At 33.9% G+C, this 72089-nt stretch overlaps 1 long non-coding RNA gene and 3 pseudogenes across 1 annotated transcript; 2 read left to right on the top strand and 2 right to left on the bottom strand.

Annotated features, from left to right (window-relative positions):
• Window positions 1–30140: 30140 nt before the first annotated feature.
• LOC120178647 lies at window positions 30141–30751 on the bottom strand. Its single transcript, XR_005521530.1, has 3 exons — window positions 30666–30751; window positions 30345–30401; window positions 30141–30214 (listed from the first exon to the last, which is right to left on the bottom strand). It is a non-coding gene; the product is annotated as an uncharacterized LOC120178647 (long non-coding RNA).
• Window positions 30752–30887: 136 nt separating this feature from the next.
• Window positions 30888–34018, bottom strand: LOC120178606 (annotated as a pseudogene).
• Window positions 34019–34032: 14 nt separating this feature from the next.
• Window positions 34033–36497, top strand: LOC120178640 (annotated as a pseudogene).
• A 28370-nt stretch (window positions 36498–64867) lies between these two features.
• On the top strand, window positions 64868–70667 carry LOC120178605 (annotated as a pseudogene).
• The last annotated feature ends 1422 nt before the right edge of the window (window positions 70668–72089 follow it).

Below are 72089 nucleotides of genomic sequence, written 5' to 3'. Positions count from 1 at the left end.
CCTGGTTTTGAGCAGAGAGCTCCTAATGGAGAGGAGCTATTTTGTCTCCTCAAGAAGGCGTTGTATGGTCTTCGACAAGCACCAAGGGCTTGGTTTGACACCACGAAAGCTTTTCTTACATCTAAATTGGGTTTTGATGCATAACGTGAAAGACTCTTCACTCTTTATTCGCAATACAACCAGTTCCAAGCTGTTATTAATTATGTATGTTGATGATATTGTGGTCACTGGCAGCAATCCAGCTGAGATTAATATGGTAATCAGTCAAATACATTGAGAATTCCATCTCAAGGACCTTGGGCAGCTTGAATTTTTCTTAGGCATTGAAATTCAACAAGGACCTCATGGGTTGCCCTTAAATTAAAAGTACATTATTGACTTATTGGTTAAAGGAGATATGTTGGGTTGCACTTCTGCTCCAACGCCTATGGTGATCTCAACTAAACTCAAGTCTAATGATCGTGACGTTTTCACAAATGTTCATCTTTATAGGAGCATTGTAGGTGGTCTTTAGTACATTTGTTTGACTCGACTTCTTGTTGCATTTGCTGTTAATAAGGCCAGTTAGTTTATGAACAGCCTCTGTGAGTAGGGATGGCAACGGGTCGGGTTCGGGCCGGGTATTGGTCCCCCGTCCCCGTCCCCGTTTAAAAAATTCGTCCCCGCTTAAAAAATCACGGGAATTTAAATGGGGATCTCCATCGGGTAATCGGGGAAAACCGCGATGAAACGAGTATCCCCGTTTAGCATAAACAGTTATTTAAACGGGTATCGGGCCGGATATATATATTTAAATTAAATATATAAATATTATATATATTTTTTTAATTTAATTTAAATTTATTAATATTATATATATATATATATATATATATATATATATATATATAAAATAATTATTTTTAATATTTATCGGGTTGGGTATCGGGTCGGGTAATCGGGACGGAGATTACTAAACCCGTCTCCATTTAACATAAACAGTTTTTCCCCGTCCCCGTTTAGCATAAACGGTTTTTCCCATCCTATTTAATTCGATTTTCGATTTTTCCCGTCGAATTCGGGTTTTTTTGCCATCCCTATCTGTGAGACTCACTGAAAGGCTGTAAAGAGGATCCTACGTTATCTTTCAGGCACTCTCTATTTTGGACTGATTTTTCGAGCTTCAGGTGATTTCTCTCTTGTTTGTTACGCTAATGCAGATTGGACTGCTTCTGTTGATGACCGAAGGTCCACAAATGGATATTGTGTTTATTTGGGTGGGAATCTGATTACATGGTGCTCTAAGAAACAGTCTGTGGTTTCTAAATCCCCCTCGGAAGCTGAGTACAGGAGTCTTGCCAACCCTGTTGCTGAATTGATCTGGGTAGAGGAGCTTTTAGGTGAAATTGGTGTTGATTTGCATGGAAAACCTGTTTGTGTGGTGTGATAACGCTTCAACTGTATCTATAGCTACTAATCCTACTCATCATGCTTGAATTAAGCATGTTGAGATTGATCTGCATTTTGATCGAGTTCCTGCAGGGAAGCTTTTTGTTAATTTTCTGCCGTCAACTGAGCAAGTTACTGATTTGCTCACTAAACCTATACCTCCTGCTGTTTTTTCCTCTTATGCGTGACAGACTTGGAGTGGTAAATCTTGATAGATGTTTTACAGGAGCAAAGAAGGAAAACCAGGAGAATGATGGAATATACACTTAACTATGGCTATGTAGTTAAGCCAGGCTGGCTGGTTTTTAGGTGGTTAGTAATATAGTTCTGATTAGTCGAGTTAATTAGCTGTTTAGTCAATTGCAGTCGAGCCTTATAAATGTGTAATGTACTGGGCCTTTGAAAGTGTAAAAACAGAATATTATTTTCAATAGTCAATGAGTCAAAATCCCTAGATTAAAGTTTTGTTCTTTCTATTTTCAAGTATCAGTATCTTTCTTTCAAGTCATGCTTATTTTCTTGAAATCCTATTATGGCGTGTATACTGACCTGAAAAGGAAATATGAGAGAACACTCCCACATCACAACATATGAGACATTGCTCTACGATATGCTCCTCAATTTTCCTTGATTAACAAGAAGAGCGAATTCACACATTTACTTCTAAATCAAGTCAACATGGGAGGAGAAAGGCAAAACAATGAAAGAGAGTACTAGGGAAAAAATAAATCTAAATCCCATATTGCTATAAAAATATAAAACCGACTACATGTAGATGTATTAAAAAAAACAGATCCAAAGCGGAAGTTCAGTTTTATTTCTTAGGTGACGTAGACAACACAATATCTGATGACTTTGCATTCACTCTCAGATAGAGGGATGGATATGTATTACTTTTAAAACCTTAACAATCAAAAACGTCAATAGTCTGTGCATGTTTGATGGATTTGCAGGTCAGTCTCCGAAAAAGTGGCAGTCTGCCTGCTTTTACTGAGAAGGAGAGATTAAAAAATATAATAACCAAAGCCTCCGGCACAAAAGGAAATGGATGGGTTCAATTTTTAGATGATCTTTTAATGATTAGATTGTTATAAAGTCCATCTTAACAAGGTTTTAAACTTTATACATCATCTATTTCCACTAAGCACCAACTGGCTAACCCAACCACCGTCATGGTCATAAGGGAGACAGAAAGCACACTAATCTTGAAAGAAAATTAATAAAATTCTCATAAACACCTTTGGGTTTTCTTCATTCTTTACCCCAGATTTACAATGCAAAATAATCATATAAGTCCTTAGAAAATGAGTAAACCATTAAAACTTTAAAGCTGAAAATGTGATAAAGCATCTGCAAGTTCAAATGTTTGCCATTGGAAGTTAACCTGCAAAAGCTTCTTTGGAAAGATCAATGCGATCTTTAATTGCAAAAAAAAAAAGTAAAAAAAAAAACCATTGCTTTCAAGAAGATATCATCTAGTTCTAGATCAATGTCCTTTGTTATTGACATGCCAAATGGACAGTAAACATGGGGAAGCATCTTTCCTTTTTCTTTTTCCTGATGCCCATTGTTAGAAATCAAACTCAACTTTGCAACCATATGTTGGCAAGGAGAATTGTATAGAAGCTACTTGAATTAGCATGTGCATATAAAGGTGGCAAAAATATAAACCACAAAATAATGGAGACATCACCTGAAGAATTTCACCACGGCAAGGAATTGACCAATGAAAGGTGGTATTTACAAAGCAAATTAACATGGCAACAAATCGCTTATCAATTAAGAACCATCAATTAACGTGGCAAAACATGATGGAGGCAGCAAGCAAGGTTTTATCACAACAAATTCAAGGCGGTAGAATGGAGCTTAATGAGGCGGTTAATTACATCTATATATATGTTAGTAGTCTAGAGTATGTAATACGAGTTATATACGAGTAAAAAAAATTGTGTTAAGAGTGAAGCTTAGAAAAGTTTTGATAGTGGGGTTGTGTTTGTAAACTAGCCGCAGTTAGTGTTGTAGTATTGGGGTAAAGTCGTTATAATGTATTTTGCCTCGTATCAATAATAGTTCAAGTTATAAAGTATATCGATGTGCCCACTTACGCTTCTAACAAGTAGTATCTAGAGCTTGGTTTGAGTTTAACGTGGTGAAGAAAATGGCTAACATGATTCAACCTCAAATACCGAGATTAATAAAAACAAACTATGGCAATTGGAGCATTCAAATGAAGGTGTTACTAGGTTCCCAAGATTGTTGGGATATCGTCGAAGAAGGTTACGCCGAGCTTAAAAATGCAACAGCAGAAGCAACCCTGTTAAATGAAGAGAAAAGAATACTGAAGGAATCCCGAAAAAGAAAGAAAAAGAGTGTTATTCTTTATTTTTCAAGGAGTAGACGAAACTACTTTTTGAAAAAAAATTATGATGCAAAGACCGCAAAGCAAGTGTGGGAGATTTTACAAAAATCTCTCCAATGTGTCAAAAAAGCGAAAAAGATATGTTTACAATCTCTTAGAGTTGAGTTAACAAGTATGGTGAAAGGACTGCCAGAGATCAACTCCAAATCAATTATGCGAGGCTTGCATTAAAGGAAAACAACATAGACAAAGCTTTGAAGTTGGTAGATCCTGGTGTGCTCGAAGACCGTTGAAGATAGTACATATAGATGTAGCCGATCCTTTTTACATACTATCACTTAGTGGTAACAAGTATTACCTAACTTTTATTGATGATTTTAGTAGAAAATGTTGGATTTATATCTTGAAAGAAAAATCAGAAGCGTTACAAAAATTGAAAGAATTTAAAGCAATTGCGGAAAAACAAAGTGGCCAATATATGAAGATAATCATATCAGACAGAGTAGGCGAATATACTTCAAAATTATTTAAAGAAAAGAGCATGACATCATCCATCAGCTGACAATTAGATACACATCCAACAAAATGGAGTAGCAGAAAGAAAGAACCGCACAATTCTTGACATGGCAAGAAGCATGATAAAAGGTAAGCATCTACCTAGAAATTTCTTATCTTAAGCTGTTCAATGTGCAATTTATTTGTTAAATCGATGTCCAACAAAAAGTTTGAAATATATGATGCCAAATGAAGCATGGAGTGGTCAAAAACTAGGAGTTACACCTTAAAATTTATGGGTACATTGCATACGCCCACGTTCATGAGTAGAGAGGAAAGAAGCTTGGGAACAAAGGAGAAAAATTTATTTTCATTGGTTATGATGAAAGAAGCAAAGCTTACAAATTATATAATCCTCTTACCAAGAAGGTAATAATTTCAAGAGATGTTGAGTTCCATGAAGCAGAATATTGGAGATGGAGCTAAGAAGAAAAGAAAGTTGAAGGACTATTTTTAATGAATATATTGATGATGATGATCTTATCAATCAAGATGAACAAAATGATGATCAATATCCTCAACAAAATGCAACATCGTCATCAAGCAGCAGCAGTGGTAGCAACATAATAGAAAATCCTGAAGTACCTCCCACAGAAGTTCGAAGATCTACAAGAGAGAGAATGATACCAGAAAGGTACAATGACTATTAATTAGAAAATATTTCACTTTTCTTCTTACTTGTGAGTAGTGATCCAATAACATATGAAGAAGCGATTGAAGATGACAAATGAAAGAATGAAATGGATGAAGAAATTGCATAAATAGAAATAAATGATACATGGGAGCTAACAAGGTGACCAGAAGGTCATAACCCAAATAGAGTAAAATGGGTTTTCAAGACTAAGACCAACAAACAAGGAAAGGTCGAGAAACACAAAGTGAGACTAGTTATCAAAGGCTACAAGCAAAGACAAGGAGTAGACTATGACGAAGTATTTGCTCCAGTAGCAAGGATCAAGACCATTAGACTTCTCACAGCAGTTGCAGAACAAAACGAATGAAATATTTATCAAATGGTTGTGAAGTCAACATTTCTAAATGAATACCTAGAAGAAGAAGTTTATATTGAGCAACCACTTGGATACATTAAAAAGGGACATGAAGACAAAGTTTATCGATTGAAGAAAGCTTTATATGGACTAAAGCAAGGTTCAAGAGAGTGGAACACAGGAATAAATGAATACTTCTAGAGAAATGGGTTCATAAAGAGTCTATACGAGCATGCCTATACACGAAGAAAAATGAAGATGGTGATATCATGATCATGCGCTTATATGCGGACAACATGATTTTCAAAAGAAATAATCTAGGTATGTTTAATGATTTTAAGAAAGCTATGACTAAAGAATTTGAAATGACATATATTGGAGAAATGTCATACTTCCTTGGAGTTGAAGTGAAGCAAATACAAAAAGGAATATTTATATCACAAAAGAAGTATGCATAAGAAGTTTTAAGAAAATTTAGAATGGAAGATTGCAAGACGGTATCCACTTCAGCAAAACTAGGCGTGAAATTAAATGTGAATTCAACAAGAGATCAAGTGAATCAAACATTGTTTAAAAGCATCGTTGGAAGTCTAAGTGATAACTTCGTAAAAAAATTATATTTAGGGCATTTTCACTTAAGTTATTGATTGTCTAAAAGCCCATATAAGATCAAATAGTTGCATTTAGGAGCATATAGTTTCATGTGGTGGAAATATATATTGTCGCGGTATTTTATTTTGTAAACATTGCTGCATTGAGGGGAAAGTGCTTTGTTTGATGATGTACATGATTTGAGAGCAAGATGAGTGATAAGAATTGCCATGACAAATTAGGAATGTTGAGCAGAATGCAAATGCCAACTCGGACAATATTTCGAAAGCGAAAAAGACAGAAGGAATATATTTTTCAGCCAGGTGTCCTTATCTTCACGTGCCTTCAGCTGTCAAACACCTAGGAGGGAGCATCTGCCACCCTTTTCAGCCGACTTTGTCTGCACGTATGCCCAACTGCCAGCCTCCCAGGATAGACCACTTTCAGCCACTTAAGAGGGGACCACTACCACCTTTGCATCACCCTACGTGAAGGGAACAAACTTGGGGTATCTGAGACTTTTGACATTAATCCCTAAGTTTATTCCCCACTATAAATAGGAGATGAAACTACCATATTATAAGACTTGATTTTTTTTACACCGTTTTGAGCTTAATTTCTAAAGAAAATGTACCTCTTTTTTAGTCAATCATTTTTGCCGACATTTCACCATTAACAAGCTAGAGGGAGTGGCAAACATATCACTAGCTAGACAAAATATCAAAATGGATTTCTTTACTAATTCAGACGATAGCTTGATTTTCCAGGGACGATACCAATCTGCTCCCTACTCGATAGTCTTTTCCTTTTATTTCCCCACGTGTGAACCAATCACATGCTAAATATTTACTTAGTGAGACGTTAAGGAAATAATATTAAAACCAAACAATATACAAAATATCATGTAAAAATTAAAAATATAAAACTTATCAAAAATAATATTAAAACTCATAAAAAATAATTCACATAAAATATATAAAAGAAAATCAAGTATCTGATAAAAGTCTTGTGAGTTTCTAACTTATATCAAGTGTACTATTAATATTCAAATCATATAAACTCGTATTATCTTGTAAATTAAATTATTTAAATTATAGTCCAATGTATTATAATCGAGAATCTAAGGTACGTGAATCTCGTCGAGTGTGCGCGCTGTATGCACTTTAAAAGTGTCTCGTAGATCTAATATTACACTCGAAAGTGTCTCGTAGTATTACACTCGAAAGTGCCTCAATGTGTTGCACTCGTAAGTGCCTCATAAGATTGCACCATGGGTACCATATAAACACATATATCATATAACAACTCCACCTCATGACGTCATTTGTACCTCACACTCTCAATACATACACATTGGGCATTTTATCAAATCATGTATCATTTCACATGTAAATTTATTAAAAAATATGAATAAAATAAAATATCGTAAAACTATGTATCAGAATTCATATTCCAAAATATCTCGAACACTGTATTAAAACTATATAAAAGCCTAATTCAAAATACGTTTAAAAAACTGAGGTCGATTCATCGCATGTATTTTTTATTGTATAAATATATAAATAAGTTAAACACACTCACCTTTTTTCTCACTGATAAATCTTATTGTCAATTTTGCTTTCAGTTCAGTCTTTTACTTTTCTATTTTGCTCTGTTTGATTTTGGTTGCTATCACGATCTATCCAAGAATAAATTATTCGATAAAATAATTTCAAAATATATATTAGTATGTAACTAACATATTATATATGTATTCACCTAAATTCAAAGCATAACAATTACATATTCGGTACTAATTTCTTTGAATTAAATCAATTCTAACTCAATCTTCCAAATAACATTTCTAATCCTTGCAAATAATATTTCATGAATTTAAACGACTTAACTTTCACAATTCATCAATTAGCCCCCAGTTAAGCATTTATTTATTTTCAACCCTACATTTTGAAAATCTCCCAAAACAATCCTTTCTTGATCACTTCCACTCTAATTTAATCATCATATTTACCATTCTTCCTACAATTTCCAACTTCGTACTTCAAACTTATACATTTGCAATTTCATCACTAATCTTTTTCCAAGATTTCGAAATTGGTCCTCAGCTTACACTACTTTCCAAATTAACCCAATTCAACATCTCAACAGAAATTTCTAGCATAATAATTCAATTTTCAAAAGCTTATATCTTAGTCCTCCTAATTCCCAAGGCTTGTAAAAATGGCATTCTAACTTAACCATGTTCCATAATGGTCCAATATTCAATTCAAAGCATGTAAAATCATCCTTCAATCCAATCAAATTCTTAAGATATTTGTATCAGCATTTTCTAATTATCCTTCACCATGGACGAAAATCACAACTTAGTCCCCTAATTATCACCAATTTATTTTAAAGCTTGAATCATCATATAAACATCATTTCTAATCAATCCTAATCATTCTAATATCAAAACACATCAATTTCAACCATTTTCAATTAATCCCCATAGTGGCCAAAACTTACAACTAGGTCCCTTTAGTTATTTCAAATCAATTTTCATACTTGATCATGCTTCTGTAACACTCCTAAGATCAAATTCAACCTTATCTCAATCAAATTCAACTTCCTCTTCTTTCACCATAAATACCTACTTCACACTTAATCATGAAACAATGAAATTCCTATACCAATTTGTAGAGAATTTAATATAGAACATTTTCTTATTTCACGTCTTATTCCTAAAACTCAATAAAAAGGATAAAAATTGGAAAAGAAAATTTCCACTCATCTTTTTTTTTTTTTGTAAAATTGGTACTTTGTAATCAAATTCACAAAATACACCACCCCAAAGACCTCGTTAAAAAATCCTCCTAAACCTAATTGAGGGAAAAAAGTGAGCCTCGGGATGGAAAAAATACACAGTCATGAACCTTAATTCATCAAAAAAGAAGCACAAAAATACGGAGCTAAAACAGCCCATAGAAGCTACACATATATAGGTACATACTGCCCCCTGTATGAAAACACTCCCTGCTATAGCCTCCGAGCCGTAGACACATCAGCAAAATTTTATCATTGTAATCTGGAGACAAAACCACTGCTTCAAAATACGAGGCACCAAACAAGAATGTTAAAACATCAAACTAGAAGGATGAACGAAGAAAGGAAAGGAACACAATTATATACAGGTAACACAAAACTGCAATAAACTAGCTAACGCCATAAAGAAGATTTGCATCGACCCAGGGAAATGCTCAGCAAAATTTGCATCGGAAGACACGCGAACAATAATTAGACTATCGCCATATATATAAACCCGGACAAACGATACATGAACCAAAAAGATGCATGAGGAACGCCAACGCAACATCTAGAAAACGCATCCAGAGCAAGGAGCAGAGAGACAGAGGCTGCACTGCTAACGACCACCAGTAACAAACAGGAAAATAAGGATCCCAAAACAACCGAGCAGACGACCAAAGATATAAGCAAAGAAGCACAACAAAATTCAACAGTATCCAATCACTAAGGATTTGGGGCATCGAACAAAGTCTTGCATACTCTGAATCAACGATGGCCAGTTGGAATAAGCCCAAACACCAATCTGAATCACAGCTAAATTGAACATCTGATCAGCCGAAAAGGAGCTACCCTGAAATCTGATTTTATTTCTACATAGCCAAATTTCTCAAATCATACCGAAGAACCCAAGATTCCAAAGATCCTGGAATTTCTTTTTAACCCTTTGAGAAACCCAAATTTGCAGCAGATCCTTAACATTGCTAGGAAATACAATACTAATTTGTCACACCGAGCACCACCGTTGCCAAACCTTCCAGACGCAGTCGCATTGACACAATACACGATTAATAGTTTCGGGAGCTCGATTGCAGAAAGAACAAAGAGAAAGACCAGAGCTGAGCACTCCTCGCTTTTTCAGCTCTGTAGAAACCGAGAATCTTTGATGCACTACTTTCCAAACAAAACCAAAAACTTTTGAAGGCACAAATTTACACCAAACCGCTTTACAAATAGAGTCTTCCATTTTACTAGAAGTAGCCACCTTAGAGCAGAAGGATTTAGGAGTGTACCTACCATTATCTGCCCCTACCCAATGCAATCTGTCTTGAACGAGAGCTAAACTAACAGCTCTCGACAGGACCAAAAGAAACTCAGACCAAAGTACTTTTTCCCATTCAAAGAGCTCTCCTCAAATCAATTTTCCATTCCCAGACTCCGTTCTCCCAATTCCCAAACTCAACAATCTTGCCAGATTTTTTTAAAGCCAAATTGAAAATTCTGGGAAATGATGATTTAAGAGAAAACATGTCAGTCCAGTGATCAGTCCAGAATTCAATTTTGGCACCATCTCCCATAACGTAAATAAAATCCGCAAACATGTTTCCTTCATTAGAAATGACAAGGTTGACAATGCTACGCCACACCCAAGAAGAATTGCGCTTACTTACCACTTCTGGAACAATCGAATCTGGCCCGTACTTATATTTAGCAACAATTACTTTTTTCCAAAGACTATCATTCTCCTCACCAAACCTCCAAATCCACTTATTAAGAAGCGCTCTATTCCTATTTTTAACATCATCAAAACCCAAACCCCCATGAGATTTGGGACCACAAATATTTTCCCACTTTAACCAATGAATACCCCTTTCCGAATTACCCTTCCAAACAAAAGAAGCTATGACTTTGTTAATGGCATCAGCTATGGATTTAGGAATAGGGAATAAAGACATATAATAGATAGGTAAATTAGATAACACAGATCTAATGAGAGTAATCATGCCCACAAAGGATAAGAATTTACCTTTCCAGCCCTGTAATCGAGAGTAAATCTTATCCAACACAGGTTGCCACAAAGCAGATGAATTCTTTTTGTGACCTAACAAAAGACCCAAATAAGTCGAAAGAAACGAAGCCCATCCGCAATTAATAGAATCAGCCCATCTAATAACTCTGCTTTCATCAACGTTAATACCAAAAATCTTAGTCTTCTTCATATTTAATTTCAGCCCCGCTGCCAACTCAAATATTTTAAGAACACGATTGAAATTCTTTAAACTATTTTCATTAGCTGCTGAAAATAATATAAGATCATCGGCAAATTGAATATGCGAAATTTCTACATTTCCGGACCCAACTCCAATACCACCGCACAGATCAGTAGTGATTGATTTGTTTAACATGCCACTAAGGGCCTCCCCTATAACGTTAAATAGCAACAGCGACAATAGGCAACCCTGCCCAAGACCCCTCTTTATTGTAAAATTGGTGGAAGGATATTCGTTAACTAAAACGGCAATGGACGGAGACGAGATACATAAATGGACCCATTTCCTCCATCTTTTTTCGAAGACCATTTTCATTAGAATCAGGTTCAGAAACTTCCAGTCAATTGTGTCATACACTTTACTAAAGTCTGCCTTAAAAAGCATTGCCTCTTTCTTGCTTTTAGAGATGTCGTCAATAACTTCGTTCGCAATCAAGACGCAGTCCGCAATTTCGACCAACAGCTGAAGAAGAAGAGAGAATTCAAGAAATTTATTGTAAAATATCTCATAATTCTCACTTTAAAAACCAATTAAAAATGAATTAAAAGTTTGATTTGACCCAAAAGTCAAAATTACCCTTAATAAATCTTAAAATTTACCTCCATGTCATCCTTTTTATCTGCATTTTAATATTCTTAAATAAATATGAAAATTCTATTTATCAATTTCCATCTTTGCCCCTCCAACTTTCCAAAAATTCAATGTAGTAACTAAATTCACTATTCCACTTTAATATGTAAAATCCACCAATCCACCTCAAATTCAACTAATTAAAAATATCAATATAATTTTTCTAACCCCAAACTACCTTTACATTTTTATAGACTGATCCAGTTATCTGAATATTTACTGAACTTTTCTTTTAATAAACTTTTATACAAACTTCATATTATAAACCACTCTCTCTGACTGCCAATCTACTCATATTCCTTGACCTGTAATACACCCTTTGAAGAAGACGATTCCTTTCCTGCCGATAGAAGCGCTTCTTCCGATGGATGGTCGCGAACTGGTGAAAGAGACCCATTTCGAGAGCTCGACCGAGAGCTCGACCGAGAGCTTCTATCCTTGTCTCCAATATTAGCATCATTTTCTCTCAAGCACTTCGCTTTTCCTTTATCAACACCACAATCGCTTTTAAAAAGTCTTCTGTGTCTTAACTCCCTTCTCAGACCATTCAAAGAAATACCATTGTTTTCTTTATTTGAAATGATCTGATAGGGCCCAATCTTTTACCTATTATTATCTTGCCTATATGGACAACTGTCCTCGGTTTCTACCTTGTTCCTGCCCACGTTCCCATCATCCAACAAATCCTTATTCGTGTGGACCCCAGAAGCATCCAACTCATCACTCATCGAGACTTTCAAACTGTTTCCCCTCGAGCCACGCACCATTAACTTCATAATTATTCCCAAAGATGCCACCTGTCAGATTGCTCATGGCATGCTCATTGTAGATTCCATTCCAGGATTGAAATCCAAGGATTGGTGTTGGCCCTTTCAAAAGTTTCTGAAGCAAAAACAAGAATAGTAGGCAACAAACAACGTAGTCTAAGAACAAAAGCTTTTTGAGGCATCGTCGGGCCTACCTTCAAGGTTTTTAGCAAGGGGCTCCAAATATGGATACCATGTTGTTACTCTTTTCTAAGTATTGGTTACTTGGCGGCTCAATCATCACTTTCCTCCACAGTATAAGAGACAAAGCAATCTGTAAAAGGATACAATGAAGAAAAAATTCAATAAACAATACAACAAATTCATTTCAAAATGTTCATATTCCTAGGATTATAAAGTTATTTCTTAATATAAAGAACTATGAGAATCAATATTATAATTACTTTAGATGTTAGAATTTTCCTTAGCACTTCTAATTGAGTGTGATCTTCACATTTGTTTCTAGCAATTGCTTGCCAAGTATGATCAGAGAGTTTGTTTCATATGGATTATACACCAACGGATCCTTTGTCTATGAGCAAGAAAAATATGCCAATTGGGCCTTCACCAAGGAAAAACACAAAATGTTTAGCCAGCAGCCTATAGGAACAATGATAAGCAAGAGAAAGAGAATGAAACTACGGCTACACAAAATAAATAATGAAACACCTGGAATTTAGAAGATTGAATACTAGTAGTATTCTTTCAATTTAACCAGAACCTTTATGGTTATTGCCATTTCTTATAAATAAGATCATATTGCAATGAACTTCCCAGAAATTAGATCACCTAAAGAAACCGGAAGTAAACAAAAAGATACACTTGGAGAAACTTGTGAAAGTAACAAATGACCAACAATCCAACAGAATGCATAATTCAATCCATAAACAAATGAGAAATTAAAGTTCGATTAGAAAACAATACGGTAAAACAAAACCATAAAAACAACCACCAAGTTTTTATGTTATACAGAGAATAAGGACCAACAGATCTTCTATTCAGCGAGACATATCAGTTTTGGATGTAAAAACAGTTGAAAATAGATGGAAGCTTTCATCCACCCAAATTTCCTGCACAAGCACCAGTAGCTCTATTGGTTTCTAAAAAGATAAAGCAAGGAATTAAACCATTTTCTCTATTTGTTCTGTTAAATGTAGAACCTGATAAAATAAATTATAAGAATTCCGTTCCTCAAATTTAAAACTGAAAAAGTTACACAAATTGGTAACAAGAACATAGTGAAGAGAGTGATCTATAAAGGAAAAGGCAACACTTATTCAATAGAAAAGAAGCTGCAGATAAATATGACATCATTTTGACTTGGGTTAGGCATCAACAAGCTTAAAATTAACAGATAACTGGTCCTCTGATTACCTGACATTAAGCCACTTTCACATTTGCATTAACATAAGTATTTCGTTAAACAACAAAAGCATTGAATTAGTTTACAAAAAAGAAGCCAATATGGAAAAGAAAAATAAAATTAGCGAACATCATTAACATTTATATAATTGACCATGTTAATCCAAGTAAGCAAACTACCTAAAATTATAAAAGTTCAAAGACAACTTTTCATCCCTGTAGCTACAAGTTCAAACAGGAACACTAGTTCCATTATGAAACTTTAGAACAGATACACATACCTCCCCGAAACCAGTTGTGAATAAGCTTGAACCTTCCAACAATTGTAGTATAATAGACAACATATTCGGTGGTGCTTTGTCGATATCCTCAAACACAACCCAAAATCCATTCAGAACATCCCGAGGAAAAATGGAATTTGAAGATACCACAAATAATTCAGATCCCAAAACATCAGGAGCCAAAGTAAGAAAAACAACAAAACTCATTGAAAGGAAACAAACCTGAGTAAGTGATCCAGGCTATAATCTAAATTCACCAGGTTGCTCAGTAAAAACGTAACTCCCTACCAATGTGAATAGAAAACACACAGAAGCATGCCATGAACCAACTACCCCATCCTAGAATTTTTATTTTCCCTATCTAAATGCTATAGACTTTTCGTTGATTTTTTTATTTTTTGAAAGAGCATGTCAATACATGAAATTTAACAATAATTGTTTTCTAAAAGAAAATCAGTATATTATTATAAATTGTTTTATTTATCGATTTTTTACTGAAATCACTGAAAAAGTATTTTTTTAATCAATATCTATTGTAAATTAATTTTTAAATTATATATATATATTGATGAAAACACATTATGTAAGATGCGTTTTTCGAAAGATATGTTTGACATGAAACGTCATTATTTATGTAACAGTAAGAGAAGTAATTTTCTTTTAAGTTAAACTAAAAACACATGTATTTGAGCAAAAATCTTTTGAAAATAGAGTTAATTGCGCATAAGCACCCTTAAACTATGCCCAGATGCTATATTAGTCCCCCATTTTTGAAACCTTTTAAATTCTTCTCTAAACTATTAATATCATTTCAAATACTTCCTTTTGTTAGTTTAACAAATTATTTGATCATTCAATGTCAATTTGAATCCGACCTAAAACATATTTAAAATTCTTGAATCAAATTCTTTGTCTTGTCAACTCTTCTCTATTTGTCCTTTTTTTCAATTCAACGTCCTAGTTGGTATATTCACTCTCAATTTAATGTCAATGTTAAACAACAAAACTCGATAAAACCCTTGTGCTGTGCTCAAACAGGTAGATTATGTTTTGAATTTTAATACCCCACTTGACATTCATTTCCGATCTATAACTTGAAAGTGTTGGATACAAAACACTTTTTTTTTTAGAAAAACTTATTCGTTATGTTCGAAGATCTAAGAATAACATAAAATATATTGTCAGTAAATTTTAGAAATTAAAATGACTACTAGGGGAGGAATGGGAAAGAGGGCTTTGTTGTTCTTCCAAAACTTGAGTTGAAATTTAGAAAGTTCAAGTACCAGGAAGTTATGTACCCGTAAAATTCGTGTGCCCACATTTTCAGGTCAAGACTACCTGATTCATATATATTTTTTTTATTTTTTTATTTTTTTAATTTTTTAATTTAATTTTTTTAAATCATATATGAAATACATAAAAATTTAAAAGTTCATAATACTTTGAATTATAGTAGAAAATTTTCCAATTAACTCTCTATTATTATTTTTCTATCAAAAGGTGTCGTTTCTAAATCTTTTGTGCAAGTGTCAGGCTGACAATGGGGCCTCCGATTATATTTTCTTTCTTTCTTATTACAGTCATACAAACCCCAACCTATGCCTAATTTAAACAAGGCCCAAAAGAAATTACAAAGTGTACAAACCGAGACCAAACAAACTAAAAATTCAATGACTTTAGTACAAGTTTCAAAAATTAGATGACCAAAATATAAATACTCTAAAAATTTACGGACTATTAGTATATTTTACCAAAAAAACACTTTGACTAACTAACAATGCACTTGATGGTATACCGATTGTAGGATGTTGTTTTATTGAGTATTTCGACTATTAAAAGTTATAAAATTATCTTTCGATTGTAAGACGTTGCTTTGTTGCGTCCATCGACTATTAAAAATTATAAAATAATAATTCGACTATTAGTATATTCTAAAATCATTCTTTTTCATTGAAAATGACTACAATATGAACATTAATCTCCTGACAGTGATACGATAAAAATTTAATCCCGAAATCTCAAACGACTATTATATGCCAGTCAGCATATTAGCATCAAACTCAAACGACCGTCAAGTTTTTAATAGAAAATGACGAATTTAAAATATATGAATAGTCGAATGACCATTTTATAACTTTTAATAGTATGAAAACTCAACAAAACAATATTCTATAATCAAATAATAATTTTATAACTTTTAATAGCTGAAAGTATCAACAACTCATTTATATATTTTATCCTAACTTTTATAAAATATGCTTTTTTATATAGAATATTTTTTTCATCTAGAATAAACGTTAATTTAATATTTTTATAACAACTTCAATAATCATTTTGCTTCTTATTGTCCATCTTACACGTGCTCCACATGCTTCTGATTATATTTATGCTTTACACCTGGATACTGTAAAATTTCTCCATTTATTCCCCGTCTAAAATCTCTTCAGCAATCTCACAATCAAAAGCTTTTATTTGTAAAAATAAAATAAAATAAAACTCGAGGCCCAACTCATTCAGTCTTCATTGGCGACCGAGTTTGTGAGTGATAGTGTTAGAGAAAAAGAAATATAAGATCTCTTTCTACCAGTCTTTGTAATGCTAATAGAAAATCAAGTATAAATTAATGGCACTACTAATGTGTCATTTAAAGAAAATCACTAAAAGGGTAGTATTTAGTTTTGAATATGTATTAAACACCAAAACATTTTGCATATTTTGGATCATGAATATGTCGCTCTTCCGGCTGTTGGACCCTACCTCTGGCTGAACCGTTTTCATGGTGGACAGGCTATTAAACAGAAAAGATAACTCTTCTCGAGGCTCCCGCCGACGTCTCCGGACTCCCTAACGTTACCGTCAGTCGTCGCGTCCCGATTCAGGAATTTTAACTCGATTCCCTTTTGAAGCTCGCGCGGAACGTGCTATCGGACGGGCTTCCCCCGTCTCTTAGGATCGACTAACCCATGTGTTCCTACAAAGAGCGAGTCATCAGCTCGCGTAGACTACGTCCCTGTCCTTTGTACACACCGCCCGCCGCTCCTACCGATTGAATGATTCGGTGAAGTGTTCGGATCACGGCGACGTGGGCGGTTCGCTGCCCGCGACGTCGCGAGAAGTCCACTGAACCTTATTATTTAGAGGAAGGAGTCGTAACAAGGTTTCCCTAGGTGAACCTACGGAAGGATCATTGTCTTATAGTAAATATACAAGTGGACATTCATAACAAAATCGGTCTTGTTTTCCTTTGTATCTTTCTTGCACATTGTTTAAATCAACTAAATGATAAAAGTGTAAAAGAAACACTATTATAATACCATTAGAACATGTAGAAGAAACACACTTATGACTTACCTCTGCAGTGCTCCTTCCCTCTCTCGCATTAACTACATCTCTTTCCCTCTCTAGCATTTATCTACATTGGCATCAACAACTTGCTAAAAAATAAAATCTTTACAAAAGTCAAATGCGAAGTGCATTATGAGAGGACCGTTCAGAAGTATTTAACTAATGATAATTAATTCATTGTCATACTAGATCTCACTAAAACATCAATAACTAATTGAATGAGGAATATTTTGGCTTCAATTAAAAATGTCTTGTCAGATTACTAACAGCATACAAGATTGGAAAAAGTCAAGTTATTGTTGCAGGATTCGTATGAAAAGATTGTGAATATGGTTAACTTAATATAGAAGGCTAACACAACTTCAGTAAAAGAAAAAAAAAATTGGGAGGAGGGTAGAAGAACATTAAGAATAATATATTGCAGATGGAAGAAAGTGCAAAGATATGTAACGTTCCTTCTCGTTACTTTGAACAAGCACAATTGTTTGGAACTAGAAGAGAAAGAAAATCAAAAACTTCTTATGCAAAACACTGAAATTATATATCCTCGTACAAAAATATTTACAATATCAAGCAATTCCTCATCACTTATTGTTATGTAAAGAAACCAAAGGAAAAGAAAAGGTAAAACTTGATCGGATAATTTTCCAGCTTAGCCAAAAAAACAAAAAGCTTCTAGAGTATCTATGCACTTGATAAAATTTGAAGCAGCAGAAAACAATCAAATTTGGACAAAAATTACATGAATTTATACCTCACCCTCTGGAGACACTCCGAAAACCTTTGCAACATACTGCTTCTGAAGCATCCCAACCTCGATCTGGAATCATCACATTCAGATTAAAATGAAAATTCTCATTATGCAAGAAGTCTCAAATTTCCAGATCAAGCATATTGATAAAGCAATGAATTTTTATCTTTGATGAACAGAGCATCTAGTGTCCTAGTTATCATTCTACCAAATCATGCAATACTGCACAACATGTAGCCATGTTGTTAAATAAGCATATAAAATGGAAAAGGATGCAATTGACAGCTGTTTGTGATTATAGATTATCAACACAGTAGTAACAAGTTTTGTGCCAAAAAAAGTTTGCCTACACACACACAAATAAATAAATGTATACATAAAATCACAGAAGAGTTACATGTTGTCTAAAAATGTCAGCTTTAGCTGGTTTTTTGGTTATGATAAAAAATCCTGGGACCAGACGATCTAGTCGATGAATGGCGTGTTGTCCGACGACTTTCATCCTCTTGTTCTTCAGCCTCTATTGCGATTGCCTGTGCTGGGCATATCTGATAAACCACCACCATTCCATGAGGAAAAAAGTGATAGTAAATCCATATTTAATAAAAATAAGCGAGCATAATCAGGAATTAATAGCAGATTTTATAAATAAAACTTCAACAGGAAAACCAAGCAGACAAGAACAGTTTGACTGGTTACAACTTTTTTACAGACTGCCGACTTTGTAAACAATGGTAGTCACTAGCCTCACTTCTATAACCAGAGGGTGTGATAAAGACAATACAAACCGGAAATATAGTAATAAGTGCTAACAAAAGGAATCAACGAAATGACCATAATATCCATTTTAAGCTACCATATTTCAACCTAAAACAACACACATACTCAAAAGTTCAAGCCTAAGCAAGACCATTTCCAGTTAGGTGTCATACCAGAGAGCAGTTGATGGTTTCTACCCAAGTGATAATATTTGTCATCATATTGAAGCACCTCATGATTCTATCATTCCCACCCAATAAAAAAACAATTTAGACTACTGGGATCAATACGATGAAGCTTCAACTTACAGCTTCACAAAGTTTACAAGCAATGCAACGTTCCTCTCCAGTTGGATATCGTCGGAGAGCATGCTCCACTCGAAAACGAGGGCTCAATGGACCCTTCTCAAATGGATAGTTCATCTGCATAAGAAAAGCCAAGTTTGTATCATAATTCATACACCTTCAACATCCACATAGTCCACACCCACCCCACAACAAAAAGATAAAAAAGGATCATAAAGATGCTTACATTAACTTTTCTCTCAAAGAAATACTTGAGTGTCAGACTGAGACTACGAACCATTTCAGTTAGAAACAATGTTTTAATGCTTCGCTCAAAAACTGCAATTGTCTAGAGTATAAGAATTCGTTTATTACCTAGACATCAAATGGTAAAGCGGGGACATACTTTTTAATAGTGTGATGAGTGTTCCATCCGATCAATAGCATCGCAAAGTATATCGCTCCGGTGGCAAAAACAAAGTGGAAGAAGCCGTAACCATATGGTACTGCATCTTCAGCTAAAAAACTGGGAATTCGGTTGACATCCCATTTGGATCATCTCATCAAGCATGTGTCTTGCTTCTTCGAAATGACCTCTACGACACTGTCCTGGAATCAAAATACTGTAATTCGATAACCTTTTCTTCGCATTTGCAATCGCATATTCAGTCATTTCAAAGGTCCTAGAAAACACAACACCTTTATCAAAGCATGGATACCAGAAACACCACATGGCCCATGAAGAAAAAGAAGCAGAGAAACTGCGAAACCAACAAAAATCCGATCTATTGGAAAATCGAGAAAATGGGTATGGTGCAGAAGAAAAGGAGGAAGACCCAGATAAAGAAATTTTTAAATGAGTCGAAGAATTGGAAGAAGGAACGGTGTGAACTTTGATGGAATATAAGAGTCTGCCACCGTTTTATCTGCGTAGAGAAAATCCCACATTGGTGAGGAAACCAAAGAGGAAATGGGTTTTAACGCAAAAAGTAAACAATGCATTAGTGGGCCGCCAGGCGTATGCATTGTCATTGGTGTTGGGTCTTGGTCCCTGGCTCACCTCCTGCAGGCTGCAAAAAGATTAGGGGTGACGGGTGGGCTTTTTGGGGTTTAGGGTTTAACTTTGTTCGTAATGAACTGAACTATAATATTCCCAATACAAGAGAGACATGTTAAACTCAACCCAACTCCACACCCTAGTTGTAGGCTTAATCTGTAATCACTCACTATCAACACAACAAAACTCTCGAAATGCACACTAAAATATTTCTTAATAATTAGGTATATGTTAAAACAATGAAACTCCCTCAATTGAAAATAAAGCAGTTTGCGACAAATGGGTATTTGATGGAGGGATGCCAGGAAATGCATCTTGAGGAGACAAAAACCAGATCAATGCACTTGGAGGGTTAGAAGAACATACGATACCGTGATTTCTGTACTCTTCATCGTCCCTTAAAATTGACATTCTCTGAACAAGTTGGGATTTGGGTACTCTTCATAAATGACAGGTTGATGTCTTAAAAGTTACATACGGAAAATAAAAATCTTGCCCATCCATGAATAGTTGGGATTTGGCATTATATACAAACCAGTTACAAGAGATGGCTTTATCATTGAAATAATAAATTATACAAATTTAATGAAGGTGATCAGGTAAACGCACAAATGCGTGTAGGTGTCTGTTTGTATGTTTCTATAACATGTGTTGAATTTTGCTTGAACATTGATTTTTCATTTACATTAGCTTCAACTGAGAAAAAACACTCTCAACTGCATACTGCACATGAATCATAAAGCGTATAAACTCTCTAAACATTATAAAGTACCAACACCATGCTTGACAAGTAGTTAATAACACAATGCTTAAGGACCAAATAAATTTGAGGCGCACCTGGATAGCCTCTGGACTAGTATAAGTTCAAGGAAACTTCCAGTGGTGTGCTCCAATAAGACAAAGTCTAGCACTATCTGAATATGACTCAAAGTTTTCTTCCGCAACTAAGTAGCAGATGTGTGCTGCCATTATCTAGATTTGAACTCTCAAGCAAGAGCGATTCTATAAACAATGAGAATAAATAAATATGCTAATAGTGCCATCCAAAAGGGAGAAAATAGAGCTAAAGTAGGCAATAATGTACCTCACTTCTTTCCTTCCAAAGGCGATCTCCAAGATGGATAATTACAAGCTCGTCATCTTTGGTTATATTTGCAGTTATTACAGCCAAATTCTCTTCCCAATCATCAAGTGTGCAATTTGCCCTTAACTGCCCATAAATAAATAGAGAAGAAAAGCAAAACAAAATACACAAAGGAATTCAGCTTGTTATGGGTTTGGGCAAAACGTCCTATTAATATGAATTCAAACATATGGACTTGACTTGATAAGAAATATATGGCAAAAGCAAATTGAGAAGAAACAAAATGAAATATAACAGGCCATAGCTGGATGAAGCATCAGTTCTCCACAACGTAAGTACTCTTCTTCGCAATAGTTGGCATGATCATTTCAAAAAAAAGTGCATAGAATAGAAGCATCAAAAGTATCTGAAATACAATCTCTTTAAACTATGTCATTTTTCTCGTGGCTAAACACTTCACCACACGAATTTATTTCCTTAAATATCTTATAGGAGAATCCACAATCACCCATGAAAATAATCAGAGCATATCATGTCTTAATACCTTTTTGGTAGAAAGATTTTACTGCCTAAAAAAACCCAATTAGAAAATTTCATGCACCAATATATTACCTCCGCATGCAGTTGCGGCAAAACCATACTATCAACTGTGGAACCTGTGGAAAAAACTTCAGCTGGTTGCCCTGCAATTAGCAGTCATAATGTCCGTAAAGGAGATCCTGCTACCATCTGATGAATTGCCATTTTCCTAACACTATCAATGTAGAACTACAATGATCCAAAGTCACCACTAGGAACCAATGGTAAAGAAAGAGAGATTGCATATTCATTTGATTTTCATTGAACGTGAAAATAGGAATAGGTCATGGGTGCATCATGTGGAGACGCCGAATGCAGATTCTTTTTCATTCAAATTAGCGGATGAGGTGGTTTTGTCCAGCCTCCTGTTTGGGTTAATTCGGGTTGCTCATGTGTTCAAGACTTGTTCTCTAGGAAAAATTGATGTTCAGCTTTGATTTGGAATGTCACGCAGTTTTTGCGTGCTTGTCGAAGATCGTTGAAGCTTTGGTGTTATGTAGTGTTTATTAGGCTGGGTGAACCTGGTTCCTGCTACTGTTCGGACACTCCCCGTTGATGCCGTGTCGTTTTTAGATCATTTTCGGTTGTCCTTTTTGTTCTTATTTCCTTTCGCTGATTAGATTGTATGGGTGTTTGTGTGAGTTTTGTGTGGTTTGGGGTATGCTTTGATTGTTGTAAGTGTTATCTTTGTATCTGATCCTTCTGTTGGAAATAAAACGCTCACACAAACAACTTTTATTGAAACTCAAACAAATATTACAAGAGTACTCTCACTCAAAAACAAGAACTACAACTCACTCTTATAAGACTTTGCTTCTTCACTCACTTAGAAGCTCTTAATTTTTCTTGATGCTTAAAACTAAAATGGGAAGGGGTATTTATACTACTCAAGAACAATCCTACACCACACAAATAAACTAATTTAAACCATTACAAATTCAACAAATATCTAACTCTCACCTAACTAAATTGATGTAAGCAATGACATCATTAATTAAATGATGTAAGCAATGACATCAATTTAGTTTGGGTTTGGGTTTAGGCTCCCATAATGGATCAAGTTTATGATCCAACACCCTCCCTTAAACTTGATCTCGTGACCCCTAGTAGGTTCCTTAATCTTAAGAAGTCTTCGCTGGTCAGTGGCTTGGTAAAAATATCAGCAACTTGATCTTGTGACTTCACATATTCAACTTCCACATCTTTTCTTGCAACACACTCCCTTATATAGTGGTAGCGAATATCAATGTGCTTGCTTCGATCATGGAATACTGGATTCTTCGCTAAGGCAATGGCTGACTTGTTGTCGACACAAACCTTGGTAGGCTCTTCTTGTATCAAACCAATCTCCTTCAATAGATTTCTAAGCCAAATTGCATGACAAACACATGAGGTAGCAGCAACATATTCCGCTTCACAAGTAGATAATGTGACAATCGGTTGTTTCTTTGACATCCATGTGAATGCAATATCTCCCATGAAAAATACGAATCCAGTAGTGCTCCTTCGATTATCTATGTCTCCACCCCAATCACTGTCGCTATATCCAACAAGCTTGTAATCATTAGAAACTGAATAGAACAAGCCAAAGTCAATTGTACCTTTCAGATAGCGAAGAATTCTCTTTGCGGCTTTAAAATGGGTGGTTGTTGGGATTCCATGTAGCGACTAACCAATCCAACTGCATGAAGAATATCGGGTCTCGTGCAAGTTAGATAGCGTAGACTTCCTACCAAACTTTTGAAGAATGTTGGATCTACACTTTCGCCTTCTTCATGTTTGGTCATCTTGATCCCGTATTCTGCCGGTGTGCTTATTGGCTTACAGTTCTCCATCTTGAACTTCTTCAGTATCTCCTTTGCATAGCTTTCCTGTGAAATGAAAATTCCATCATTTTGTTGCTTAACTTCAATGCCAAGGTAGTACGCCATGAGCCCCATGTCTGTCATCTCGAATTCTTTCATCATCACATCCTTGAATTCATTAAACATGCTTGGGTTGCTTCCAGTGAAGATCAAATCGTCCACGTAGAGGCACACGATCAAAATATCTTCATCTTTGATCTTGATATATAGAGCATGCTCGTAGGGACATTTGTTGAAGCCATTCTCTTGGAAGTACTTGTCGATTCGGCTATTCCATGCCCTTGGTGCTTGTTTTAGCCCGTAAAGAGCCTTCTTCAACTTCAACACCTTGTCTTCATGCCCTTTGACTTCATAGCCTGATGGTTGCTGAATGTAAAGTTCCTCTTCAAGAACTCCATTTAGGAAGGCGGACTTTACATCCATCTGTTGTATCTTCCACTTGTTTTGAGCTGCCAAAGAAATGATTAGTCTGATAGTCTCCAATCGAGCAACAGGAGCAAATACCTCATCATAGTCAATTCCAGCCTTTTGACTATAGCCTTTAGCAACTAGCCTCGCCTTGTGCCTTTCAATCTCTCCTTTGGCGTTTTGCTTTGTTTTGTACACCCATTTGACACCTATCGCCTTATGTTCCTTGGGAAGTGAGGTAAGTTCCCATGTGTCATTCTTCTCGATGGCCTTGATTTCTTCGTCCATCGCATCTCTCCATTTCTTTTCTTGTACCGCTTCTTGAAAGCTCACTGGTTCACAATCCGCAAACAGACAAAATAATGTAAGATTATCTTGTCGTTCAGTTACCTCATAGAGATCTCTAAGGCTTCTTGTGCGTTGCACAACTCTTTCACTTTGACTCCCACTTGACGATGATGAAGGTGATGAGTCTCCTTGAGTGGTTGATGTTGGTGAAGTGGGTGGAGTTGCAAGCTCTTGTTGAGATTCATCTAGTTGCTCCCTCATTGTCTGCTCATCTTCTTCAAACTGAGGAAAGAAATTGAAGTCATCTGTATGGGAGTTAAAATCCCATTCTCCTTCTTCGTTGAAGACCACATCTCGACTAATCACAAACTTCTTATTGTCTGGATTGTACAACTTGTAGCCCTTCGAATTAGCATCATAGCCGATGAAGATAAAACTCTCGCTTTTATCATCAAGCTTCGTTCTTCTCTCGTCTGGTACGTGAACATGGGCTATACTTCCAAAGGTTCTCAAGTGGGAAATGCCAGGCTTTCTTCCACTCCATGCCTCTTACGGTGTCTTTCCCCATACACTTCTTGTTGGAGATCGATTTGACAAGTAGACTGCACACGATACTGCTTCCGCCCAAAATTCTTTGGGTAGTTTCTTGCTTTTGAGCATGCTTCGTGCCATGTCGAGGATTGTTCTATTCTTTCTTTCTGCCACACCATTTTGCTGGGGGGATCTAGGAACTGTCATTGGTCGACGAATTCCATTTGCTTCACAGAACTCTTGAAACTCCCTGGAAGTAAATTCTCCACCTCGATCGGATCTCATGGCTTTGATCTTTCTACCGCTTTCTCTCTCCACTGCTGCTTTGAACTTCTTGAATACTTCAAAAACTTCTGACTTCTGTTTCAAGAAATATACCCAGGTTTTTCTTGAAAAATCATCAATGAAGAGAAGAAAATAGTTATTGTTACCGAGAGAACTTGGCTTGATCGGTCCACACACATCGGTATGGATGAGCTCAAGTGGCTTCTTAGCTCTTGTCTCTGACTCCTTTGGAAAGCTTTTCCTGAATTGTTTCCCGACTAGACACCCTTCACAGAGTTGGTCAGGATGGTTGATGTGAGGTAGTCCTTTCACCATCTCCTTCTTAGATAATAGCTCTAGACCTCCAAAATTGAGATGCCCAAATCGAAGATGCCAAAGCCATGATGCATCTTTGTAGCAAGCTTTCAGGCACTTTGCAACATCATTTTGTATGTTGATCAAGAACATTCTATTCTTTGACATCGGCACTTTAGCAATGAAGTTATTCTTATCATCTTTTATAGAAAATTATAATTATTCATATGAATATCATAACCTTTCTCTACCAGTTGCCCTAAACTTAAAATGTTACTTTTCATATTGGGCACATAGTAGACATTTGAAATAAATTGATGTCTCCCATCTTTCAAACGGATAAGAATGTTACCTCTCCCTTTCACTGCTATTGTGGAATCATCTCCAAACGAAACATTTCCACTTACTGACTCGTCTAGCTCCACAAACATGTCTTTCCTTCCACACATGTGATTGCTTGCACCACTGTCAAGATACCAGGAATTTGCTTGGCCACCATCAGTTTCCTTTCGTGCTAGAAGAAGAGTTTCTTTGCCATCTGTCTTTTCCTCCACGTAATTGGCCTTCTCCTCAATTTTGTTGTTGGGAGCTCTACATTCTGAAGCATAATGCCCAAATTTTTGACAATTATAACATCGAATTTGAGATTTGTCATACTTTGAGTTTGGATTAATTCTTCCACGGCCTCGTGTTGAGCTTTCTCCTTTCTCATAGTTGTTGTTGGAATTGTTATTGTTGTAATTCCAGCCTCGTCCACGACCTCGACTTCCACCTCGTCCATGGCCTCTACCTCTGCCTTGGCCACGTTGGTTTCTATCATTGCGTTGGCTCTCATGCATATCCTTGAGTTGCAGCTTGAGGAGTTGCTCAGTAAACTCATGCTTCTTTTTATGCTTCTCTTCGTATGCTTGCAATGATCCTTGGAGCTGTTCGATCTTCATTTCTTCCAAGTCTTTAGTTTCTTCAATCGTCACGACGATGTGCTCAAATTTGGGATCCAACGAACGGAGTATCTTCTCTATTATCCTCACATCGTCTAACTTTTCACCATTTCTTTTTAATTGATTAGAAACAGCTACTACTCTTGAGAAATAATCTGAAATAGACTCAGATGCTTTCATGTTTAAGGATTCGAATTCACCTCTTAATGTTTGGAGACGAACCTTCTTCACTTGCTCGGATCCTTTGTAAGAGGTTTGCAGCTTCTCCCACGCTTCCTTGCTAGAGCTTGCACTTGAAATCTTTTCAAAACCATCATCATCTAATGCTTGATAGATGAGGTAGAGAGCCTTCTTGTCTCTCTTTCTTGAATCCTTCAAAGTTGTCTTTTGATCTGGTGTAAGAGTAGCAAAAACATCATCATCCGCAGGCTCATTATAGCCTTTCTCTATGATATCCCACACATCTTGTGATCCAAGAAGTGCCTTCATTTTGATACTCCAATTGTCGTAGTTGTTGTTGTTGAGTGTCGGAACTTGGAATGGTGCCATACCATTTGCCATATCTCTCAATATAATGAGATTTTGTAAAATCCGATTGCACGGATGAATCCGGAACGATGAAAAAAAAAAAAAAAAAAACTTTGGAGGGACTTGGACACCTCGGTCAAGGGCTCCAACTCGGCTGAATCGGCTCAACTCGGTGAGTCAACTCGATTTTCTGGCAGCAGTCTTCCGGCGGTGCGTGGCGGTGCGTCAGAACTCAGATTGAGAAAATTCTGGCAGCGGCGTATTCCTCTCGTCGAGACCTTCGATCTTTCCAACTCTCTCTGATGCCACTTTGTTGGAAATAAAACGCTCACACAAACAACTTTTATTGAAACTCAAACAAATATTACAAGAGTACTCTCACTCAAAAACAAGAACTACAACTCACTCTTATAAGACTTTGCTTCTTCACTCACTTAGAAGCTCTTAATTTTTCTTGATGCTTAAAACTAAAATGGGAAGGGGTATTTATACTACTCAAGAACAATCCTACACCACACAAATAAACTAATTTAAACCATTACAAATTCAACAAATATCTAACTCTCACCTAACTAAATTGATGTAAGCAATGACATCATTAATTAAATGATGTAAGCAATGACATCAATTTAGTTTGGGTTTGGGTTTAGGCTCCCATAATGGATCAAGTTTATGATCCAACACCTTCCACCTCTTATTTTACTCTTTTTCCTTTATTTAGGGTTAGGGAGATTTTTTAACGAGGACCTTAGTTTATAATACAAAGTACCTTCTTTAAAAAAAAAAAGGAATAGGTCATGGACAATTGAATGAAGTGAAAAAACAAACATGATTACCATGTTGCGATGCGAGAACTAATGCAGGTCCCCACAATTGACCCTCTTGTGCACGCTGCAAATCCTCTTTTTTCTACCAGGAACCAGAAGATTCTGCACTTCGAAGGCGGTTGCCTACAACATATATTAAAAGTTGAGGAAAATGTATGAGGCAACCAAGGGGAGTCATATTCACTCTATGGAATTGCTTTCTTTCATTGATATGGTGCTGCTTCTTTTGTAGCTTGAATCTCAGTCGGATAACACAAAACAACCAGTAATAAAAAAATAGTAAAGTATAGACGATGACATACCTGAACTTGTACTTCAGCAGGCAATTGCTGCAGGCAGTGGCTAAGAGCATCATAACAATGTCATTCCTCTTTTGACCGCACAACAAACTATTCGTTTTTGGTTGGTTTATAGAAATCTGTTGTTGATTTAGCAATTTGCAATATTGACTTTTGACCCCCTTTTTTTCTTTCTGGTTTTTGTGTTTAAAAAAAGAGTGGTCGGTCATGTTGATGTCTTCTTAAGAATTTTAAAATTCATACACAAACAGTTGATAAATGGATAATCAAAATGGTTTACGTTGTTGTCGTTTCAATAGCGAAGACAACTGAAAATTTCAAAGAGCATAATTTCTATTCAACTTCACCTTTCACATGTAATAATTATTTGAAGAGATTGTTTTTGTCTCTTTAAATGTTTTTGAATTATAAAAAATAGGTGAGAGTACACATATTTGTTTATTGATAAATATTATAGATTAGTTTCGGCATTATACTTTATTTAAATAACTAAAAAGAAATAAATTACTTGATCTAAAAAAGATAAAGCCTAAATTTGAAATTGATTATTCTAATCTAATTAAAAGTCTTGATAGACAGGCACTACTAATTATTTGGGACGGGCATGAGACTCGAACTCGACGGGTTTCGACCTAATATGACCCAATTGGGTTGGGTTTTTCAAAAACAAATTGGGTTCGGGTCGGGTTTAAGGTGAAAAATACATGACCCGACCCGACCCGAAAAAATGTATAATTTTACATTATCTATTTAAGAATAACTACAATAATATCTATTTATATATTATTTTTTCAATTAAATCACTATTTTTATTGAATAAAAATATTTTTATTTCGGGTCGGGTCGGATTTTTAAGTTATATATCGGGTCGGGTGGAATCTTGTTTTGGTCGGGTCGAGTCGAGTCGAATCTCGAGTGGAGGATTTCTTGTTCTCGGTTCGGGTCGGATGGATCAAAAACCCGACCATGCCCATCTTACTAATTATGCCGTACAATAATAGCCTTCAAATCATCCCATCTCAAATCAAAATTCAACCATCAATTATGCTTTCCATTTATATTATTATTTTAACACTTCACTCTACTAACATTTCATTAGATACGGAATCACGATTTTATATTAGGGGCGAACTAAAATTTCAAGATACGATACTATTATTTAAAAAAGAAAAACTGACATGTAGGTAGATGTTAATATATGAATATTAGAATATAAAATATTCGAATATAAAAAATAAAAATAAAGATTTGAGCATACCGATTTGAATATAAGGTCTTGGGGTACAGTTACAGTAGTAGTAATAAAACATTATGAAAATCATAACAATGTATAGAGTGAAAAAAATAAACATTGTCGTACAGATCTCATCATGCTAATGCTATTCCATGATATCATAACAATGTGTAATACGAGGTTAGCGCATGGGAAATTCAGCCAAACTCTTAGTGGACACACCAAAACTATTGTAAACAAAATTCAAAACAGCACAACCATACCCTTCTCCCGGGGAGTATAGGAGCAATGATTTTACAATACAGATAGTCCTGACATGTCATCAGGTGGTCCATTCCAACTCTGAAAAAGAAAACCCAGCAATTGAGCATAGGTATAGATACTGTGTGCAACAAGAAACGATAAATTACCTAGGCAGCTTTCAATCTGGAATTTCACTTGGAATCTAGAGAAAATGCTTTTAATATTCATCCAGTTATACAAAATCCACAATACAATATTAGTTCAGTAATCAATGTTGGATTGAGATTGAGGAAAACAATCATACCTTCACGATTATAATGGCTATAACTCCAATGACAATAAGAAACAACAATGCCATAATGCATTTATCAGTAGCAAACTATTCACAAAAGGATAATAAAATCAGTAAATACAATTTAACGTGATATGGATCGTATGAGTGAGGGGAAGTGTATGTTTCAGAGATTGAACTGCCTACCAATTTATTTGACCAGTTTAGATGCTTTCTGGATTGAGAGATGGATATAATCCAGCTCATTAATTATCCTGCTCATTTGTTCAGTCTAGATATGATAGAAATAGCACGGCTTAGTTTGAATATTGATGTATAATCTCAAAAGATTAATACAATCTAAGTGTAAAACACTTGATGATCACGATGTTGATAATTCTTATTGCTTTCAAGTTGTGTACCTGAGCCTTGAGAGCTGCAGCAGTTTCTGTTCCAACATCAACAGTATCTTGAACAACCTAATATTAAAAAGGGTCAGGCAAAATTAGTGTTCCATTATGAATAGCCCATCAATCTGGATGTGTTAATGTTGGGAGGAATTAATACAAAACTTTGGACATCCCAAGACTTCTTGCATTTTGTTGATTTTAAGTTCAATATAGGAAGAATATAGAAAGAAATTTCAAGGTCTAAGGATATGAATATAAAACCAATTATTTCTCCCTATAGAAAATGCACGGGGTGCCATATAATCATATTACAAAAAAAGTTTTGATAACAACCTTCTTAGCCCTGTCAATGGCTTGATCAGCCTCATCCATCATCTGGTTTCCTCTATCCATTAGCTGTTGATTTGTCGTAGCTGCAGAACATAAAGGTTGTCTCAAAAGAAGTTCAAAATTGAAGAAAAATACGATACCTACAAATCATTTCCGGTACGGTAGAACAAAGCTTCATTGTAAGATAATTTCTGGAAATTCATGCTGCCATACTAACAGAATATATTAGCCATTAGATACAGCTCTGATCAACGTTCGAATAGACTCAATCTCTAAAGAATTTTCTAGCCTCAACACAATTTCATTCTCAACAAGCTTATCCAGCAACTTGATTGCCTGATCAAACTCATTCGCCTTGCAAAAGTTCTCAATCAAGACACCATAATTACCAGCCTCTGTTGGAATACTCAATCGAATCATTGCCTTGAGCACATCAGAAGCTGCCTTCATATCACCAGATTTACATTGACAATTTAACAGCTTGATGAAAATTCTTCACCACCTCCTTCAAAATAGTCTTAGCCTCATTTGTCTTGCCCGCATCACACAGCCCTGGCAATAAAGTTGAATACATTGTTGCATTAGGCTTTATACCAAATGACTTTATCTCTTCAAACAATCTCAACCCATCATCAACTTGCTACAGTGCAACATACCCGTTTATCATGGTAGTGTAGCTGATTACTGTAGGAGCTAAGTTCTTCGCCTTCATCTCTACAAATAACTTCTCAGCTTCCTCCATTCTCTTGAACCGAGTATATCCATTAATCAATGTATTATACATCACAGCATCAGGTGCAATGCCCCTAGTCTTCATATCTTCATAAAACCGATTAGCAGTGTCGAGTCTCAACTACAAAAAGAATCCCCAATCAATGTATTATACGTCACAGCATCAGGTGCAATGCCTCTAGTCTTCATATCTTCATAAAATCGATTAGCAGTGTCGAGTTTCAACGACAAAAAGAATCCCCAAATCATGATATTATAGGTATGACGAGTAGGCTCTATCCCCTCACTCAACATCTAATTGAAATACCTTTTGGCCATCATATATCGACCATGTCGTAATATAACCTTAAAGAAATCATCATAAGACTTGATAGTCCTGTCCACACCCAACTCCTCCATTTTCTGGAAAATTTTGACAGCTTCTTGAACTATACCAGCTTTCCCATAACTATCAATAATAAGAACAAAGAAATCCTCATCCTATTCAACGCCCTTTAGGGCATGTCTAGAAATGGTATTCAGGTGATACTAGAGCATACGATATGGTACTTGTGAGCTCATCATCATAAACTGGAATAACAGTGTCATTAACACCCACCGGAAGAAACAGCCCAGCCCCACCTTGCAGTTCCAACTCTTTAAACGATGAAATATTGAACCGATCATACACATTTAATGTATCAAGCTTTGAAGATCTTCCTAAAAAGTTTTTGTTCGAAAGAACGATAGAAACTCAAGAAAGGCATTTTTAACCAGCTAACAAATTCTTCCATATTTTCAGAACCTATACTGAGCAATGTAGGGGAAGGAGAAAAAAAAAAATAACCTTTGGCACAATATTTGCTTCAGAACGGTCTTCCAATTATACAGCAGCAATATTGGCAAAACTTTCGAGATAATGTTCTGGAAAAAATTAATTCACGAGATAAAGCACTCCCAAGATTAATTGCTCAAATAAGGTGAAATCCACAGTGTTGGCCGTAGGTCGCCATGCCTTCCGGGCGACCTACTAGGTCGCCATGTCTTCCCGGCGAGCTACAAGAGATTGCATGTGCCATGCACGTCCCAACACGCTGGGCATCCGAGGCCATCCGACCGAGGCCATCCGAGGTCATCCGACCGAGGCCATTCGAACGAGCTATGCGATGGCAGCTGAGCGAGCTATGCGAGGGAATCAGAGGGCAGCCGAGCGAGGGTAGGTCGCCCGGAGTGCATGGCAACCTACAAGGTCTACAAGATCGCCCGGAGGGCATGGCGACCTATGTGTTGGGACGTGCATGTGCCATGCAACACGTTCATTCTCTCTGTTTGAGCAAGGGTAGTTCGCCCGGAGTGCATGGCGACCTACAAGGTCGCCCGGAAGGCATGGCGACCTACGACCAACACTGTAGATTTCACCCTATTTGAGCAATTAATCTTGGGAGTGCATTAGCTCGTGAATTAATTTCTTTCAGAACATTATCTCGAGAAGAAACAACCCAGCCCCACCTTGCAGTTCCAACTCTTTAAACGATGAAATATTGAACCGATCATACACATTTAATGTATCAAGCTTTGAAGATCTTCCTAAAAAGTTTTTGTTCGAAAGAACGATAGAAACTCAAGAAAGGCATTTTTAACCAGCTAACAAATTCTTCCATATTTTCAGTACCTATACTGAGCAATGTAGGGGAAGGAGAAAAAAAATAACCTTTGGCACAATATTTGCTTCAGAACGGTCTTCCAATTATACAGCATCAATATCAGGTAGTGAAAACGAATTTTTCTTGATTAATACAAGTCCTCGCTGAATTTCTAGAAAAACGGATTTTGCGGGAATTGGTATTAATTATCCAGAAAAACTGAAAAAATTTAGAACTAAGTCCCTGAACTTCTTAAAATTTTGAAAATATCCCAAAAATTTCAAAAACTTATAATTTGGTATTAAATTTTCATTTATTACAACTTTAATTTGATATTTTAAAACTAATAAAATTTAGCCCTAAGTGTGACATCCTGCCACCGTGAAACCACTAAAGTAAAAACGCAACCTCTGCCATGTGACGAACAGCCAGACGCAAGTACAGAAACGAAACGCATCATCCTGTCCACCACACTGCTATCAGTCTACTAGCTATAGCTTCATCTCACAGGTAAACAGCAAAATCTCTCATTTCAAATTTCACACTCAAAACCCTGTGGTATTTTCACACTCACGTGTAAATTGCAAAGACACTTCATTGTTTTTTTTAAGCCAAGTAAGTTGATGGTTAAAAGTTAAATTCCGAAGCTAATCACAGCCTCTTCAATCGTAAGATAAAGCCTGGGTCCGTACATTTCATAAACCATAAATAGCCCCAACCAAACCCTCTCAGTTCCTTTTGCCTTTGTTGTTCATCCTCTCTTCAGAGCAAACCAAAACAGATAAAGTCCAAAAGGCTTGAAATATTTTTTTCTTCATTTCTTTAGTTTGTTCGGGGTAGATGATCTTTCTGCGTACGGACTGAGTATTGGTCAAAAATCCTAATTTTCAGGTCCCAGCGAGCCCTGTAATAAAGAAGAGCCTGCTCTGCTGTTTCAGTATGTGCATTTAATCCATTTTTCTGAATACCATCCCCTTCCTTTAGTTGTTTCATTTGATGCATTAATCCTCTATGTTTTTGATTCCCCGGGCACCCATCTCTGCTTCCAGTCTTCAAAGTTCATTGCTTTCACCCACCGTTGACAATTTTTAATTCTCTCTTGCGAGTAGAGAGAAACAATCAGGGTGAGAAAACATAAAATGTTGGAGTACAAACGTAAGTCAGAAAGTGGGGTGAGTTCAGAAACAAGGAATTCTTCGATTCAAAGTTCAATGAGTAGTGAAAGCTGTAGCAGTTTCAGTTGTCTCTCTTTTGAGGTTCTTCCCACATCTAAGTCCACCCCAGACAACCTTTCTCTCAAACCCCACCGATCATCCGACTTCGCTCACTCCAACATCCGATCCGCCACCTTGGCCCGCAAAACCGGCCTTACTTTCCGTGATTACCGACTGGTACGCAACATAGGTTCCGGCGACATCGGAACTGTCTACCTCTGTCGGTTGGCCATCGCCGATGAAAACTGTTTTTATGCGATGAAAGTGGTGGATAAGGAAGCGTTGGCTATGAAGAAAAAGGCGCAACGTGCTGAGATGGAGAAGAAGATCCTGAAGATGCTGGATCATCCATTTTTGCCTACTTCGTACGCTGAGTTTGAAACTTCTAATTTTTCTTGTATAGTCATGGAGTACTGTTCAGGCGGTGACTTACATTCTCTTAGACATAAACAACCTCAAAAACTCTTCTCTTTGAGCTCCGCAAGGTACCCTCTTTCTCTTCTACTTGCATAGCCGACAGTTTTCCTTTTTTTTTAAATTTTTTTTAACTACATTGACTTTACAGTGATGCTTCATGCATTCTTTATTCTTAGTGTTTTGTTTTTCCTGTACTGTGTTGTGTTGTGTTGCAAACACATAGCTTGACTTGTTCTTATCCTTGTCTGCTTCTACCATGCAAAGTCACAACAATAATCAACCTTATCTCTAAAAATTGATTCGATCTTCCTTGCATTTGTTTAAGCTTAATTCATGTAATTGTTAGGAGACCTTTTGCTCAAATTCCTTATTTGATTCTGGATCCAATTGCAGGCAATATTAAAAGAGTTAGTCTTGTCATTGATTTATTTTTCTCATGTTGGTAGATGAGATAGTTTAAACGTTAGCAAACGAATCTCGCATTGTTTGCATGATATTCATTTAAGCTAGATCTCTCGTTGTTAATAAATTTTTTCAACAGGTTTTATGCAGCCGAGGTTCTGGTAGCTCTAGAGTACCTTCACATGTTGGGCATTATTTACAGAGACCTAAAACCGTAAAACGTTTTAGTAAGATTAGACGGTCACATCATGCTCTCAGATTTCGACCTTTCGCTTTGTTCATACGCTATCCCCGTTAGAGTGTAAATGGGACGAGACAGATTATGAGATACTCGAGATTGGCTCGATCAAGGTTCGATAAATACTCAGATCGAATGGACTCGACTCGAGCTCGACTCAAGTTTTTAACGAGTCAAAACGAGATACTTAATATTCGACTCAAAAAGCTGTGAGCAGCTCGAAAATATAATATATTAAGATTTTTATTTTTTTTAAAAAAACAAATTATTAATAATTTTAAAATTTATGTATTGATTTTTTTTATAAAAAATACAGTAAAATTTTCAAGTATTTAAGGTTTATGTTCGGGTTTGAAACTTTAATTGAGTTAAGTTTAAGAATTTTTTTCATTTCGAGCCTTTTCGAGTTACTCACGAGCTTCAGTTCAAGATTTCGAGTTCGAGTCGAGCTTGAAAATTTTAAGCTCGTGAGTTTTCGAGTCGAGTCGAGTCCCATTTCAAAGTTTTCGAGTCGAGTCGAGCTCAGCAATACTCGAGCTTAGCTCAACTCGTTTACACCCCTAATCCCCGCTGTTGAATCACCATCGTCATCTTCGGACCCAATGCCGCTACGGGACAAGGCCGACAAATGTTCGCAGCTAAGCCGACTCTCCAGCTTTTTCTGGAAGATCTTGCGGTCGATGATAATCGAAATGCTCGCACCACCAACAAAGTTGTTCTTCGTGGCAGAGCCCGTCTCTGCCCGATCGACCTCCTTCGTTGGGACCCACAAGTATGTTTCTCCAAAGGTTGCCTTGGGTGGGTCTCACGGTAATGTCGTTCACTGGTGGGCTTTTGGGATCTTCATCTACGAGTTGATCTATGGTCGTACGCCTTTTGCGGCTCCATCCACCCGCCTTCTTACCTCCTTGAGCACCACGCACGTGACCTCATCTTCGCCTTGTTGAACAAGGACCCCAACGTTCGCTTGGGATCCAAACGCGGCGTCAAAACATACCCTTTCTTTAAAACACTGAATTTCGTGCTTATAAGATCAGTCACGTCGCCGATGATTCCGGGGATAAGGCGGCAATCGACGTGGTCTTATTACCAGCCAAAGAGCAAGGAACAATCAACCAAGTTTGATTACTTCTTCTGAGAAAGATCAAGTGAAACGGCGTTGTTTACGCCACATGTTATGTCTACTCGTTTCATACCTAATTACATAAATATAACAAGCATAGCAATGAATAACAATTATTATGTGTCAACTGCTCTTCTTTTATATTCAATATGTCGGAAAATCTTATAAGCATTAATCATTTGTTATCATCTAAAGATTTTAGACAAATAAATTAGATCGTGGATCTATTCAAGTAAGCTGATAATTTGTTGACAAAGATCAAACCAAATCTTTTACCAGAAACAAGAAAGGTGATAGTTAGACCAAGTATTAATTGTTAAGATAATTCCCATATTTATCTCGAAACAGAAATTCCATGAAATGTGGGATCAATTATTGGTTTAATGGATTTGTAGGTTATAAGGTGGATTAAAGATTTTAAACCATAGAGTAGCTGACTTGTTTTACCAGTAGGCTACTGGTGGAGTAGGGTCATAAAGTGAGTAATAATATTCCCATTTATTCACTACCTTTTGACAAAACCAGTAACATGAAATTTGAAATACTAGTCGTTGTCTTCGGCCTTCTAGAGGTTCAGTGTTTGACCGTTGCGTCATATAGTAATAATATGTTATGTTTTAGGGAAAAGTTGTATAAGAAATTAGGGATTTCAGAATTTAGAAAGAAAGAGAGTACAGAAAACGTGTAGATTCATTCCAAAGATGATCCTTAGTAGGATGAGGTACACTTTATATAATTACAAGTACATACAGCTGTATCAAAAACAACAAATCTAACAAACTAACAGAATTTGTTGACTCACACCCATCTACCCTATTTGGACTATTCAACCGAGCCCACTGCATCCTCCAATTCCAACTCGCATCCCATATCTATTGGAGAGATAATTTGGTATATTTCTGCTGTAGCCCAATTGGTTTTGCTCTTGTTTGCTTTGGCCCGTGCCTCCGAACTCTTCAATCCATCTGTTCCACTTCTCTCTTCATTAGGTAAAATTCCAATCCCTAACTCTCCCACTTCATTTCAATTTTCCCCTAATTCCTCTCGATAAAACCCTAACTCTCCTGCCATCATAACAATACCCCCTCCTCTTGAAGATTCTTGTCCCCAAGGATCTAAATCAGGAAATTGTTGTCTCAAAACCGTATAATCTTCCCAAGTTGCGTCTGTTGATCCATATTGTCCACTAAATGAGCAATTGAATGACTGCCTGGTTCTGTCTTGTAACCACTTGTTGATTCAAAACAAGGGCTGGGTAGATCTGTAGTTGCCCATCCGATGCTACCTCTGGAGGGTCGATCGAGGTTAGTCCCTGTTTCCCTACTTTCTTCTTGAGTAGACTTACATGGAAAACTGGATGTAGTTTTGATTTGGATGGAAAATCTAATTTATAAGCAACCTGACCAATTCTTTGTTGTATCTTTTTTTAATAGGAATTGAATGCCTCATTAAAAATCCCCTTCTTGATTGAAGGAGCTTGTAAAAAAGCTCCTTAATCAGTGGAAGAGGGAAAAGATTGCCTTAAGATTATATTAACCATAATAAATTACATAAGATACAACCAAGAGACTTCCCCAAAATAACCAAAAACTGAATAACTACCCAAACAGCCATGTACAACACTACAACGACCTCTACTCTGGTTGGCTTGTACCCGATCTAGCAATGCTACTAAAGACTTACACCCTAAACACGGCCAGGAAAACAACACAAAACATTCCCACAATATGCCTGAAGCAATCACCAATCCCCTCCTTAGCTAACTTGTCAGCTTCCATATTACAATTCCTAGGAATCAATCTCAGAACAATATCCTTAGCTGAAATAGATGCCCCAATTTCCTCCACCATAGAACTGAAAAATACATATGTAGAGTTCGGCTTAGAAATCCAATCCACTGTTGTTTTACAGTCACTTTCTATAATTAATCTCCCCTTCATAGCCCAATCCGATGAGAAAAAAAACTCAATCCCTTCCTTAATAGCTTTCAACTCTGCCAAAATAGGAGTTCCAGTCCCTACAGCTATTGAGAAAGTGGCTAAGGTATTAGGGGTAGAATCTTTCAAAATACCACCTATGCCACCTTGCAACCTATCCCCTCTTACCGCCCCATCAACATTGAGTTTGAACATATCAAGGGTCGGTGGAGTCCAACAATTAGCCTTCTCAGGGACAGAAGAATACTAAACCTTATCTTCAAGCAAATGATCCCCAACTAGAGTGTCCGAGTTAATACGAAGCAAAGGGTATTTAGCTAAATACCATTTAGCCAATCTAAATCTGGCAAAGAAGAACAAAGAAGAACTGTCGACCTTCCAATTTTTGAACACGACCAAGAACACATAATTGAAATGGGGTCTTGTAAGGCCCAAAATATCGAGCAGCAAGCTTCAAATTTTTCCTTAGGGCAAGCGATGTTTGTCTGTATGGCTGAAGCTTCAGGTAAACTTCATCTCCGATTTGAAATTCTCTGTCTGTTCGATGTTTATCACTAATCTGCTTCATTCGATTGTTAGCTTTAAGTAGTTACTCCCGTAATAATGAATTCAATTGCTCCCTTTGTTGCATTACATCCTGAACTGCATCAACTCTAGAATCTATTGACCATGTCACATTAGGGACTTATACCCATATAAAGCTTCAAATGGTGTCATTTGTAGGGCAGTATGGTAGTTAGTGTTGTACCACCACTCAGCCTGAGCTAACCATTTTGACCAAGTCTTTGGCTTTAAGAAACATATACACCTCAAATACTGTTCCAAACATTGATTAAGCCTCTCAGTTTGGCCATCTGTCTCTGGATGATAGGCAATACTGAATAATGTAGTTGAGCCTAATTGCTTCATTAATTCTTGCCAAAACAGACTAGTAAAAGACTTGTCTCTATCAGAAATAGCCACCTTAGGAGGACCATGTAACTTATAAACTTGATCAAGGTAAACCCTAGCAACTTCCACCACTTTGTAGGGATGAGCTAATGGCATAAAATGAGATACTTAGTGAATTTATCAATCACCACCAAAATACAATTATACTTTGTTGAAGATGGAAAACCTTCAATGAAGTCCATTGTAATCACTTCCCAAGCATTGCTTGGGACTGGAATAGGTTGTAACAACCCTGACTTAGAAATATGCTCTATTTTAATTCTCTGACACATTTCACATTGTTGTATATGCTCTTGAATCAGAATCTTCATTCTTGGCCAGAAAAAATAAGACTTAATTCTCTGATAAGTAGCTTGAATACTTGAGTGACCTCCCTGTGGTGAATCATGTAAAGCCACAATGATATTCTGTCTAAGATCCCCTTTGCTGCCCACATAAATCCTATTTTTTAAATACAAGACTCCTTTAACTAATTTCCAATCTTGTATCTTGTCTGGTTGAATAACCAGAATATGAATTTTTTCTTAGGCTATAGCATCTTCTTCATAACTTTTTTAATGTCCTATACCCAAGTAGGTGTTATAACAGTAACCCCTATCTGAACAAATTCACCAGAATCCATTTGTTGTCTAGAGAGTGCATCTGCAGCTTTATTAGACTTGCACTTCCTGTACTGAATGGTATAATCCAACCCCAATAACTTTGTAAGTCCTTTATTCTGTATAGTTGTAGTTAACTTCTATTCTAGTAGATGTTTTCAAGGCTCATGATCTGTTTTAATGACAAAAGAACCACTCTCTAAATAATGTCTCCAATGAGAAACTGCCATTAAAATAGCCAAATACTATCTCATAGATTGAAAGATCTGCATGCTTAGGACCCAAAGCTTTACTCAAATAAGTTATAGGTATACCTGCTTGAGAAAGAACAACCCCAATTCCTTTGGAACTAGCATCAGTTTCCAAAAATTATTTATGCTCAAAATTAGGCAAAGCCAAAACTGGAGCATTACACATAACTTCCTTTAACTTTTCAAAAGCTGATATAGCTTATTGAGACCAATGAAACCCATCCTTTTTCAGCATATTTGTTAAGAGCTTACTCAACTCCCCATATCCTCTTATGAATTTTCTATAGTATCCAATTAAACCCAGAAATCCTCTCAAAGCTTTTAGATTCTTAGGCAAAGGCCATTGTTGCATGGCTTTAATCTTAGCAGGATCAGTTGCCACACCATGAGTTGAAATTAAGTGCCCTAAATATTCCACTTGTTGCTGTCTAAAGAAGCACTTACTGCTTTTGGCATATAAACTATTCTTCAACAGAACCTCCAACACAACCCTTAGATGATGTTTATGCTCTGTCAAACTAGGACTGTAAACTAAGATATCATCAAAAAATACAATAACAAACTTCCTTAGATATGCACCTAACAAATCATTCATCAAAGCTTGAAAAGTAGTTGGAGCATTAGTAAGGCCAAAAGGCATTACTTTAAATTCATAGTGTCCTTGGTGAGTCTTAAAAGCAGTTTTGTGAATATCTTCATCCTTAATTCTAATTTGCCAATATCCAGACCTCAAATCAATTTTTGAAAAGAAAGCAGGCCCATTCAATTCATCTAACAAGTCATCTACTATAGGAATAGGAAATTTATTTTTAACTGTAGCAGAATTAAGTTTCCTATAATCCACACAAAATCTCCAAGTCCCATCTTTCTTTTTAATAAGTAAACATGGAGAAGCAAAAGGACTTTTACTCACTTGAATAATAGAAGAGGACAAAATTTCAGCAATCTGCTTTTCAACTTCAGCCTTATGATGATGAGCAAATCTATATGGTCTAAGATTTACTGGCTGTGTTCCTTGTTTAAGAACAATTGCATGATCATGTTTCCTTCTAGGAGGCATTCCTCTTGGCTCTTCAAATACTTCTTGAAACTATTTCAGTAGGTCTTGCAATGGAAGAGGAGTTACACTTTCTTCAACTTCAACACTCATCAAATAAATCTCCCCACTCAATTCAGTATATTTTTTAGCTAGCTTCTGAAACTTCTCACTTGTGATGGTTTTGATTAGTGATAACTTTTGAGATCCTTAAATAACCACATTTTTCACATCCTTCTCAAAACTGATGGTCTTAGCTTTAAACTCCATCATTATAGGGATAAATTCTTCCATCCAATCCACCCGAAATATCATATCACTGCCTCCCAAAGATAGTACTCTGAAATCATGCTGAAATTCATAGCCTTGCATCTTCCAACTCACCTTATTACTTTTAGCAGTACTAAACAACTTTTCACCATTAGCTACTGTAATAACTAATGGTTGAGTATGAACCAATTCAAATCCTTCCTTGGCCCACTTAGGAGTCACAAAGCTATGAGTGTTGTCACTATCAATCAACACATTAATAGGTTTCCCTCTGATGAACCCTGAATCCTCAAGGTAGTGTGTCCCACATTTCCTGTAATAGCATTGATAGAAATCTCAAAGGCTTCTTTTGCTAGTTCTTCCACCTCCCCAGGATCTCCTTCTATCAACTCTTGTTCAGCAGATTCCTCTTCTTCCTCCATACAATTCAACTGTCTGATTTTGCATTAGTGCCCAGGAGTAAAATTTTCCCCACATTTAAAACACAAATTGCGGGCTCTTCTATATTCCACCAGACTTTGCTTGGTGTTTGTATTGGGAGGAACTAACTTAGGCAAAACATTACTCATAAACAAAATACAACACCATAGAGAGACACCGTGAGAAAATATTATAACAACGACCAACGATTTGCACAATGTCTTTAAAAAAGCATAAAATCACAATTCATATCATAGTCCATATCAACCAATAATAATCATAATCCAAATCAAACATTAATCAGTCCTAATATTATGCAAATGATCATGCACCCATACGACTTACACATCGTTCGGAGAGTAAGTTTCTAGAACCACTCTAACTCCAATAGACCATCCGATGTAGGATTCGCTACAAAAGCATAAACCCTTGAATTCGAAGTGAATTTCACCCCATCGAATAAATACACGAAACTTCCCCTATCAATCTCAACCCAATAAAATATTATAACAAATTTCATCTAAATGTAAACATATTACATATACAAATAATCCTAATATATCACATAAATTCTAAGTCTGATATATCAATATATTTCACGTAGCATCTTTCGAACAAAATACCAGACAACAAATAATCGCAAAACAATCATGATCATAATAAACAGTGAATATGTAAGTCAATCAGAAACCTCACAAACAAAGTATAACATCCTATAGTGACACACCTTGACAAAAAGATTAACACGGTGTCTTTAAAGTGTATAAAGTCACAATTCACATCATAGATCGAATCAAACAATGATAATCACAGTCTGAATATTATGTAAATAATAATGCACCCATACGCCTTACACACCGTCCAAAACGTATGTTCTATAGATCCACTAACTACAACACACCATCTAAAGTAAGGTCCGCCACAAAGACAAAGGCCACTTATTTCGAAGTGACATTCAACACATCAAGCGAATACACTAAACTTCCCCTATCAATCCAAACCCAATATAACATCATAACATATTTCATTCGAATTTTGATCTAATTCGAATGTAAAATATTACATATACAAATAATCTAAATGCATCGCATAAATTCTAAATCTAATATATCAACATATTTCACATAACATTTTCAAACAAATAATAATAATAATAATAATAATATAAAACAAGCAATAATAATCATTGTTCGAATATTATGCAAATAATCATGCAGCCGTACACCTTACAAATCATTCGAAGTGCAGTGGCCACTGAATCCAAAGTGACATCCTTGTATAACTTGACAACATATATCATCAGAATTCTAATTTTATCCGAATGTAAGAATATTACATATATAAATAATCCAAATGCATTGCCTAATTTCTAAGTTCGATATATCAACATTTCACAAGACATTTTCCAAACAAAATACCATACAATCAATAATCTCAAAACAATTATGCTCACAATAAACAAAGAAAATGTCAATCAATCAGATAACTAACAAAAAAAATATTGCACCCTACAGAGAGACGTTGAATCAAACATTATACAATTCACATCATAATTCACATAATCTACACATCATGTCTTTAAAATCTACAAAGTCACAATTCATATCATAATCCGAATCAAACAATGATAATCATTATCCAAATCAAACATTAATAATCCAAGTTTGAATTATATAATTTAATTTAAGAATAAATTATCCAAATCAAACAATGATAATCATTATCTAAATCAAACAATGATAATTTAAATTAATTTCATTTAAGAATATATTAACATAATTTAAATTAATATATTCTTATGATATTTTATAATTTATAATTTAAATTTTATTATTATTATATTTATAAATTATATTCATAATTTAATTTAAGAATAAATTAACAAATCAGAGTTTAAAAACCAATCAGTAAGGAAAACAAATCAAAACATTATAAGCAACGTACCATTTTTCTCTTGTTTCAAGTATACCTCTAATTTGAAACATCTTCACTACTCAAAGACAAGTTGACCGCGTACGGATTGGAGCTCCTAAGATGCAAAAGGAATTTAGTAAGTAAATTTTCTAAGCTATTTTTCCAAACTTATACAATTAAAACAGTCGAAGAACTATGTGGCCCATCATAATACATCTGAAAAAACTATACCTTGTACAGGTCTTTGTTTTAAGCCTCTGCTACATATGCTAGTTTTTTCTTTAACTGGACAGGCAACAATTTCTCATTGTGGAGGGGTGATTCTAGTTCTTCTTTCTCTGTCTTGAGCATTGCTAGAGTATGCTCGCCAGTCTCCTCACCTTTGGATTTTTGCATGCACTCAATACTTAAGTGAAAGAAATAAACCAGACTATACAGAAAATACGAATATGAACACATTAAATCTTCAATGTCAGATATATAAAACAGAAGCATTCAAGACATACTCAGAGTATGTGTTTTGTATCAGAGGATTTCAAGTTCAACCATAGATTTTCAATTAAGCTTAAATGGAATTGATATTGAATACAGATTTCGAGTCTCGAGTGTTCTCCTTGCCAGGGTTAGGCAATGAACTACATTTACTGTCCCGTACTTGACAATAATGCATAACTATTTTCACTTAAAAATAATGTTAAACCATTGAAACATAAGAAAGTTTCAAACTTCAAATATGGCCATCAATGCAACTATTAGATATAGGTTCACATCACTATCTCAAAAAGAATCTTAGTCAATATAGTCTATGATTTCATGCAAATGCATAACTAAACTTTTTAAGATAAGAAAGGGAGGTCTCATTAAAACCCCCTTCATATCCATTGAAATACAAGAATGTATCTCAATAAACATAGAAATGAGGAAAAGAGTGCCTCAAATGTATAACTAAATTAAAGACTAATTTACACAATTCAATCTATTTATGTAACAATAGAACTAGAAGCTTACAGGAAAGAGAAATTATTTAGTAAGAAGTAAGTCTGTAACGTATCCTGGTGGTGGATCAAAGCTGAGCTTTGACCCTCGTCGCCTATTTGTGATGAGGGGGTGTTTTGTACATTCTAGTTATACCTGACGTCCATTACGTCCAAAGGACTATAGAAGGAAAAAGACATCATTTTTCGGTTATAGATCTTCTCTATTTCTAGGTTTCTAGAAATATCGTTAAATGATACTAACATTTACGATGAACTATTTACTTAATCAGACATTGTTGACAAAAGTTTCTCTCTTATGAAAGAACATTTGAAAGGATATTCATGGTGATAATAGAACCAGACATTGTTTGAAACTTAGATTGCTGCAGACAAAATTCCGTCAACACAAATAAAAAATCTAACAAAAGAGGGTCCAATCTTAACAGTTCAAAATGAATCAACATCTACAGTGATTATGCCACCATGGTACTAGCATAAACATAATACTTTAAAAGCAGTTCTTTCATCTTACAAGGAAAAGGTTAGGAACTCACAAAAACAGTAAAATCAACAGTATTTTGCTTTGACTTGTCCGAACTATGACCATCCTGAAAAAAAGTATAAGAGTCAGCTTTCAAATTACATATCATTAGTCGATCAAATCCTCAACTACCTAGAAACTTTACTCCTCTAACGAAATTTACACAAACAATCAAGTTTTTAGGAATTTGGGCGGAAACTGCATAGGAACTATGAAAAATCTCAAAAAGAACAAGCAATTGCATGCCATTAATTAAGGTTTCTATCTAAAAGTACATTAAGGATGATAACAAAGCCCATATATTAAGCCCCCAACGCCAGCATTTCAAGCACAAACAATTTTAATCCCCAAAAAACAAATATATAATAATTTATAATTTATAATTTATAGTGTAAATATTAATATTATGATTTTGATAAAATATATAAATAATTTAATTTAAGAATAAATTAATAAATCAAAGGTTGAAAACCATTCAATAAGGGAAACAAATCAAAACACTATAAGCAATGTACGGAAAATGCTTTATAAAAATATTTTAAATAATATTAGAATAATCTAAATTAATTTAATTTAAGAATATATTAATATAATTTTATAGAATATGATTGGAAATGTCAGCTTCAAAATATGTGATTTTCTTGATTTATAGCCTATTTGAAATGCAAAAAAAATTAGTACTTTCTTACTAGTAGAAGTAACATTTTACCTGGCTTGTACATGCAACAAAATTGCCACTTAGATTCCATGGAGTTATCTGCAGCTCCAATTCAATGTTTGATGCAGTAGCAAGAGTTGACACATTGCACTGGTTAGAGTTGTTAGTTGTGTGATTCCTAAATGCTTAAGCCGGTACAGGCCAGCTTGCATGCTTTCATAGGCACACACATGTACAAGATTGAGAAAAGAAATAATCAAGATAGATGAAATATGCGGAAACACATGCATTTCTAACCTCATAGTATTTCTATATTTTCTCTAAATATTACACATATCAAGGATCATGATAGGATAAAAACAAAGCATCTTGTTTTTCATTTCTTTTGTCTAATATATGAAGCAAAAGCATATTCATTTCATATATGTAGAATAAATAAATAAAGGGATAAAAATAAAAAATGATACTTAATGATCTAGCCCTTTGTATTACCACCCAAACTTTCCTTCCAAGAATGGTACTCCGGCATGGAATAATATGGTATCTCTTCCTTCGTATTATTGACCATGTGAGAAGCCTGTGCAAAAAAAAAAGAGAGCATAAATAACAAGAAAGCTTGCATCAAAATATTGAACATGTGAATTCTAGCCAGTAATACCTTCACAATAGGAGTTATAAACTTAACCATGAATGATTTTACTTTCAACAGTGATGGTCAAAAGGAGTAAATAAAACTGATCACCAAACCCCTGATATAATTTAAATTAGTATATTCTTATAATATTTTATAGTTTATAGTTTAAATATTATTATTATATTTATAAATTATATAAAGAATTTAATTTAAGAATAAATTAATAAAATTATACCTTGTACAGGTCTGCGTTAAGCCTCTGCATATGCTAGTTCTTGCTTTAGATGGACAGACAACCATTTCTCATTGTGAAGGGGTGATTCTACTCCTTTCTCTGCCTTAAGCATTGCTAGAGTGTGCTCGCCAGTCTCCTCACCTTTGGATTTCTGCATTAAATCTTCAATGTCAGATATATGATCACATTAAACTTAAGTGAAAGAAATAAACCTGACGCTACAGAAAATGAGAATCTGAACACATTAAATCTTCAATGTCAGATATATTATTTCATGCAGCCCCGCCCCTGGAAATGCAGGAGGTCAGAGGGTGCAAGAAAGTCAATCAATATAAAAAAAGGGTATTGTTGCTTACTTCAGAACAAGAATTCCATGCCTTAAAGATCTCTCTAGTTAGAACCATTGGCTCAAGTAAGAAAGGAATCCCAACTACCGTTGAGCAAAATAACATCTCCATCTGTAAACAAATCATACATATTCATAAAAATTGCCACTACTTCATTTGCTTATTTATTCCAAGTTTCAAACAAAAAAAAAGAGAATTTTTAAGGCTAAACTTGTGTTGTTCCTGGATTCATGGATAGTTACCTTTGTAGATTTAAACATAAATTGGACAGGACAGTTAAGGTACACCAATGAACCCTTGATTAGTCCATGAGAACACCAGATAGTTTCACATGTCTTCCATGGATACACCATTTGTTTCATAATAAACCCTTGAAGCCGTATCAATATCAGGTAAACAAATCCATGTATAAAAGTAAAATATCATCCATATTTGAAACGTTTCAAAGATTTTAAGTCAAGAAAAAACCAAAATTAGAAGGAATAAAATAGGAGAAATTATGAAGAATAATCTTGAATTGAAAGCTTATTATAAACATATTCCTGCAATAAAAAAATAACACATCTGAATCACTAGACCAAAGGCATCAACATGTGAAAGCAATGAAAATAGAAATACATAGAAACTATTTTTACAAAGTAATACAAAAATACAATGTCCTAAATTTTATTTTTCGTATTTTTTCTTAGTAAGCAAACACAGAGAAACCAAACCAGACATACATGAAAGGGAATTAGTCGCATGCAGAACTGAGAAACCTTTGCAAATGAAATAACGGGTTCAAAACAACACTAACATGTAATCAGAAAAGAAAACCCAAATGTCAACAATTTATTAGATTTAGGTAAAAAAACAAAATCCCTAATCTGTCATCAGAATATAAATCAAATTTTTAAAAAACCCAGAAAAAATTCATCACAAAATATAATCCAACAAAAGTATAAATTAAAAGAAAAACGTAACAGATACAAGAATTGGGTAAAAGAAACTAACCTGAGAATCTAAAGAATTGATTGATATAATCAATGGGCAAGTTTCTTAAATGGGTGATAGGTAGTGCTCAGTTTTTATTTTTATAGATGGGATTTCAACTGTTGGCTTAGGATAAAAAGGTAATTATACCTAAATTCTTATGATATTTATAATAATATTATATTTATAAACTATATAAACAATTTAATTTAAGAATAAATTAATTTAATTTAAAAATAAATTATATAAAAATACTTAAATAATATTATAATAATTTAAATTATTTATGTTAAGAACATATTAATATAATTTAAATCTATAATTTAAATATTAATATTATTATATAGGGCAGGATCCAATTATAATGTGTAAAACTCTTTTAGTTTATACCATTTTAAGATCATTGGATGAGAGAAATTAAAAACTGAAATTAATCGTGGAAAATGAAAAGATATTCACTAAAAAAACGAATTAATCTCAATCTTTGATTTCTCTCAATCCAATCGCTCTAAAAATGTGTAAAACTAAAAGAGTTTTACATAGTGTAAATAGATCTTAATCCTTATTATATTTAAATATTATATAAATTAATTAATTCAATTTAAGAATAAATTATATAAAAATATTATAATAATTTAAATCAATTTAATTTAAGAATATATTAATATAATTTAAAATTATAATTTAAATATTAATATTATTATATGGGGCAAGATCCAATTATAGTGTATAAAACTCTTTAGTTTTACACCATTTTAGGACCATTGAATGAAAGAAATTAAAGACTAAGATTAACCATGGAAAATGAACAGATATTCACTAAAAAACGAATTAATTTCAACCTTTGATTTCTCTCAATCCAATGAGACTAAAAAGATGCAAACCTAAAAGAGTTTTACACAATATAAGTGTATCTTAATCCTTATTATATTTATAAATTATATAAATTAATTAATTTAATTTAAGAATAAATTATATAAAATATTTTAAATAATATTAGAATAATTTAATTTAAGAATATATTAATATAATTTAAATTAATATATTCTTATGATATTTTATAATTTATAATATATTATCATTATATTTATAAATTATATAAATAATTTAATTTAATTTAAGAATAAATTAATTTAATTTATGATATTTTAATTTAATTTAAAAAAAATATCATAGTAAATGTCGAGGATTTTCCTAATGTGAATGAAAAAGAAAAAAACACAAGGACAATAGATTGTGACACTTACATTTTCTTCAACTATGAGAGCCGAGAAACAAAGAACCAATTTGTCGCGCGATTCACAAAGATTCCTTTTCTTCTGCATATTGACTTCTTCGCTTGTAGGATATTCCTTGTTGTGAACTGGCAAATGTCTACAAATGAAGCAATAACATAATGAAATTTCCATGAGCATGAAAAGGTGAAGTTTGTAAAGAAACTATAATAAACTGGATGAAACTTCAGCATACCCTCTTAAAACACTTGTTTTTCTGCTTCCTTGAGATTCTGACTTTTCATTAGGCAACTTAGAAGAAGCATGGAGAGGGCACAACATTACAAAGTTATCCTATTGTGATCCAAAATAAATATACACTCGTTAACAAGGAACATAGTCTTTACCTTCGCAAAAAATCATATGAAGTCCAGAAAACTGCCCAATCTGTATATCACTTACATTATCCCACTGGCATTGTGAGACTAATTTTGCACAGGGAACAGGGAAACTCTTACGAAAAATCATTTCAAAACAGCCGAACGCTGCAGCTTTGAGTCCGCAACATGAGCATTTTATTTTTCGACTTCTGGAGTTCATTTTCAAAATAAACATTAGGAGCCCTGAAAAAAATAACATTATTATATATTAAAATTATCGAAACTGTACTGAAAGAGCCTATTCAGTTATGAACACTTTTACCATTCAGTGCAGTTCTTGTGCGAATGTATGACCTTAGAGCCACCATTGCAATCTTGAGGAACATGTGTGCCTTCATAGTAATTAACCATATCTCCTGTAGCCTGCAATTTTGTATAGCAAATAAACTTCATCAATTTGATTGAAAAGATGGGCAGTTTTAGTCATATCATAGACTTGACAGGAAATACTAAACCTCAAAGTCTTCTATTGAAAGACAAAAAACATTGTGTTTTATTTGTAATGGTCTCACATTTACACAAGGTCGCTTCATTTGCTAAAGGCAACTTATTTACTGTTGAACCATGACCATCTAAAATTTTAACAGTGGGACTCCCATTAACCTTTTCATTTAGTCTTCCTAAATCCATATTACTATTTCCTTGCTGCTGTTGATCTTCAACCAACCCACTTTTTGTGTCACCGCTAAAAGAAACTTTCATCTTTTTCTTACAACTTGAGGTTTTTTTACGTTTTTAATCTTGTAGTCAACTTTACTTCCCAAGCACGTTTAATTGATCCTTTTCTAACCTGTTTGGCACCACTTTCATGAGCCAAGGGAGTGGAGTGGGAAATGAGGGCTTCTGTTGAATCATATTTTCATTTGTCGGACTTTATTAGATAAAAGAACCTATTACTGCCAGTGCAAAGATAGATAAAAAAGCTCATTAACTATTAACATCAGATCAAAAGACAAATGATGAAGACTTAATTAGATAACTCAAACCTGCCACTTGGGATTACTAAAGCATACAAAACGGTCTTTTCAAACTTTGAGCAGCTATTTTTCTTCCATTATGTGCTACAAGGCATTTTTCAGTGTTTAAACTGTCGGGTAGCATTGCTTTATCAAATTTCCCACAAAATCATAAAGCCATCTCTAAATATTACAAGAATTCTGTAGTGACTTGAGCAACACATGAGAACATATTCACTGCTGAGATAACACATTAAAGTTTGAATATAAGGTAAAGAAATGAAGTATAGAAACACGAATGTTCTTAGAGGTCAGAAATCCTAACTATAAGAGTCAAGGGTACTTGAAAAACGACATCTCCTCGGAACTTAAATTATAAACGAAAATTAACAGAATGAGAAAGTAAGAGTACCTTTTACTTTCATTGTTGGCTGAGGAAGTATGGACATAACAGCCCATCAGCTAAAACTTCAGTTGGATATCCTAAACAAGATGGTCAATCAAGTTTGATATATCAGTAATGTAAGACATGGTACCACAAAGTAAACTTCAAGAATTCTCATAATGGCAGCAACAGAACTAACACATGAACAGTACGTCCTGTAATCAGGGATAGCATTGAGGTCACAGAGCTTTCTATTTTTCAAATAAACGATTAACTCTGAAGTTTGGCTTAGTAGGTTTCTAAGGAGCCATTAGGAAACTCCAAATGAATGATGTAGCATCCTTTATTCATTTAAGAGGATTTTGTAGTCAAGGAAAGCATAATGATGTCACTGTCATCAAGCCTAGACTAGAGAGTAAACCAGAACGTCCCAAAGGTGTAAGGCTTGAGCCTTGTCAAGTTTATTTGTTAAAAGAATATGATGCAAGGTAATGCTTAACACACTTCAAATCTTAAGCTGATATGTACGTCTACTTACCATGGGAAGCTGAAAGGTATAGTGTATTTCATTGGTTTAACATGACGTACTTCTTGTTCAATCTTAAAACCCTTGATGTTGCCATCAGAATCTCCAACATACCTATAAATTCAGAAATTAAATCGATATGAAAAATTCAATTGTCGCATACATATTTGTTTGTAAAAGTAGACATATATATAGAAACTACTTTTACAAACAAATAATATAAAAATAAAATGTCCTAAATTTTATTTTTCATATTTTTTCTTAGAAAGCAAAGATAGGGAAAAACATAAAAAGAGAAACCAAACCAGGCATACATGAAAGGAAATTGGTCATATGCAGAACCGACAAATCTTTGCAAATGAAATAACTGTTTAAAACAACACTAACATGTAATCAGAAAAGAAAACCCAAAATGTCAACAGTTTATTAGATTTAGGTAAAAAAAACAAAATCCCAAATATATAATCAGCAAATAAATCAAATTTTTAAAAAACCCAAAAAAATCAAGAAGCACGACCGCATCTACATTCATCACAATGTATTTTTGATAAGAAGTGGAGGTCTCGTTAGAAACTAGAACACCATAAGGTATTCCAGAAATCAGCGGAAGGAAGAAAAGAGTGCCTCAAAATTTTATTAATAAAAGAGTAGTACAATGCATATGATTACAACCAAACTTACCCCCCATACAATAGATAAAACCAAAAACGAGAAAAAAAAAAAGCAAAACCAAACCAAAACTCCCTATCTTAGCCAATTCCAGACTTTGCTAAAACGTCTGCCTCTAAGTTTGCTAGCCTAGCTATCCAACAAATAACGCCCTCCAAGTTCCTTATCTTATCCGCAATTTCTTAATCCACTCCACAGACAACTTACTATCACTCTCAATAATCAACAGTCTCTTAGAGCACCAGCTATAAGATTCAAAGAAAATTAAACCATGTTTAATGGCCTTTAATTCCATTAAAGAAGGACTCGGACCAGCAGCTTCTTGAAAAGATCCTAACACTGTGCCAAACTCGTCTCTTAGAATCTTGCCTAAACCGCTAGCCTTCCAATCACCATTAATAGAAACATCCACGTTCAGCTTTAGAAATCCCATAGGGGGATGGGACCAGGAAATCTGATTTACTATCGAACTTTTTGGAACAAAACATAAATCTCCAAGAGATGGATCATTAATGAGGGAATCCATCGAAATGGAAATGTTAGTGAATTTAGCTAAGAAACAATATGCAAATCTGAACCTTGGTGTGAAGAACATTTGAATCATATCGAACACTCCCCTCTAAAAAACAATGGCATTCCTACATTTCCAAATTGTCCACAAAACTACACCAGGAATAAAGGTCCAAATAGTTGAATGAGGCACCAATTCCTCCCAAGTAGAAAAAAAAGTAGTGTGCATTTTCATGTATGACAACTGATATTTTCCACAAATTCATAAACCTATTCCACAATCCCCACGCAGTAGTGCAAGAGAAGAATAAATGTGAGGAAGACTCCAATTCCAACTTGAATAAAGGACACAAAAAATCCAATATCCCCAATACACCTCTCTTTACTAATTCAGCCCTTACAACTAGTTTTTGATGAACAACTTTAATCTAAAATTGTATTTGCTACAACTATTATTCATCACAATGTATAATCTAAAAAAAGTGTAAATTAAAAGAAAAACGTAACAGATCTAAGAATTGGGTAAAGAAACTAACCTGAGAATCCAAAGAATTGATTAATAGAGTCAAGGGGTACATTTCTTAAGAATATGTTAATATATAATTTAATTATTAATATTATTACACAGGGCATGACCAATTACACTGTGTAAAATTCTTTTAGTTTTACATCATTTTAGGACCATTGGATGAGAGAAATTAAAGACTGAGATTAATCGTGGAAAATGAACAGATATTCACTAAAAAACGAGTTGATCTCAACCTTTGATTTCTCTCAATCAAATGGCAATAAAAAGGTGTAAAACTAATAGAGTTTTACATAGTGTAAATAGATCCTACTCTTTTAAGTTCTTGACGATATCGAAGAGTGGTCGAATGATAATATTACGGGGCTCGTCAAGTACGACAAGGTCGTAGGCATTGATCAACATCATCGTCGTTGTCATCTTGTAGAGATGTACCAACACACTTTGTCCCTATACATCATTATTCAAATCAACCAAAAATCATGCACCCACACACCTTAACAAAATATTCTAACATAGACCAACAAAATATTATACAAATGATAATGCCCCTATACCCTTGCACATCATTCAAAAACTAAGTTTCCCAAAAGCACTAAAATTATAACACACCATCGAAAGTGAAATCCACCAAAATGGCAGATGCCCTTAAATCCGAAGCAACATTCACTCCATCGAGTAAATACACTGGACTTCCCTATCAATCCCAACCCAATATACAAATAACCTGAATACATCGCATAAATTCTAAGTTTGATATATTAACACATTTCACATAGCATTTTCTGAACAAAATACTAGAAAATCAATAATCGTAAAACATTCATGCTCATAATAAATAGAGAAAATATCAGTCAATCAAATTACTCAAACAAAATATAACACCCTATAAAGACACATTGATAAAATATTCTAAGGGTGAACCAAACAATAATAGGCATAATCGAAATATTATTCAAATGATCATGCATCACAGAAATGGGATCCGTCACAAAAACATATACCATTAAATTCGAAATTCAAAGTGACATTCACCCCGTCATATGAATTCACTGAACTTCTCTTATCAATCTAAACCTTATATAACATGATAATATATTTCATTTGAATTTTTATCAGATCCGAATGTAAGAATATATATACAAATAATTCAAATACATCGCATAAATTCTTAGTACAATATATTAACAAATTTACATAACGTTTTTCGAGTAAAATACCAGACAACTAATAATCGCAAAACAATCAATCTCGCAATAAACAAAGAAAATGACACCCAAACAAAAAACTCACAAACCAAATATAACACCCTATAGGGACATGCCTTGACAAAATCAAACAACGATAATCATATTCCAAATATTATACAAATAATCATAGACCCATACACCTTACAGACCATTCAAAGTGGGGCTCGACACAAAGGCAAAGGACACTGATTTTGAAGTGACAATCACTATGTCGAGTGAATACATTGAACTATCAATCAAGACTCAATATAACATGATAACATATTTCACTCGAACGCTAATCTGATCCAAATGTAAAATTATTAAATATAAAAATAATTCAAATGCATCGCATAAATTCCAAGTCCGATATATCAACATATTTCACACAGCATTTTCCGAACAAAATATCATATAATCATTAATCGCAAAATAATCATGAGCGCAATAAATAAAGAAAATTTTAATTAATCAGATAACTCACAAACAAAATATAACACCCTATAAATACACACCTTGACAAAATATTCTAGCAACGACCAACAATTCCCAGTCTTTAAAGTGTAAATCACAATTCACATCATAGCCCGAAACAACAATAAAAAACATATTCCAAATTAAACATTAATAATCAGAGTCTGAATACTATACAAACGATCAAGCACACATACACCTTACTGTTCGAAGAGTAAAGTCCGAGAACCACTCTAATTACAACACACCATCCGAAGTGTGGTCCACCAAAAAGCCATATGCCCCTAAATCTGAAGTTACATTCACCCTATGGAGTGAATACACTAAAACTTCTATATCAATCCCAACCCAATATAAATTGATAACATATTTCATCTAAATGGAAGAATATTACATATACAAATAATACAAATGCACCGCATAAATTCTATGTTTGAAATATAAAAATATTTAACATAACATTTTCCGAACAAAAAAAACAATCATGCTCATAATAAACAAAAAAAATGTCAGTCAATTAGATAACTCATAAACAAAATACAACACCATAGAGAGACACCGTGAGAAAATATTATAACAACGACCAACGATTTGCACAATGTCTTTAAAAAGCATAAAATCACAATTCATATCATAGTCCATATCAACCAATAATAATCATAATCCAAATCAAACATTAATCAGTCCTAATATTATGCAAATGATCATGCACCCATACGACTTACACATCGTTCGAAGAGTAAGTTTCCAGAACCACTCTAACTCCAATAGACCATCCGAAATAGGATTCACTACAAAAGCATAAACCCTTGAATTCGAAGTGAATTTCACCCCATCGAATAAATACACGAAACTTCCCCTATCAATCTCAACCCAATAAAACATTATAACAAATTTCATCTAAGTGTAAACATATTACATATACAAATAATCCGAATATATCACATAAATTCTAAGTCTGATATATCAATATATTTCACTAGCATTTTTCGAACAAAATACCAGACAACAAATAATCGCAAAACAATCATGATCGTAATAAACAGTGAATATGTAAGTCAATCAGAAACCTCACAAACAAAGTATAACATCCTATAGTGACACACCTTGACAAAAAGATTCACACGGTGTCTTTAAAGTGCATAAAGTCACAATTCACATCATAGATCGAATCAAACAATGATAATCACAGTCTGAATATTATGTAAATAATAATGCACCCATATGCCTTACACACCGTCCGAAACGTATATTCCATAGATCCACTAACTACAACACACCATCTGAAGTAGGGTCTGCCACAAAGACAAATGCCACTTAATTCGAAGTGACTTTCAACACATCAAGCGAATACACTAAACTTCCCCTATCAATCCAAACCCAATATAACATCATAACATATTTCATTCGAATTTTGATCTAATTCGAATGTAAAATATTACATATACAAATAATCTAAATGCATCGCATAAATTCTAAATTTAATATATCAACATATTTCACAAAACATTTTCAAACAAAAAATAATAATAATAATAATAATAATAATATAAAACAAGCAATAATAATCATTGTTCGAATATTATGCAAATAATCATGCACCCGTACACCTTACAAATCATCCGAAGTGCAGAGGCCACTGAATCCAAAGTGACATCATTGTATAACTTGACAACATATATCATCAGAATTCTAATTTTATCTGAATGTAAGAATATTACATATATAAATAATCCAAATGCATTGCCTCATTTCTAAGTTCGATATATCAACATTTCACAAGACATTTTCCAAACAAAATACCATACAATCAATAATCTCAAAACAATTATGCTCACAATAAACAAAGGAAATGTCAATCAATCAGATAACTAACAAAAAAAAATATTGCACCCTACAGAGAGACGCTGAATCAAACATTATACAATTCACATCATAATTCACATAATCTACACATCGTGTCTTTAAAATCTACAAAGTCACAATTCACATCATAATCCGAATCAAACAATGATAATCATTATCCAAATCAAACATTAATAATCCAAGTTTGAATTATATAATTTAATTTAAGAATAAATTATCCAAATCAAACAATGATAATCATTATCTAAATCAAACAATGATAATTTAAATTAATATATTCTTATGATATTTTATAATTTATAATTTAAATATTATTATTATATTTATAAATTATATAAATAATTTAATTTAAGAATAAATTAACAAATCAGAGTTTAAAAACCAATCAGTAAGGAAAACAAATCAAAACATTATAAGCAACGTACCATTGTTCTCTTGTTTCAAGTATACCTCTAATTTAAAACATCTTCACTGCTCAAAGACAAGTTGATCGCGTACGGATTGGAGCTCCTAAGATGCAAAAGGAATTTAGTAAGTAAATTTTTTAAGCTATTTTTCCAAACTTATACAATTAAAACAGTCGAAGAACTATGTGGCCCATCATAATACATCTGAAAAAACTATACCTTGTGCAGGTCTTTGTTTTAAGCCTCTGCTACATATGCTAGTTTTTTCTTTAACTGGACAGACAACAATTTCTCATTGTGGAGGGGTGATTCTAGTTCTTCTTTCTCTGCCTTGAGCATTGCTAGAGTGTGCTCGCCAGTCTCCTCACCTTTGGATTTTTGCATGCACTCAATACTTAAGTGAAAGAAATAAACCAGACGATACAGAAAATGCGAATATGAACACATTAAATCTTCAATGTCAGATATATAAAACAGAAGCATTCAAGACATACTCAGAGTATGTGTTTTGTATCAGAGGATTTCAAGTTCAACCATAGATTTTCAATTAAGCTTAAATGGAATTTATATTGAATACAGATTTCGAGTCTCGAGTGTTCTCCTTGCCAGGGTTAGGCAATGAACTACATTTACTGTCCCGTACTTGACAATAATGCATAACTATTTTCACTTAAAAATAATGTTAAACCATTAAAACATAAGAAAGTTTCGAACTTCAAATTTGGTCATCAATGCAACTATTAGATATAGGTTCACATCACTATCTCAAAAAGAATCTTAGTCAATATAGTCCATGATTTCATGCAAATGCATAACTAAACTTTTTACGATAAGAAAGGGAGGTCTCATTAAAACCCCCTTCATATCCTTTGAAATACAAGAATGTATCTCAATAAACATAGAAATGAGGAAAAGAGTGCCTCAAATGTATAACTAAACTAAAGACTAATTTACACAATTCAATCTATTTATGTAACAATAGAACTAGAAGCTTAACAGGAAAGAGAAATTATTTAGTAAGAAGTAAGTCTGTAACGTATCCTGGTGGTGGATCAAAGCTGAGCTTTGACCCTCGTCGCCTATTTGTGGTGAGGGGGTGTTTTGTACATTCTAGTTATACCTGACGTCCATTACGTCCAAAGGACTATAGAAGGAAAAAGACATCATTTTTCGGTTATAGATCTTCTCCATTTCTAGGTTTCTATAAATATCGTTAAATGATACTAACATTTACGATAAACTATTTACTTAATTAGAAATTGTTGATAAAAGTTTCTCTCTTATGAAAGAACATTTGAAAGGATATTCCTGGTGATAATAGAACCAGACATAGTTTGAAACTTAGATTGCTGCAAACAAAATTCCGTCAACACAAATAAAAAATCTAACAAAAGAGGGTCCAATCTTAACAGTTCAAAATGAATCAACATCTACAGTGATTATGCCACCATGGTACTAGCATAAACATAATACTTTAAAAGCAGTTCTTTCATCTTACAAGGAAAAGGTTAGGAACTCACAAAAACAGTAAAATCAACAGTATTTTGCTTTGACTTGTCCGAACTATGACCATCCTGAAAAAAAGTATAAGAGTCAGCTTTCAAATTACATATCATTAGTCGATCAAATCCTCAACTACCTAGAAACTTTACTCCTCTAACGAAATTTACACAAACAATCAAGTTTTTAGGAATTTGGGCGGAAACTGCATAGGAACTATGAAAAATCTCAAAAAGAACAAGCAATTGCATGCCATTAATTAAGGTTTCAATCTAAAAGTACATTAAGGATGATAACAAAGCCCATATATTAAGCCCCCAACGCCAGCATTTCAAGCACAAACAATTTTAATCCCCAAAAAACAAATATATAATAATTTATAGTTTATAATTTATAGTTTAAATATTAATATTATGACTTTGATAAATTATATAAATAATTTAATTTATGAATAAATTAATAAATCAAAGTTTGAAAACCATTCAATAAGGGAAACAAATCAAAACACTATAAGCAATGTACGGAAAATGCTTTATAAAATATTTTAAATAATATTAGAATAATCTAAATTAATTTAATTTAAGAATATATTAATATAATTTTATAGAATATGATTGGAAATGTCAGCTTCAAAATATGTGATTTTCTTGATTTATAGCCTATTTGAAACGCAAAAACATTAGTACTTTCTTACTAGTAGAAGTAACATTTTACCTGGCTAGTACATGCAACAAAATTGCCACTCAGATTCCATGGAGTTATCTACAGCTTCAATTCAATGTTTGATGCAGTAGCAAGAGTTGACACATTGCACTGGTTAGAGTTGTTAGTTGTGTGATTCCTAAATGCTTAAGCCGGTACAGGCCAGCTTGCATGCTTTCATAGGCACACACATGTACAAGATTGAGAAAAGAAATAATCAAGATAGATGAAGTATGCGGAAACACATGCATTTCTAACCTCATAATCTTTCTATATTTTCTCTAAATATTACACATATCAAGGATCATGATAGGATAAAAACAAAGCATCTTTTTTTCATTTCTTTTGTCTAATATATGAAGCAAAAGCATATTCATTTCATATATACAGAATAAATAAATAAAGGGATAGAAATAAAAAACGATACTTAATGATCTAGCCCTATGTATTACCACCCAAACTTTCCTTCCAAGAATGGTACTTCGGCATGGAATAATATGGTATCTCTTCCTTCGTATTGTTGACCATGTGAGAAGCCTGTGCAAAAAAGAGAGAGAATAAATAACAAGAAAGCTTGCAGCAAAATATTGAACATGTGAATTCTAGCCAGTAATACCTTCACAATAGGAGTTCTAAACTTAACCATGAATGATTTTACTTTCAACAGTGATGGTCAAAAGGAGTGAATAAAACTGATCACCAAACCCCTGATATAATTTAAATTAGTATATTCTTATAATATTTTATAGTTTATAGTTTAAATATTATTATTATATTTATAAATTATATAAATAATTTAATTTAAATAAATTAATAAAATTATACCTTGTACAGGTCTGCGTTAAGCCTCTGTATATGCTAGTTCTTGCTTTAGCTGGACAGACAACCATTTCTCATTGTGAAGTGGTGATTCTACTCATTTCTCTGCCTTAAGCATTGTTAGAGTGTGCTCGCCAGTCTCCTCACCTTTGGATTTCTGCATTAAATCTTCAATGTCAGATATATGAACACATTAAACTTAAGTGAAAGAAATAAACCTGACGATACAGAAAATGAGAATCTGAACACATTAAATCTTCAATGTCAGATATATTATTTCATGCAGCCCCGCGCCTGGCAATGCAGGAGGTCAGGGGTGCAAGAAAGAAGTCGATCAATATAATAAAAAAAGGGTATTAATGCTTACTTGAGAACAAGAATTCCATGCCTTAAAGATCTCTCTAGTTAGAACCATTGGCTCAAGTAAGAAAGGAATCCCAACTACCGTTGAGCAAAATAGCATCTCCATCTGTAAACAAATCATCCATATTCATAAAAATTGCCACTACTTCATTTGCTTATTTATTCCAAGTTTAAACAAAAAAGAAAGAGAATTTTTAAGGCTAAACATGTGTTGTTCCTGGATTCATGGATAGTTACCTTTGTAGATTTAGACATAAATTGGACAGGACAGTTAAGGTAAACCAATGAACCCTTGATTAGTCCATGAGAACACCAGATAGTTTCACATGTCTTCCATGGATACACCATTTGTTTCATAATAAACCCTTGAAGCCGTATCAAGTATCAATATCAGGTAAACAAATCCTTGTATAAAAGTAAAATATCATCCATATTTGAAACGTTTCAAAGATTTTAAGTCAAGAAAAACCAAAATTATAAGGAACAAAATAGGAGAAATTATGAAGAATAATCCTGAATTGAAAGCCTATTATAAACATATTCCTGCAATAAAAAAATAACGCATCGATTGTCATAGTAAAAAAAATAATTTAAATAAAAAAAGACAGTTAACTGAAGAAAGCAATCTGAATCACTAGACCAAAGGCATCAACATGTGAAAGCAATGAAAATAGAAATACATAGAAACTATTTTTACAAACAAGTAATACAAAAATACAAGTCTTTTTCCCATGTGCTCTCAATAATGCAGGTAAAAACACTATGGGAACGACTGCTAATAATTACCGTCTATGGACATAAATCCAAAAACATGTAACTTTTAGATGTAGAAACAATTGAAAATAGACGGAAGCGTTTGTCCACCCAAATTTCCTGCACAAGCACCAGTAGCACTGTTGGTTTCTAAAAAGATAAATCAAGGAATTAATCCATTTTCTCTATTTGTTATGTCAAATGTAGAACCAAATAAAATAAATTATAAGAAGTCCGTTCCTCAAATTTAAAACTGAAAAAATTACACAAATTGGTAACAAGAACATAGTGAAGAAAGTGATTTATAAAAGAAAAGGCAACACTTTTTCAATAGAAAAGAAGCTGCAGATAAACAGGATATCATTTTGACTTGGGATAGGCATCAACAAGCTTAATATAACATATAACTGGTCCTCTCGTTATCTGACATTAAGCCACTTTCACATTTGCATTAACATAAGCATTTCATTGAACAAAAAAAAACATTGAATTAGTTTACAAAAAAAAAGCCAATATGGAAAAGAAAAATAAAATTAGCAAACAGGATTAACATTTATATAATTGAGCAAGTTAATCTAAGAAAACAAACTACCTAAAATTATAAAAGTTCAAAGACAACTTTTCATCCCTGGAGCTACAAGGTCAAACAGGAACACTAGTTTCATTATGAAACTTTAGAACAGAGACACATACGTCCATCAAACCAATTATGAATTATCTTGAACCTTCCAGCAACGGTAATAAAATAGACAACATATCCGGTGGTGCTTTGTAAATATCCTCAAAAACAACCCATAATCCATTCAAAACAGCCCGAGGAAAAATGGAATTTGAAGATGCCACAAATAAGTCAAATCCAAACAAACCTGAGAAAGTGATCCAGGCTGCAACCTAAATTCACGAGGTTGCTCAGTATGAACGTAACTCCCAACCAATGTTTTTCTGTCAATATGATCATCCATGTGAATAGAAAACACTACAAAAAGAAGCATATCATGAGCAAGAAACAAACACTGGTGAGGAAGCAGACAAGAACGAAAGAACGATACAGCTCCCAAAATAAATATATAGATACTTTTTATTAACCAAAAATCTCTGGTGATTTTAGTCCAATGTCCCATAATGTTATAAAAGAGGCTTAATATACTTTTATGCCTAAATTATACTTCAAATTGACTTTTAGTGCCTAAAGAATTTTTCGTTAAAAATAGGTGTCTAATGTTTTCTCCGTTACACTTTTAAGTACCTACCATTAAAAAAACAGTGAAGTAACACATGTCACGTAAAAAAATCAAAAAGATATAAACATGACACATGTCACAACGGTTTTTTTTAACGGTAAGCACCTAAAAGTGTAACTGAGAAGACGTTAGGCACCTACTTTTAACGAAAAATTCTTTAGGCACCACAAATCAATTTGAGGTATAATTTAGACACCTAAAAATATATTAAGCCTAAAAACATGGAGAATACTACAGAAAATATGATATAAGCATATAATTATATAATTATAGATACTTTCTATTAACCGAAAATAAATATATAGATACTTTCTATTAACCGAAAATCTCCAGTGATTTTAGCCCAATGTCACATTTCAATCAGCCAAGCCTCTGAAAGGAGTCAAAAAAGAAAAGAAAAAAATACAAAATTATTTAAGAACTGTCTATCATAAAATGGAAACTATTTAAGATATGTTTGTCATAAACAAATTGTTATAAAGACAAACCGCAAAAAACAAGAATGTGCTTCTTCAGCCCCAACACCACCTTTGAGATGATTCTGTCATTCATATTCAAGATTACAGATAGTATTCGGATACCACATCATCTTATATGTCTGAGATATCCTTCTCAAACTTGGTTATAAAATCAGGAGAAATTAGGACTTAACATTTTTTGTTTCCTTCATGTTAATAAATAAATAAATAAATGAAGTCCTATTAAGAAATGTAATATTGGCATGAAGAATTAGTCGAATGTAGAAACTAGAGAACTTAAAATAAATTATTCTGCTGCTATGGTAAACAATATGGGAAAAGAATCATAGAAAGGAAATGGGTCAAAAACTAGGCAAATTCAAAATAATACAGAACACCATAATAGCTAAAAACTAACTTTAACCGTATCTTTCACGCCTGGGTTGTTGTTAAAATTTTCAATAACATCCATCTAAAAAACCAAAAGAAAATTTTCCTCAATTATTAATACAAAAGGGAGGACTGAAGTTGCATTGTGATGTCCTTCAGAAGCATGAACAGAAAGTTGTTCCTCTCGATAATCTAAGAGGTGCAGGATGTTGTATAAGATATTAATATGTGTATGGACAGCAAGGTAAAAGGAGATACCTTTTCTGATTGAAAAATCATTATGAATTGATTATTTACTGCCAAAGTGAACCGTGCATAACTACTCCAAAGAAATTCAAAACCAAGAATATGAATACTCAACTACTATCTCCAAAACAGAAAATCAAGAGGAAAAGGGTAAGTATTATCAACAAGGGAATGAGCAATGTACCTATAGAAGTTATCAATCTTCCAAGTGAATTTTGATGAAGGAGGATCCTGCACAAAGGTATTTACGGTCCGTGTTATCAAATTGAAAAATCAAAAACTCCTTCCAGTGATTCCCACATTAAACAATAACAATATCGTGGGAGGTTGCATTGACGTAAAGTGATAAAAAAATCAAAAGCAGTGAAATACATAAAGAAATCAAAATTAAAGATAACGGAAAGAAACTCCAAATGCATCAAATTGGTTAACTGAAAAGAAAAAAAGAAAGATAGAATGAGAATGTGGGCTATGAAATTGACAGGGTTAGGGAATCTATCTCTGTGGGGGTGAATTTATAGAGAATTATCAGAAAGTATAATTTTGTAATACAACACATGGGTTATAAAATTACAGTTACTAAGCAATGCTGATTACTATGGAAACAAAAAGCAATAAAAGAAAACTAAATCAGAAGCATTTGAAAACCTAAAGAAATCAAAATTGAAAATGATTGAAAAATCATTATGAATTGATTATTTACTGCCAAAGTGAACCGTGCATAACTAATCCAAAAAAATTCAAACCCAAGAATATGAATACTCAACTACTATCTCCAAAACAAAAAATCAAGAGGAAAAGGGTAAGTATTATCAACAAGGGAATGAGCAATGTACCTAGAGAAGTTATCAATCTTCCAAGTGAATCTTGATGAAGGAGGATCCTGCACAAAGGTATTTACGGTCCGGGTTATCCAATTGAAAAATCAAAAACTCCTTACTCCAAAGAAATTCAAACCCAAGAATATGAATACTCAACTACTATCTCCAAAACAAAAAATCAAGAGGAAAAGGGTAAGTATTATCAACAAGGGAATGAGCGATGTACCTAGAGAAGTTATCAATCTTCCAAGTGAATCTTGATGAAGGAGGATCCTGCACAAAGGTATTTACGGTCCGGGTTATCCAATTGAAAAATCAAAAACTCCTTCCAGTGATTCCCACAATAAACAAGAACAATATCGTGGGAGGTTGCATTGACGTAAAGTGATAAAGAAAATCAGAAGCAGTGAAATACATAAAGAAATCAAAATTAAAGATAACGGAAAGAAACTCCAAATGCATCAAATTGGTCAACTGAAAAGAAAAGAAGAAAGATAGAATGAGAATGTGGGATATGAAATTGAGAGGGTTAGGGAATCTATCTCTGTGAGGGTGAATTTATAGAGAATTATCAGAAAGTATAATTTAGTAATTTGTTACCGTTACAACACATGGGTTATAAAATTACAGTTACTAAGCAATGCTAATTACTATGGAAACAAAAAGTAATAAAAGAAAACTAAATCAGAAGCATTTGAAAACCTAAAGAAATCAAAATTGAAAATGATGCTTCAAATTAGTAAAATAAAAAATAAAAAGAAAGATAGGAAGAGAACCTCGATGGATGAATTTATTCTACTCTGTGAGGAGAAGCCACCAATATTGAGATGCGATCGAGAATGTAGACGATGAAATAGCAGGAACACCTTTTAAAAAAAAATTCATTTGGAGAAAAAATTAAAGATATTGTCTTAAAAACTATTTAAAAATAGTTATAAATAAAATATTAAAAAAATTCTCAACTATTATAACAATTTGTGTTCGGATTTAAGGTAATCGTTTTATATAATGACTAGATAAAGTTTGAACTGTAAAAATATTATTAAAATATTATTAACTATTATTTGAAATAAAAAAATTAAATCGATAACATCTTATTAATCAGTGTGATCAACTTAAAGTAGAGATATTTAAATAATAGATTAACTACACATATGATCACTTATGTTTGTACTTTATCCACTTTTGGTCACTGATTTCAGAAAACATAAGATATTGTCACTTTCGTTTTTATTTAATTAAGATGTGGTAACCCCGAGTTAATTGCCGTTAACAGCAGTTAAATATTTTGATATAATCATATATTTGGTTCATGCTATTTACATATTCTCTCAATTTAGTCATACTTTTAAATCTATTATGTTAGTTTGTCAACTATAAGATTTATTCGACTGATGTATATGATAAAGTAAGTTTGATTATATTATTTATCATTTATCATTTTATCACATTCTCTTATATCTTTGGTCACTCTAATCACTTATAAATTTGTTTTATTATCTTTTTATCAATTTAATTTTGTCAAAATAATTATAAAATTCACAAAACTTTAACATTTATCTCTTTCTTTCTTAGAGGGTTAAATACTTTGTCGGGTTTAATGGTTTTGCACGTGATCAACCAAAAAATTAAATAGTAAGAAACATGCTTTCAATAAGAAAAATAATATATTATGAAACTAACTTCATCATAACATCATCGATAGTGATTTGAGCATTAGGTAATTAAAATTCTGACTTGATGATTTTCATTGATTTTGAATAAATTTTGAGGAAAACAAAATTATTGATAAGAAAATGGGGATAAAAGGTAAACATTGTTATACCATCTATTTCATGTACGTTGGTAGATGATAATTGAAAGGATTTAAGATCTTTTTATAAAAGAAAAAAAAACACATCATAAACTACGTTAAAATATTAATGGTTTGATGACTAAAAATGAATTAAAAAACTTTAGCGTGTACATTGTTTATTTTTTTTAGTGTATTCGTATTCATTTAAATTTCTAATATCGTGTACATGCTCAATTATTTATTTTTAAAGATGTTCTTATTCATTTGTTTAGCGTTAGCGGACGTGTTCATGCTCTTCATGCTTCATAGTTTAAATACTGAAACTCATCATGCGTTCAATTGAGTTCCAAAATCAATATTTAACATATAAAAATAAAATAAAAGGGAAAGAAGAATCGGAAAAACAAGCATATAAACGAGATGCAAACTGAGCTTATGAATGAGCCAATAAACGAACTTTCAAATGAATTTGTTCATGAACATAAATAGACTAAACACACCTCGTGTTCGTTTATTTATTAAATAAACATAAAATTTTTATTCATACTTATATATTTAATCGAATAAACGAATATTATACGAACAATTTATTAAACACTCAATTTATTTGTTCGTTTTGTTTTGAGTGACCTCTTCCAAAATCCATGAAATGAAGATCAAGATAGACATGCAATATTACACATATGCAAACTAAAAACATCATGGCTTTGCAAAATCCACACCATCCCTAATCTTTATGTACATCATTGCAGCATCAACTTTATGAAAGACAGAGTGTGTTTGGATTTATTTTGATTGTTGGTTCGTTCTTTAATTTTTTCCCCACTTGATACCATCTTATAGTTATTATGTTTTCAATATTTAATTGGGCTTTTTTCCCTTTTTCTTGTAATGTGTTTTATATGTATAATTAATTTGTGTATAATTGTTTTGGTTTCAGAATGTTGATCGGTTGGATAGTGAGATCATATATGATTGGGACTTTGACTATGATTACTTTGGCTTCAAAACCCTTGAGAGGTATTATCTCTTGAAGGTTCAAGGGAAGGTTATAGAAAGGCCTCAGCACATGTTAATGAGAGTTGCCGTTGGAATCCATAAGGATGATATTGATTATGCTGTAAAAACTTATCAGATGTCCCAAAGATGGTTCACTCATGCTTCTCCCGCACTTTTCAATGTTGTGTAAGGAAACAATCGAGTTCCCCTAATCAAATGCCATTGTTTATTCAATTTTTTGTTTACATGATTAGCTCTCTTTGGATTGTGCTGTGGTAGTTGAGCAGCTGCTTCCTGGTGTGCATGAAAGATGATAGTTTTTAAGGAATATATGAAACTTTGAAGGAGTGTGATGTTATCAGCAAATCAACTGGAGGTATTGGTGTTTCAATTCATAACATTCGGGCCACAGATAGTTATATTAGTGGAACAAATGGTACATCTAATGGAATTGTCCCAATGCTGCGTGTGTTCAATGATACTACTTGATATGTTGATCAAGGAGGGGAAAAAGAAAGGGTATACTCAATTCTTTACGATGTTTTATGAAAATTGTTGGTTTTCGTTTTGTTAAAAATGGTGCTGCTGATTCATTTAGGCGCTTTTGCTGTATATTTGGAGCCATGGCATGCTGACATTTTTGTGTTTCTGGATCTTAGGAAGAACCATGGGAAGGTACTTTTATATTGCCTGAATTTGCTTGCATGGGCTATAATGTTTGGTTGTTAAAGTTCTAAAATTTGTATTTTTCTGCAATAATGTATAATATTATATTATATCAAATAATGTCTGAATTTTGTATCTACAGGAAGAGCACCGGGCTCGTGATCTATTTTATGCCCTTTGGGTGCCTGATTTTTTATGCAAAGAGTTGAGAGTAATGGACAATGGCCATTATTCTATCCTAATGAGGCTCTAGGCCAGGCAGATTGTTGGGGTGAAGAGTTTGAAAAGATGTATATTCATTATGAAAGAGAGGTTAATGCTGTTGTACTTTTGTTATTCTTTTTTCCAACATAAAAAGAATAGTTACTGAAAGTTTCTGTTTAATATATAGGGCAAGGCAAAGAAGGTTGTCCAAGCGAAGAACATGTGGTTTGAGATACTGAAATCCCAGATAGAAATTGGTACCCCTTACATGCTATTTAAGGTGATTTGTCCAAACAAGATTTGTATTTTGTTGTGTTTTTATGTTGTATGATGAGCAGTGGCGGAGTAACATATAGTTAAGGGTGGGCACGTGCCCACCTTGGAATTTGAATTTTCTTTGGTTAGTTTCTTATTTTACTGATGGTGCCCATTTTGAAATTTTATTTGTGTCCACCCCGTTCAAAAAATTTGTGTTGTTAGTCTATGTGTTCCCACCTAAAAAATATTTATGGATCTATCACTGATGATGAGTAATAGAAAAAGCAATCAACAAAATTTTGGCACCATTAAATCTTCTGTGTGCTGAGATAATAGAATACACAAGTCCAACGGAAATCGCTGTTTACAATCTGGCATCTATCGCACTGCCTAGATATGTGAGGGAAAAGGCAAGTGATACATAGTTTTAACGTTTTGGATAGTTACTCCTTGGGGTCTGCTTATTTACACATTTAGCCTTATTACTTATCTTCTCTTCAGGGAGTTCCACTGGAGTCTCATCCGTAAGCTTGTTGAGAGTAGAGGTTCTCATAATAGATTTTTTAACTTTGACAAGCTTGCAGAGGTTTGATTTTTTACCTTACAAATGTACTCATCCATATAGCACATATTTGAGATGGATTGAATGTAGTAGTATTTTTGTTAATATTATTATGATTTTGATTTCCTTTTCTTGGGATGTTGTGTCAGGTTACTGAAATTGTAACCAGAAATCTGAACAAAATTATTGATGTCAATTACTACCCTGTTTAAACTGCCAAAAGATCAATTTGCGTCATAGGGCCATTGGTATTGGAGTTCAAGGACTTGCAGATACATTGTAACACTCTAAACTAGTACGACATACGGTTGACCGATGAAAATACCACATAGAACCATTAGAGTGGCTAACGAAAATTTTCTTTTAACTTTTTATATTTTAAAAATGACTATTTGTAACCATTTATGTTAAAATAAATCAACTACAATTTAAATAAAATAATTTGCATTAGAAGCTCCCAAAATAATATTTAAATCATACAGATCATAGTTTAAAATGAGTTACAATTCATAGTTTGCTAGAAACTTTCTCAACTCACTCAAGATTTAACTTTTCTTTTCCTTTAGCTCTTGAGTTTTCTCCTATCTCATTCACTAAACAAAATGAGAAAATGGATTGCCAATCCAACTAGGGGTTGAATAACATCTAAACAAACTCCCTATAACTCAAAACTTAACTAGAATCAATATATTCTCACAAATCTCTCAACTATTTTTGGTTCTATGCATAAAAACTAATGAAATGGAACTTAAAACAAAGCTTGGAGGATGAATATTGACATTCTCACCCTAGTTTCACCACACTATACTTGAAATGCTTGAACTCTCACTTGGAATGGGAAGAAAGAAATTATGGAAGAAAGAAGAACATTTGGTGAGAAGATAAGGGGGAGCGGTTCACGAAAAAATATAATATATGGGAGGGTTTTCAGCTTTCAAAATTAACCATGGGTAAACTACACTTTTAGTCCCCAAATTTCTAATTTACATAACACCCATAACCAACCACCAAAACTTTGGGCCCTAACTCCAGCCCAAAAATAATAAACTTGGTCCATTAATTTATAAGGTCCATTGGGCTCATCTTTGGGTCTCGGTTTGATCCGAACTACTAACTCGGGTTACATACATTCATCTTACTTGACATGTCCTTTGATTCACCCGAGGTATATTTGATCACCAATACATTGATTCGGTATACCTTTCAACTCAAATTAGTTTTATCTGATATTTTTCTGGTTTTGAATTTCAAGCTCAGCAACTGAGCAAGAAGATATTTGAGACCATATACTACTATGCTTTGAAAGCTTCTTCGAGTATAGCAGAGAAAGAAGGCCCCTATAAGACATATAATGGGAGTCATGTCAGTAAGGTTGGTGATTTTGACAGTTCTTTTAAGTGCAATCAAAGAATTTAGATTTGGTTATTCAATTTGATTGGAAATTGTAATGCCTTATATTGTCATTTATTGATCTGTTTTACTCATTATGAGTTGTTTGTTCAATTTCAGGGCATTCTTCATAAAGATCCTCGGTAACTATCCATAGGTCATAAAGATCCTCGGTAACTATCCATAGGTCCCGAAGAACCTAGGTAAACTATCCATATGTTCCTTAGAACATAGGTATACTGTCCATATGTCTCGAAAGACATAGGTAGTTCTTCGACTCTTGGCATATCAACTATACTTACAGTTCTCATAACTCATATCATGGCATTGTCTTTTACCTTATTACATATTCATACATCATATCACATTTTCTTTTTCTATAGCTCTTTATCACATGTTCATATGATCATCTTATTACCTATACCTTTTCATATAACCATTACATACATACATACATACATGTCATCATTTATGTTTTTATCATACTCCTATAGTATTATCCTTCATCTCTTTATCTCTTGTTCATTTTTCATCCAATAACTTAGATAAATGTATATTTATCACGTATACTAGTTCCTAGTTCCCATCACACTAGCATATTTTCATATAATTCATGTCACCCCTCATATGATTTCATATTCATATTCTATATATTTCATATTCTTTCTTATGTCCTTTTCATACTTCTTATTTCATATTCTTATGAAATCATATTGATCATTTTAACTATTTCACATATTTAACACATTTATCTACCTATTTACACCACTCATATCATATATATATATATACTGTAACATGTCAATACATATGCTCATTCATACCTATAAACCATAACAAACACGGCACACACACTTCATATACCTAATATAGATATCTCGTAACTCATTCATATATAAGCTCTAATCTGGAAAATAGACTTACCACAATCTGCATAGTATATCCCATAATGTATATGGTATGAATTCATATCATATTTAATAATATTGAATGAATCATGTATCAAGATATTAAATCTAGACTTATCGCAATTCTAAAACTGAATATACTAACATAATCATGTTATGCACATGCACTCACCTTAGCCTTGTTTGAATTGAATTAATTCTAACCCTTCGATTACTTTGAAGCAAAGTCACGTTCAATATCTACATAAGCATAATTTTCAAGATGATTATCAGATGCCTAAGTCTTGAAATTAACCTCTAATAGCCTACCAATTTAAGGAATTAATAGTTTAGTTTCTCTTCTTTCTTCTTCTTTTTTTTTCATTATGGGGAAATCGGTTCCCCCCCTGGGGGTATCGATTCCCCTCTAGCATTCTGGAAATTCATATTCGTTTGAGGGGGGATCGATTCCCCTTGAATGGGTACCGATTCCCCTAGCCCAGAAATCCCATTTTGAGCTCGAAAATCACTTTATTTCAGCTCAAACCTTCTTATTTCACTTCCTTTAATACTCATAACTTTAATACACATACTTAAACTTATTTCGATTCCATAATCACTTCTTTAACTTCAAATCTAGTCATTCCTATGAAATTGCAAAAATTATACTAGTTTTGCAACA

The sequence above is a fragment of the Hibiscus syriacus genome, unplaced genomic scaffold (genome assembly GCF_006381635.1).
Source record: "Hibiscus syriacus cultivar Baekdansim isolate YM2019G1 unplaced genomic scaffold, ASM638163v2 tig00112354_pilon, whole genome shotgun sequence".
In the NCBI taxonomy this organism is placed as follows: domain Eukaryota; kingdom Viridiplantae; phylum Streptophyta; class Magnoliopsida; order Malvales; family Malvaceae; genus Hibiscus; species Hibiscus syriacus.
Note: the sequence above shows the minus strand (reverse complement) of the source record. Positions and strands in the feature narration are given on the sequence as shown.